The sequence below is a fragment of the Rattus rattus genome, chromosome 8 (assembly GCF_011064425.1).
Source record: "Rattus rattus isolate New Zealand chromosome 8, Rrattus_CSIRO_v1, whole genome shotgun sequence".
NCBI lineage: Eukaryota > Metazoa > Chordata > Mammalia > Rodentia > Muridae > Rattus > Rattus rattus.
Genome location: NC_046161.1, coordinates 38,626,504 through 38,694,498, shown reverse-complemented (window position 1 = coordinate 38,694,498; position 67,995 = coordinate 38,626,504). Strand labels below are relative to the sequence as shown.

Sequence of the window (67,995 nt, the reverse complement as noted above, 5' to 3'; positions counted from 1 at the left end):
GCATGATCTCTGCAGAACGGCTAAAGGCAGGGCAAGTGCTGCCCCGCCCCCGCCCCTGTTCTTCATTTAACACCATTAACTTATCATCCTTTTCTCCGGCAGGTCTGAAAACAACACCGGCGAACCACCAAGGACAGTCGGTTCTGAATTCTTCCTCTAAGACGGATGCCAGGTGGCGGTTGAAGGAGTCATTTCTGCAGTGAAAGGGAAATAAGATTACAGCCCAGGGTGACATCCCATCCTTCCTGATGCACATAACCAAAGCAAACAAACAGACCGTGCTTTAAGACGTGTGGCCCCTGTGGCCAGATTACGTAGTAGCTTGGGTTCTGAGAGTTCGGTGGCCCAGAGCAAGCTCTTTGTCCTTTGTTTCTGTGCCGCCTCCTTTCCTGTTAGGGTTCTGAAGACACCAACTGGTGTCTTACCATTTGAAAAAAGAGCTCTGAAGACCATACAGGGGGAGGCATCCCTTCCCCTGGATTCTGCACTAACCTGAGGACCGGAAGCCTATGGTGGAATCTCCCCTAAGTTCCTGGAATGGTGACGATGCCTAGCATGTTCCTGCCCTTTGGTCCCTGTTCCGTATCGTTTACACAAAACACTTTCTCAGCAGACTTTGCTGCTACGAAGAAGGTCCTCTATCCTAAGCTGAGAACTTTAGGCTTTCCCATGTTTCTGTGGCAGTGTCTATTAGCTTATTAGGAAAATCAACAGGAACAAAAACCTGAAACCAGCACACCCAGGTGCCAGGTAGACAGCGTTAGCTATAACTGGTCGATACCTGAACTGCTGTCTCGGCTACTCCCAGACGCGGAGCCTGAGTTCAAGAGTGATTTGGGCAATGTTGGGAGAACACACCTTCAATCCACAAGACATTTACTTAATACTGCCTTACAAGGACCTAGCTAATGGAGCCTAATATGATAACTAAACTTAAAAAAGAATTCTTTTGGGTTGGGGATTTAGCTCAGTGGTAGAGCACTTGCCTAGGAAGCACAAGGCCCTGGGTTCAATCCTCAGCTCCGGGGGGGAAAAAAAAAGACAAAATAAAAAAGAATTCTTTTAAAAATAGAACAGAAGGAGGAGGAGGTGGAGGAGGAGGAAGAGGAGAAGGAGGAAGCAGCAAGTAGCCTCTGGCTGGTAGGGAAAGATAGATCAGGGAACACTCAGCTTAGGGATGGTTTATGAAGGAGACATTTTGAAAATACAAACCAAAGGTGGGCTAGGACCCTGGAGAGCCTGGAAAGGCCATGAACCAGAACAGAGAGCAGAGAGCACAGTATGGGTGGAGTGGGTGGGTGGAGGGCCTTCAGCCCATCTAAGACACCAGAGAACAGAATGCCACCTTCATGAGGACTTCTGTTAAGCCAGGAGTGAAACCAGCCTGAGAGAAGAACTGGGAGGTGAGAGACGGTATACTGCAGCTAGGCACACCGAGGCTTGATGGGTAGTGGGCATCACTCCGTATCAGCTACAGCCTCCAGTGTGGCTGGGGCTTTCTATTCCTTATTAAAGTGGGGGAGGGTAGAGGTGGAGGTGAAAAGACAGATACCCTCCCCCTCCCTTTGCTGGGAAGGATGGGCTGGGCGGAGGAAGGAAATGGTTATAGATGTGCGAGCAGCTGTGATGAGGAGATGGGGGTGAGCAGCAGTCTTGGCATCTGTAGAAGCTGAGGGGCCAGGGTCTCCACCTCCTCACTGCCCTCCCACACATCCATGCCCAGAAAACAGGACCCAGGAGGGATAGCGGGAGACTTTGAAGAGTAGGGAGATCTGTTCTGGGAGGAGACTGCGCAGAGTGAAAACCAGGGTGCGTGAGGAGGGGGGGGGGTCAATTGCTCCGAGAACACCAAGCCAGGAAACCGGATACTAGGGGGTGGGTGGAAGATGTGTAGGAAGAAATTGAATGAAGGGAAGCAGGCCCTACTCCATCCGGACACGAAGTCTCACTCATGTCCTTCGCACCTGACCCAGGGCAGGAGGAAGGAGGTGCACACTGTATCGGGGTGCACACCAGCAGCAACATGGAAGAGGGGGGAGGGTGGTTTTCTGGGGGGGATGGGAGGAGCTATTTTTAAACTTGGAAAAACCGTGAGTTCATCTCCACCCTGGAGGCGGCAAAGGCCCTATTGTGCAGGGGTCAGAGACGGGGGAGCCAGAGAAGGGGGTGGGGGGTTAGTGACACAAAGGGGAGGATTATGTTGGAGTAGGGTGGGGGAGGGGCGTCGGCGTCACAGCTGGCCTACTGAACCTTAGGGTTGCATCAGACTTGGGCTAGGGTGGGGACTTCCACAGCATAAGCCATAAACCCCCCGCTGTTGGGGCGCTGGGGTCTGCAGCATCCGGTGGTTCATGCTGAGGAGGGGGCTGGATGGTGGCTTTCCCACGTACTGCTGGGACTGTTCCCAGGCTCCCAACATTCCAGGACTCCCCTGGGAACTTCAGGCCTCTTCCCTTGCCCCTTTCTTGCTGTAGAGTTGGGATGTGGGGAAGCGAATGTGAACGAATCAGGATTTCACTGGGGACTATGAACCCTTAAAGCCAATAAGGCAGCAGTAGTGAGGTATGTTGACCGAGGTCATGGCCCCTCTCTCCTGCTCCCAGCCCTTGTGTGAATATTTAGACAATAGACGGGCCCTCCTGTCCCTTCTGAGCCTGGGCGTCTCTCCTTGTGGAAAGTCCAGGGGCCCACTTCGCAGCGCCCAGGGTCTCTAGTCTCACAGAAGCAGCCGAGGTGGGAAGGCACTGCAGCAGCCAGAAGCTCCGAGGTCCTGCCCAGGGGATGCCGAGGGGAGGCGGGGCATCCGGCCGTCCTCACCAACCCAAACATTACCAAAAATGCTCAGGCGGCTCAGTCGAGTTGGGAGGGGGACCATGGGACTCTCCGGAAACTTCGAATCCGGTCTCTGAGTCTTTCCCAGCGCGGCCCTCGGCGGTGATTCAGTCGGTCCTGTCACTCCTCTGAAAGGGCGGGGGCGGATCCCGGGGGAGAACGGGGACGCGGTGCGACTGTGCCCTAGGGTCCAGGGTCGAGTGGCGGGATTCTGCCAAGGCACCCGGTCCCAGCGGCCGGCGCCCTGCGCAATGAGCTGCGCGGTGCGCAGCGCAAGTGCAGTCGTCGGTGGAGTCCTGGATCCGAGGCCTCTGGATTCACACCCTCGTCCCGCTTCCCGGTCCCCAGCATAAATCTGGGGGAAGAAGGATGTCGGGGCCCAGGCCGGATGCTGGAAGCTCATACCTACCCTTCCCCTGGGGAGTTTCACATCCGCTCTCCCAAATACCACCACCCAGGGGGAGGAATGTCCCCAGAGGTCTGCTTAAGTTTGACTTAGCGTTGTCCCGGAGGCAGACAAGCTGGTCCACAGTTGGGGTTGTGGGAAATCCGGGACAAGTCATATTCTAGATCTACTGGCCCCTGTGTTCTCGGAAGGACAAGCGTACACCCTCAGTCCTTAAGGCTGTCAACCAGTTTCCAGAAAGGGACATGACAGGGCTGGAATCTTAAGGTAGTTGACTTGAGAATGAAGGAGATGGTCAAGGCTAACCGGCTGCCTTCCCAGACTCCAGACCTTGACAGTGAGAATTTTGGTTTAAAAAAGAGCCCACAGAAATAGAAGAATACGTTTTCGTTTCTATATGGGTTATGGGGCTGCTTCAGATTATCCACAGCAGCTGACTATGATTTGTCTCCAGCTCTAGCAGGGGCGTGATTCTGCCAACAGCAGATAGTTTCTGGGGACTTTTCTCTGACTTTTCTTTTATTTTTGGAGCTGAGGACCGAACCCAGGACCTTGCGCTTGCTAGGCAAGTGCTCTACCACTGAGCTAAATTCCCAACCCCCTCTGGGGACTTTTCAAAGGGTATATAAATCCTAGAGTCCAGAGAGACGGGGTGCGCTGGTGTTTGGTGGTTGGTTGCTGTTGGTTATGGTTTAAGTAGTCTGGTGCAAAGAAAAAGAAGATACTAGATATCCTGACTCCAAAGATCAAAGTCTCCTCAAGGAACTCCGCCCCTGGTCAGCAGGAAAAAAGTGCCCCCCTTCCCCTCTATCCTTTTTTCTCTCCTGTCTAGTGTTACGGGGTTGAAAGGGTGGAACATGGGGTAGAGAAGGGTGGAAGGAAGAAGAACCGGCAAGGTAGCTAACATCCAGCTACTTTGGGCCATTCGGGAGCTTCAAAGGATCATGGGAGTTGGATCAGAAGGTGCCAAGCCGTTTTCCTTGCATGTGCCTGCCCCCAGTGTAAGCTCTGAGGCCAAACCCTGTGAAGGTCTTGAAACCAGCTTACTACCTAAGAAACAGGACAGGCTTCTATGGGAGGGAAGAAGTGTGGTTTCTACTTACAGGGAACTTTATAGCTTAGAACTTTTACTTAAGGGTCACTTTGGTGAGCCAAGTTTAGCTTGATCTTTATTTACAACAGGACATGAGAAAAGGTGGGTTTTGAGGCCAGCCTAGATTTATATAGTGAAACCTTTTTTTTTTTTTTTTTTTTTTTTTTAAGCTGGATGGGGCAGCTTATCATTTTAATTCCACTCCTGGGGAGGCAGAGGCAGGTGGATCTCCCACGTTTAAGGCCAGCCTGGTTTACAGAGAAAGTTCCAGGACAGCCCAGGGTTCTGTTACACAAAGAAACCTTGTCTCAAGAAACAAAACAACTCTCAGGGGATGTTGTGGGCGGTGTGGCACATGCTTACCTGGAGGAGGCTTGAAGGAAGGAGTTTGAGGCAGCCTGGGCAAGATTTCAAGACCCTTTATCTTAAACTCCAAAAGATACATGACCTAAAGTGACACATGCAGCTTGCGATGGATGGAACCAGTTTTTAAAACTGTTAAAACACATGCAATGTAGACTCATTTGTATGTGTAATCCCAGCACTTGGAAGGTAAACACACGAGAACCAGGCAGTTCAAGATGGTCCTCCGTGACTGTGATCTGAGGTCAGCCTGTTCCCCTCACCAAAAATGCACACTATATAAAGTCATCTAACCGTTTAAATGTATTTCGATGGTGCTAAGTATACTACTGGAACTTTCTGGCACACATCTAACTATTCCAATATAAGAACTAAAGTGATAGGTACAGACAGATGTGGTGACGTGTCTGCAATGCCCCACACTTGGGAGGCTGAGGCAGAGGGATTGCCTCACCTTAGGAATCAGTCTGGGCTACATGGTAGAGCCCTGGGTCAACCTGCTCCCACGCTCACTGAAAATGAAAGAAACGAGAAGTGGTGAGGGACACAGGGGCAAGAGGTTTTAACCAAGGCAGCCATATCTGAAAGTACTGACTGCATGTCTCAAAGGACTGACAGGGAGCTCGAGATTTCTGGGCAAAGAACAATGGAGAGGCTCTCTGAGCAGGTGGTCTTCCTTTAACAGGTCAGTGGCCTGGTTGGTCATGGTCTGAGTGCTGCTTCGTCGGGGCAGGGATGGAGTGACAGGGGAGCAGGGGTGAGGGTGGGGGCTTCTGGAGAAGTTGAGGGGAGCAGTCTGGGTCCGATAAGATGGCGCTGTGCGTGGGGTAAAACCTCACCAGCATAGGCTTTGGTTTTCATGGGATGGAGGTGGCCTTTTCTGGCCTTTTTTGTTCTCTCAGTTTTGTCATAAAGATCGTTAGCAGTCAGTCCTGTGACCCAGGAGGAAGACGCTGAAGATCTAAATCAGCATGAGAAAAAGCATGGAGGACAGTCCAGTGACGCCCCCTCAGCTGCAGGCTCGGTATTTCTGTTGTCTGTCAGAATGTCTAAATTAGCCCAAGGAACTGAAAAAAAAAGTTCTGTTTGTTTGTTTTTTGAGACAGGGTCTCACATATTCTGGATTGGCCTTAACCCCCCCTATGTAGCCAAGGATGAGTTTGAACTTCTGGTCTTCCAGCCCTGGTAGCCTGAGTTCTGGTATTAGAGTCATGTCGCGCCTTGCCTGTTTTATACAAGGCTGTGGATCAAACCAAGACGTGCTGGGCGGGCATTCTGCCCATGAGCTACATTCCCAGCAAGCAACGGGGGTTTGAAGAAAGGTCAGCCATGAGGAGAAGAACTGAATTAAAGGCTGAACCCTGTGGACTCAAAAAGAGGTAGAACAGGGACTCAGAACAAGGAGTGCCAGAGTCTTGTCCTGGGGCTTCTGCCAGCCAGGAAAGTCTTTCTGGAAGCCAGGAGGCGTCAATGAAATGCCAGCTATACAGAAAGGAGGAAGGTCAGTGGTGGTGCGAACCTACAGTCCGGCTGCCTGAGACTGAGACTAGAGACGGTCTTGAGAATACTCAGAAGGCCAGAGTGGCTGCCTTGCTGCAAGTTGGAAGTCGGCCTATGCTACATAACAAGATCCTGTCTAAAAAAAGCAAGGACTGGCCATTCCAGGCAGGGGAAATGGCACCAACAGAGAGAGAGGGAGGGAAGGAAGCCAGGCATGATTACACATACTTGTAATCCCCCAGTACTTAGGAGGCAGAGGCAGGAAGATCAGGATTTCAAGTGTTCCCTGAGTTACACAAGAACCTCTCTCAAAACCAAAAGGGCCTGGCATGGGGGTACTTGCCTGTCTTTAATCCCAGAATTTGGGAGGCAGAAGCAGAGAAGCAGGTGGGTCTCTGCTGAGTTCAGAGCCAACCAAAGCTCTGTAGTGAGACTCTTGACTTAAAAACAGAGAGAGAGAAGGAGAGAGAGAGAGAGAGAGAGAGAGAGAGAGAGAGAGAAGAGAGAGAGAGAGAGGAGAGAGAGAGAGAGAGAGAGAGAGAGGAGAGAGAGGGGAGAGAGAGGGAGAGAGGAGAGAGAGAGAGAGAGAGAGAGAGAGAGAGAGAGAGAGAGAAGGGGGCAGAGAGCAGGGCACGTTTAGTGCCAATTGTAGTTCTGTGTGGGATGGGGTTGTTGTTGTTGTTGTATTTTTGAGATAGGGTTTCTCTATGTAGCCCTGGCTGTCCTGGAACTCACTCTTCAGACAAGGCTGGCCTCGAACTCACAGAGATCCACCTGCTTCTGCCTCCCGAGAGCTGGGATTATAGGCATGCACCACCACTGCCTGGGAAGTTTGTTGTGGGGTATTCACCAGAGAGGACTGCTCAGACATGGGTTAAGTCAATAGGTAGTTTCTATTAGCTGGCTGATGATATGTTCTTTGTTTGGATACCAGCAGAGTCTGTCTCAGGGAGAGCTTTTTCTTTTCTTTTCTTTTTTTTTCGGAGCTGGGGACTGAACCCAGGGCCTTGTGCTTGCTAGGCAAGCGCTCTACCACTGAGCTAAATCCCCAACCCCTTCAGGGAGAGCTTTTAAGCACAAAACCCATGTCCTGGGTTGACACACTTTGGTTAACAAAAACAGCTGTTAGCCAGAAGCAGAACTACAGAAATCCGAAAGGCAAGGTTAGTACATTTAGAGACTTTCCCAGAACTATGGACGTTGATGGATTAGGTTTTTGTTTTGCCGTCTTGGCGGGTGGTACTGTTTATGTGCTGAGTTTTATGGCCTGAATGGTACTTCCATCATGGAGTCAGTTGTGCTAAAGTCTGGGACTCTGTTACAAAGTTTCCAGGCAACTATCTGGCTAGCTCGCATAGCAAGCCTTCATATATTCCTAATATATGTTTACTCCAGCAGAAAACGTGGGCCACACTTAACAAGGCTTGTGTGAACAGGTAATGTTATATGGTTGGCTAGAATTTCACCAGGGTATATTGAGATGAGTCAGAATTAAGTTATGAGGAAATACCTTGGATTTCAAGAAAAGTTAGGCAACAAGGAACCCCTGAAGGCTTTTGAGCAACGGCAGAATAACATGATGAAAGGGGATTTGACATTACGCTGGTTTCTTGATGTCTTCTTAGCCCAAGCCCGCCCCCTAGTGTCTTTCACTTGAATTGTTCTCTCCTTTTATGGAGTAGGTGGGAGAATTCAGGCCTGGAATTCGGGATTTCAGAGTTAAAGAAACCCAGATTTTCTGGGTCCGATTCCACTTTATCCTGCATGGTGACTCAACACTGTAGCAAAATGAGATGACAGAGGAGGTTCAAGGTACGAAGAGGCTTCTCTCTCCTCCTAACCCACCCTGTTCCTTTAGAATGGAGTCCATTAGAGAGCAGCTAAGCTGGTGGGGAGTCGGGAGATGGGGGCGAAGACAACGCTCCCTGTATTTGAGAAGCGTGGATTCGTAATGAAACAGGCAAGTACATTTATAATAACATGTGCCAAGCACTGGGAAGCAGACACATGCGTAAAACAGCTGCTGACGACAGCCGCCCGGGCCAAGGGCAGCCTCCTGGAAGTGTGCCACCTAGCCTCATTCTGAGGGACGGACGGGCAGTGGGGTGGGCTGCTTTGAGGGTGGCCAAGCATACTCTGTGGAAGGGACTGTTGGTCAGCATCCTGTGCGGGAGGAGGGATGTTAGCGAGGGGTGAGGCTGGATTACAGACGGTTAGTAAATTGTGATAAATTATTAACATCAACAGGGCATACACCATGGTTTTAAGGAAGGGAACAATCCCAAGATGCTTTAAATCCATTAAATAAGTTCAGAGGGCCAGAACCAAAGAAGGCCTTGCTTTCTAAGATTCCATTTCCCCTCAGAGTCCCTTCTTTCCTTCAGAAGGTAGAGATTGGAAATGTCTGGAAGGCAGTCTCCAACAACGTATAGGGTGTGGCTTTATTTTGCCTCCAACATGTGACAGAGGGTTGTTTTTTATTTTATGGGTTTTTTTTTTCACCCTCTTCTGCCTCCCACGTCCAAATAGAGGGAGCTACAACCTTGGCTGAGGCCTTAAAGAACAACTGCGTTCACGTCATGGAGGGGAGTGCTACATGACGCCAGAGTCATGGTCAGAATGTCGTTTACTCTCCCTCTACCTTTTTGTTTCTTTTTCTTCTCCTCTCCTCTCCCTCCTTCCTCAATTCCATTAATTAATTAATTGATTAATTAATTATGTGTGTATGTATGTATGCATCTATCTATCTATCTATCCATCGTCTATCTATCTGTCTGTCTATCTTTTGCTCTTTGTGTTTTGAGACAGGCTCTACCTCTGTAGCCTAGGCTCACCCGGAACTCCCTGTGTCGTCCATGGAAATGCTTCTGACTGGTACCTCTTAAATTCTAGGATTACAGGCTTGAGCCACTATACCTGGCCTAGAATGCAGTTCTCTAATATAAAGCTAGCTATAGGGCTGGGAAGATGGTCTGTGAGGCTGGGACATTTGCTGCTAAGCCTGAGGACCCGAATTCAGTCTCCGGAACTCACGTGGTAGGAAAGAGAGAACCAGCTCTTAAACCTTGTCTTCCGATCTCCTCATGTAGGGCGACATAGGCAACTTGCTGAGTAGGCAGAGTGTACAGAGCGTTTGGACCAATCACGGCCATTTGTTTGGGCCATACCAGTCTTGCCTCTTAGCATCGTGAAATTCCTCTAGTAAGCCACCAGGGGGAGTCTTTCACTCCTGACTAAGGTGCAGCTGCAGTGTTTGTGTAGTTACCTCACTGGGTCTTGTCAGTGTTCTAGACTGCTGATGCTGGCACAGGATGGTCTGACCGCTGTGAGGCTGGCACTCCTTTTGCTCAGGGGAGTCAGGGAGAGCCTGTGCTACTTATGGAAACTGTTCCAAGCCTAATGTCTTTTCTTAGTTACAGGAAAATCATCACTGGTGGGAGTGTTCACATATAAACACCTAGAACTTATTAACACTAAGAGTCATTTTTTTTTTTTAAAGAACAAATTGTAACAGAGTTCACCACCTGCCCAGTGTCCTGGAGAGAGGTGGTGGCTCCTTATATGTGTCAGTAGGAATTCATCAAGACCTATAGAATGTATGATACAATGGGGTTGGGTAAGTGGATAAACTCCAGTGTGTGTTATGGCTTTCAGTTACTAATAATGAATATTAACGTATCAGCATTGACTCATTAGATGGTGGGGGAAAAGCAAATGTAATTTTAGAGTTTGTTTTGCTTTTTTACACTTTAAAATTGTTCTTAAGATGTGCTTATTATTATTGCTTTTTTGCACTCTTTAACATATTTTTTTTTCTTTTCTTTTTTTCAGAGCTGGGGACTGAACCCAGGACCTTGCGCTTGCTAGGCAAGCACTCTACCACTGAGCTAAATCCCCAACCCCAACATATTTTTTATTAGATATATTTCTTTATTTACATTTCAAATGTTATTACTTTACCATATTTTAAAAAAATTTTGTTTATTGCTGTTATTTTGAGACAGGATCTCACTGTGTAGCTCTGGCTCTCCTGAAACTCACTCTGTTTTGCCTGAAAATATGCATGGGAATCATGTATGTGAAGAGGTCAGAAGAGGGTGTTGGATCCCCTGGAACCATCTATGGAATCACAGATTGTTGTGAGCGTCCATGCAGGTGCCTTTATTTTTTGAGACAAGGTCTCAAATTTCTTTTTTTTTTTTAAAGATTTATTTATTAATTTATTATATATAAGTACACTGTAGCTGTATTAAGATACACTGGAAGAGGGAATGGGATCTCTTTACAGATGGTTGTGAGCCACCATGTGGTTGCTGGGAATTGAACTCAGGACCTCTGGAAGAGCAGTCGGGTGCTCTTAACCGCTGAGCCATCTCTCCAGCCCCTCAAATTTCTTATATAGTCAAGAATAACCTAAAGCACTCGGATCTCCAGCTTCTGTCTCCTGAGTGTTAAGATTATAAGCAAACACCACCAAGCCAACATGAAGATTTATTTGGTGTTGTTTGGGGGTTTGTTTTAAGACAGGGTTTCTCTCTGTAGCCATGGCTGTCCTGGAACTCTCTCTGTAGGCCAGGCTGGCCTTGAACAAGTTTTTTGTTTGTTTGTTTTTGTTTTAGAACTGGCAAGATAGCTTAGTGGGTAGAGAGGCCCTGAAAGACTATCAAAGTGTACTTACCTGGGAGGCTCATGCAGGAAGATTGCCTCAAATTTGAAGCCATTCTGGGGTACATAGTGAAACGCTGTCACAAGACAAAACGAACCAAAATATAAGTACTCAAAAGTCAATAGTGCTTTCAATAACACCCGAGGAACACTCTCACTTCATAACACTTCTCTTCAAATGCGCATGCATTGCTAGTCAGAGTGAGGAATCCAGTAATCCCAACACTCAGGAGGCAAGTCAGGAAGATAAACAGTGCAGGGCCAGCCAGGGCTACCTAGCGAGACCTGCTCTCAAAAAGAAAATACAATTAAAAATTTGAACATACATTTTAAAAAAGAAAAAAACACATATATTTTTGTAAATTTAATTTTTTCAAATTTTATTTTTAATGATAGTTCTTAAATCCTTTAACCTCCCCTATAGCCCACGCCCCACCAGAGGTAGTGGAAAAGAAAGGATATGAGGTGGGGGTTGGGAGGAAAGTGGACCTGTTTAGAAAGGTTCTTTGGAGCAACTTCCGTCTGTCTGGAAATCGGCAGTTCAGTTCACAGGTTAGCAGCAGCAGCTCGATCCACTGGCAAATACTTCATGGATTCACCAGCAGTCCAGTTCAACAGAGTCAGCATAAAACAGCAATGGTGGCACTACCTAGCAGAGACAGCCAGGCCTCAGTCTCAGCACAAGTCATCAGGAGGGACCAGCAGGAACATCAGAAGTTCTCAGCTATGCCTCTCTCAGCGAAGTGAAGATCAGCGAAGATGGGAGACCAACAAGCATTGCACAGCTAGCTCTATGAGCAAGCCAAGCTCAGTCCCCGTCCCCGTCTATTGAGTCTTTTTGTACTCCCTCCAAACATCATGTCTGTGTCTTGCCTCAGCGCATACATCTGTCTCAGTTGACATCACTCTGTCAATCAACCCAAGTCTGAGCAGCACATCACTAGAAGTTGTTTTGTGTGTTTCTCTCTATAGGGTCCTTTCAAATGGAGCTCAGCTATGCAATGTAAGGCAGACCAATGCATGTGTGTTGTTAGCAAAAAATCCTTTGTCACACGTGGATACTTTCATGTGCTTGCTTTAGCAGAACATCTTTATACTCATCTGCTTCAGTCAAACATTCCTTCAGGCCTGCCTTAGCCTTTCTTCTGTGTCCACCTCAAGAAAACACTCCTTCATGTGTTTGCCCCAGCAAAACACCATCCAACAGACTTTCCGAAGAACCCTTAAGTTTCCACTTCATATTTTTGTGCATGTGTAGAACCCAGGCAGGCATCAAAATTCCTGACTCAGTCTCCAGTGTGAGTGCCTCCGATAGGAGACAAGAGGGACAGATAAAGGCTCTCATATTCTTTGAGGATACGTTTATACTTCCTACTACAGAATGGCATCTGCAGGTGCATTTTGCAAATAGTTCAACAGGGAGACCACCAATGATTTGCCTATAAACCCCTAGACCAGGTGAAGGAGCAGGAAGAGGGACATGCCCCTGCCCCCTTGGGTGTATGCAAACCCAGCTGCACAGAGATGGGGGAGAAGAGAGTGCCAATACTTCCCCACTCAGAGACGAGGCTGGGCACCTGACCTACAGGTGAATCTCCAGGATTTCTTTCCTTTTTTGAGATGGTTTCTCATTATTGAGCCTTGGTCACCTATAACTTGCTCTGTAGAACAGCCTGGCCTCAAACTCACAGACACCTGCCTGCTGCTGTTTCCAAAGTGCTGGGTTGAAAGGCATGGATTGGTACATCTGGCCTGACTCAAGGATGCTAATCTTTTCTTCCCAGATTGCTGGCTCTCTGAAAAAGCATAGCTTAGAGTCATTTCCAATCCGGGTGTATTAGCATCTGTGGTGGCAGGCAATGACTTGTACTTCTGCAACCACAAACTGGAGCGGCAAGAACATCCAAGTGTCGCTCTTCCCACGCAACCGCAGACTTTTGCGGCCTTGGTATACAATGATTTCATGTTTCAAGGACATGGGCTCTGAGTTGTGCTGTCAAGTAGAAAAACTTGAGCTCGTGGTGGTTCAATGAATACGCAGCCAGCCTGGGGCATGCAGAGCCAGCCACAAGCGCTTGCCCAGAGGGAAAGCTTCCTCAGGAGATGAGGCACTGCAAACAGAGCTGCCACCTTTCTGGCCTCCCTTCCTCTCATCTGTCACAATCCATGTTTTCACCCAGAGATGACCCCACTCCAGCAAAGTATCTTTTACATGTGCAGAATTAGGCCTATCTTTTAAAGAACGGACACAGACCCTTCCCCAGGTACAAGTCTGTTGAGCAGGGTTTTCCCCTAACGTACTGTAAAAACTCCTTGCCCTTTTGAAAATGAGGGTTTTGAGATGGAGAGTTTACATTTTCTGCTAGACCTAGATTGGAATACAGACTATCTTCTTAAACAAACATGCATAAACTGGGAGGCTGAGGCAAGAGGATTGCCTTAAATTCAAGGGTAATTCCTGCTTTAAAGTTTTTTGTTTTGCTTTTGCTTTGTTTTTGTTTTGTTTTGTTTTGTTGTTTTTGAGAGAGGGTTTCTCTGTGTAGTCCTAACTGCCCTAGAACTCACTCTGTAGAACAGGCTGGCCTCAAACTCAGAGAGCCATCTGCCTCTGCCTCCCAAGTGCTAAGATTATAGGCATGAACCATCACCACCCGGCTTGCTTTGGCTTTTTTGACACAGGGGTTTTTGTACCCCAGTCTGTCCTTGATTCTCCTTGATTGTCCTGGTTCTCCTGTTTCTACTTCCCATGTGCTTAGATTAGAGGCAAGCACCACTACTCCCAGCTTCCTCTGTCTTCCAGAAGATAACAGAGGTAGTAGAGGAGCTGACAAGACGGCTCAGCAGTTAAGAGCGCTGACTAGTCTTGAGGATCCAAGTTCAATTCCCTGCACCCACAGGGCAGCTCACAGCCATCTGTAACTTCAGTCCCGAGGGATCTGACGCCCTCTTCTGGCCATCGTGGGAACTGCATGCATGTGGTACACACCTTCAAGCTTGGAAAAACATTTAAAAAGAGGTAGTAGGACCTCAAGATTCCAGTAAGAAAGATATTTCTCTAAACCAGAACCTTTATTTCCAAAATGAGTTAATGATGGTTCTGCCCAACTGACAGAGCAATTAACAGGTATCCAGTTTTTTTGAGGCAGGGTTTCTCTGTGTAGTCCTGGCTGTTCTGGAACTTACTCTGTCGAGCAAGCTGACCTTGAACTCAAAGATCTGCCTGCCTTTGCCTCCTGAATGCTAGGTTTAAAGGTGTGTGCCACCACTGCCTGGCTAATTTTTCTTTTAGTATTAACAAAAGTTTATTTACCAAAAAACCTCAGAGGTCTGGAGAGACGGTTGAGTGGTTAAGAGCACTTGCTGCTCTTACAAAAGACCCGGGTTCCCAACACACACGTGGCAGCTGCGGTTTTACTAACAACTGTGTAACTCCAGTCCCCGGGCCTCTCACCTGCCTCTTCTGGCTTCCCTGGGTGCAGGCATGCACATGACGCCCATACAAAGGACCCACACACATAAATAAAAATAAATTAATCTTTAAAAAATGTTATATGAAAAAAAATGTTATATGAGGGGTTGGGGATTTAGCTCAGTGGTAGAGCACTTGCCTAGCAAGCGCAAGGCCTTGGGTTCAGTCCCCAGCTCCAAAAAAAAAAAAAAAAAGTTATATGAAAATGTACATAACCTGCTTTTAAAACGTTTAGCCGATTATTATTATTTTTCGTTACTCAATTTTTTTTTTTTTTTTTTTTTTTTCCGAGCTGGGGACCAACCCAGGGCCTTGCGCTTCCTAGGCAAGCGCCTACCACTGAGCTAAATCCCCAACCCCCGTTACTCAATTTTTATTAGATATATTTCTTTACTTACATTTCAAATGTTATTCCCTTTCTCGGTTTCCTGTCCATAACCCCCCATCTTCTCCCCTCCCCCATACGGGTGTTCCCCCCCATCCACCTCCTTTACCGCGCCCCGCCCCCAACATTCCCCTGCACTGGGGCTCTAACTTTGGCAGGACCAAGGGCTTCCCCTTCCACTGGTGCCCCAACAAGGCTATTCTCTGCTACATACGCAGTTGGAGCCCTGATTATTTTTACGAGTGTTTCGCCTGCTTGTATATCTGAGCACCACCCTGTTTGCAGCCTGTGTTCTTAACCGCTGAGCCATCTCGCCAGCCCTACATGACCGGATTTTATGACATAATGAAACAGGTCCTTTGTGAATAGGCACTGTTAACTTTGTTCCAAGCCTTCTCTTTCCTAGCGTTCTTCTGCTGCCCACCACTTAGCATCTCCACAAGGTCATCCACTGCAGAAGCCGCAAAGGGATGAAAGGGGCACTTCTCCGGGGACACAGGTCTCCCATAACTTCTTGTGCGTCCGATTCTTCAGCTCAGGAGAGTGGCCCTTGCTCACGGCAGCTCCTCAGTGGGCCGAGAGCAGCTGTGAAGAAGCAGGTGGCCTTGCTCGATCTCCTCCATGGATTCTTTTACAGAAATATCCTAGTGTGTGTGACCTCTAAAGCATGCGTGCCTGGGGAGAGGACAGGAATGAAGAGCAAGCCTTCAGTTAACCGCTTTCTCTAATGTGAGACACCAGGCTAGCCTCAAATCCATGCTCATCTTTCTGCCTCAGCTTTCTGAACTGGCATTGTACGTATGAGCCAACATGCTTGCTTAGAATCTACCTTTACATACAGTTTCCCCGACCCAGATTGAATTCAGGGCCTTTTACACATCAGGCAAGTGCTTGACCACTGAGCTACCCTAGCCCAATTCTAAAATAATTTTGGCTTTTACCCTGTAAGTAATTTCCTTGTATACACACTCATATACACTCTTACACGCAGACTTTCACATACACAATTCACAAACATACTCACGTATACATTCTCTCTCTTTCTTGCATGTGCACATGCACACACACACACACACACACACACACACACATGCGCGCGCACACACGCACACACGCACACATGCACACACACTGCTAGGGATGAAACCTAAAGCTTTGCCCATGCCAGGCAAATACTCTACAACCGGGTTAGACTCCATTTGCATGATTAAAAATAAAGTTAGGGGCTGGAGAGATGCCTCAGTGGTTAAGAGCACTGACTGCTCTTCCAGAGGTCCTGAGTTCAATTCCCAGCAACCACATGGTGGCTCATAGCCATCCGTAACGAGATCAGATGCCCTCTTCTGGTGTGTCTGAAGAGAGCAACAGTGTGCTTATATATAAAATAAATAAATCTTTTTAAAAAAGGATTTTAAAAATAAAGCCCTTTATCTTACTGAATGTTTGCCCAGGAGAGAAAAGAGCTCACAGAACGGCCTCCTGAATTAGACACTCTGTCCTGGTCTCAATCCCTTAGCCCCCACACACCCTGGAACCTCTTAAGAAAACCCAGTGCTTGTCCAGCTGGTGTTTCTCTTACCAAGCAGAAGAAACACCATGCCTTTTAAAAAGCCTCATTAAAAGTGGATTTGGTTTAGTATACCTCATATCAGGCAAGGGGTCCGTCCCAGATAGACACGGACTGCCTTTGGGTACCCAAGGTCTCTCCCTGCTTCTTTTTTAAAATTTCTATTTTATCTATCCAGATGTCCATCTACCTAGATAATGAGAGTGTTCTATTTGCATATACACTTGCATGCCAGAAGATCAGACCACATTGCACGTGGTTGTGAGCCACCATGTGGTTGCTGGGAATTGAACTCAGGACCATCTGGAAGAGCAGTCAGAGCTCTTAACCTCTGAGCCATCTCTCCAGCCCCTCTTCTGACTGGAAAACTGGCTGCTTTGTTTTGTCATTGTTTTCTTTTTTTTTTTAAAGATTTATTTATTTATTATATATGAGTACACTGTCGCTGTCTTCAGATACACCAGAAGAGAGCATCAGATCCCTTTACAGATGGCTGGGAGCCACCATGTGGTTGCTGGGAATTGAACTCAGGACCTCTGGAAGAGTAGTTGGGTGCTCTTAACCGCTGAGCCATCTCTCCAGCCCTTGTCATTGTTTTCTTTTTGGTTCTTTTTTTTTTTTTTTTTTTTTTTTTCGAGCTGGGGACCGAACCCAGGGCCTTGCGCCCTAGGTAATGTCATTGTTTTCTAAATTACATTTATTTATCTATTTGGGGTGGTGGTGCTGTGTGTGTGTGTTTGCACGCGCGCGTGCATGTGTATGCAGTCACAGAAGACAGACTGCAACTTTTGGGAGAGCCAGGACCCATACTCCCACAGAAAGCTTTGTGGCTCCCAGGGATTGAAGTCACTAGGTTAGGCAGCAAGCCCCTTTTACAGGTGAGCCAAGTTGTTGATCCTAACTGGCTCTTTAATTGCAACCAATGTAGGTGTGGCAGGTGTGATTGTGGGTATTAGGGAACGGAGTCCTGGCTGTGGGTAATTCGGCCAATCCTAGCTCAGCTGGCGGAGAAAGTTTAAATTGCTCCAGGATCCACACCTGACTAATTGCAGGCTGAAGACACAGGTTCAAAAACAAAACAAAACAAAATAAAACAAGCGAGTCCTTCAGAGATGGTTCAGGCACTTCCTGTGTGTGCAGTGAGAATACCGGAGTTTGAGTCTCCAGCAACAGGAACTGACTGGCCAGAGAACATAGTCAAAATAAGGTGGGAAGTGATGGAAAACACCTGACATCCTCCTCTGGTCTCTAACATGTGCGCACTCAGGTTGGCATGTATCTGGGGGAAGCCCGTCTCTCTTCTGCTGGGAATTGGGTGCAGGTCACCAGGCTCTCACACAGCAAGTGCTTTTACCTGTATAAGCAACAGCACAGAAAAACTACTGACCTAGATTGCTCCGTGGGCGGAAAGAAAGATTTATTTGAAACCAGACTGTGAAGCCCACCTCTCGATGTGTTTGGGGGATGGGGAGACAGGCAGGGACAGGAGTAAAATGACTGAAAAGCAAGCAGACTTTATGTGACAGTGAGGTGGATATGGGGGTATGGGCTGTCATGATTGAACTGGAACTAGCTGCCCTTGGCAGAGGTAGATGACCTTTGGGGGAAGGTTAAGAGAACTTCTGGGTGAGCAGAAACTGCTTTGAGAAATCTGGGTTTCTAATAAACAGTAACCTTTAGGGTTGTTTACCGGGTATCAACCCTTCTGCTCACCTATCCAGTATCTGTCTAAGACAGTGTCAACAGCTCTGCTACTCTGGACTGGACAACCTGCTCAGCCATCTCGCTGGTTCTTTTCTTTTCTTGAGACAGAGTCTCTATGGAGCGTTGGTCCTGGAACTTGATATATAGACCAGGAACTTGATACATGGTTCAGACTAATCTCCAATTCACAGATCTGCCTGCCTCTGCCTCCTAGGTGCTGTCCTTAAAGGTATAGCTGTTATTTACTTACTTATATTTTGAAAGACAGGGTTTCCAGTAAGCAAAACTGTCTTTTTTTTCTTTTTTTTTTTTTTTTTTTTTTTTTTTTTTTTTCTTTCGGAGCTGGGGACCGAACCCAGGGCCTTGCGCTTTAGGCAAGCTCTACTGAGCTAAATCCCCAACCCTTTTTTTCTTTTTTTTTTTTTCCCCCGGAGTTGGGGACCGAACCCAGGGCCTTGCGCTTGCTAGGCAAGCGCTCTACCACTGAGCTAAATCCCCAACCCCCAAAACTGTCTTTTCTTAAACGGACTAAATATCTAGGAAGCTGACCCTTCTGTCTGTACCTCCCAAGTGCCCCACAAAGCCTCATTTATGTACTGCTGAGGACTGTACTTCAGGTGATGCGGGGCAAGCGGCACGTCCTTTGTGGAGGAAACACAGGGCTTATGCACATTATGAGTTGGCAACAGAGATTTTGAATTCCAAACAAGCAGGAAATTGAAAAAACAAACAGCACTGACCAGGGGAAGGGTAAGTGTCCTGTTTACTTTCTGTTGCTGTGATAAAGCACTTTGACCAAAAGCAACTTGGGGAGGAAAAGGTTTGTTTACCTTACTGTCAGGCTCGCTAGCGGGTACAATTACTGGTTCACTCTCTGCAAGCTTTCTTCTTACACAGTCCAGGACCCCTCCCTTCACCTAGGGAATGTTGCTTCCCATGGTTGGCTGGGTCCGCCTATATCAATTAACAAAAAAATCCCTCACAGACAAGTTTACGGTCCAAACCCACCCGAGCAATTCTGTAAACTGAGGTTTCTCTCATGATTCTAGGCTGTGCCAATTTGACAATTAAGGCTAACAAAGACGATAGTCACGAGAGAGATCTTATGGGTAAGTAGAAAATACCAGGGCTCTTGATGTATGGGGCACAGATGGCCTACAAGCTGATGGGGTCAAGGTAGAAATCAGAGCGCCTTCATTCTGTGGCTCCTTTTCTCAGTGACAAGGGATCTCCCCTAACAATCTTTTTCTCTTTGTGAATAGCTTGAGACAGATGATAATCTTAAAAAGGGTTGTATTTCCAAAGCATGGTACATGCTTAATAAGTGTTAAAAATAAATGATGAGGGCTGGAGAGATGGCTCAGCGGTTAAGAGCACCCGACTGCTCTTCCAGAGGTCCTGAGTTCAATTCCCAGCAACCACATGGTGGCTCACAACCATCTGCAAAGAGATCCGATGCCCTCTTCTGGTGTGTCTGAAGACAGCTACAGTGTACTTATATATAATAAATGAATAAATAAATCTTTAAAAAAAATAAATGATGAATGAGATGAGGCAGCAGGTCCCAGGGGGACGTGGAGAAGGTACTAAACCAGAGTCCAGCCCAGACCTCGAAGAACGCATACTCCAAGACCGGGAGCAGGGTGGAGTTGGGGTTTCGGGGCGACACCACTTAAAGGCAGTCTCATTAAATTGTGGCTCTGGCTCTTTAAGGGGCGGGGCGGGGCGGGGTGGAGAAATTATACCGACACGCTAACGGACCTATCACCTCCTCAAAGAGGAGGAGCTTTATAAATATATTTCTATTCCTCTCATTGGAAATTATGTCTTTGGGCGCTGTTCAAAAACACCAATGGTTTGTCGACTTTTCTGCCATTGCCCCTCACTGATTGGCCATGGGCTATAGTCCCGCCCCCTGCTTGCCCCGTCCCTTAGCACACAAGATGGCGGCGCCCAGTGGAGTCGAGACCGCGCTTGGGGTTTGCTGAGGCTGACTTTCTGTCCTGCTTTCCCTTTGGGTGCCAGTCGCCACGAGCAGGAGGACAGGGGCCGGGCGGGGACAGGGGCACTTGCGTGGCTGGACCGCGAGCCCGCGCCCAGCCTGCGTCGCCCCCACCCGGCCCCGGCCCGGCCCTTCCCGATCCTGTCCTATCCTTCCCGGTCTTCTCCCGGTCAGACCCGTTGCCCGGCCTTGAATACCGCTCCAGGCTTCTAAAGCTGAGGTACTTCCTCCAGTCCGGGCTCCCTATCATTTTAGAGATGTTTTGCTTCTTCGCTCCCGAACAGCGCGCCTTTCAAACCGGGATTCCTTTCCCTCTTGTAAAAGTCTTCCCTCCAACCCACTTCTGTAGACCTTGGTTCTCCCTTGGTTAGACGTTCACATCCCTTCCAAATTAACTCTGAACTCTCCACAGTATTGGCAACCTTGACACCATCTTCCCTGAGGAGCCAGCCTTTCTTTTTTTGTCCTGAACTCCACAGCCCTATCATGGAGGCTGTCTACCTGGTGGTGAATGGGGTGGGCCTGATGCTGGACTTGTTGACCTTGGTGTTGGACCTCAACTTCTTGCTCGTGTCCTCCCTCCTGGCTACCTTGGCCTGGCTTTTGGCCTTCATCTACAATCTGCCACATACAGTACTGACGAGTCTTCTGCACTTGGGTCGAGGATTCCTGCTCTATTTGGTGGCCTTAGTTGAAGCAGTGGTCCGATTTACCTTCGGGGGATTCCAGGCCTTGTGTACTCTTCTCTACAGCTGCTACTCGGGCTTGGAGAGCTTAAAGCTGCTGGGGCACCTGGCTTCTCATGGAGCTCTGAAGAGCCGGGAATTACTGAACAGGGGCATCCTGAACATGATCTCTAACGGTCATGGTTTGCTACGCCAGGCCTGTGACATCTGTGCCATTGCCATGAGCTTGGTGGCCTATGTGGTCAATAGTCTGGTCAATATTTGCCTCATTGGCACTCAGAACTTCTTCTCCCTGGTGCTGGCCCTGTGGGATGCCGTGACAGGGCCTCTTTGGAGGATGACAGACGTGGTGGCTGGTTTCCTTGCTCACATTTCCAGCAGCGCTGTGGCCATGGCCATTCTCCTGTGGACCCCTTGCCAACTAGTCCTGGAGCTGTTGGCCTCGGCCGTCCGCGTCCTGGCCAGCTGTGTGCTTTTCCACCTCACTGGTTTGGTGTTGCTGGCTTGTGTGCTGGTGGTGATTCTGATTGCGTTGCACCCAGAACAAACCCTGAGGTTGGCCACCCGAGCTCTCAATCAGCTTCACGCCCGCCCATCCTACCACCGGCTTCGAGAGGATGTTGTACGGCTGTCTCGCCTTCCACTAGGTCTAGAGGCTTGGCGCAGAGTCTGGAGCCGAAGCCTACAGCTGGCCAGCTGGCCAAATCGGGGAGGAGCACCGGGAGCCCCCCAAGGTGGCCCCAGGAGGGTGTTCTCAGCCAGGATCCAGCCACAGGATCCTCTACCTGAAGCAGATGAGGAGGTCATCAGAACACCAGCTGCTAGAGGCCGGGAGAGACTCAATGAGGAGGAACCTACAGCTGGTCAAGACCCATGGAAGTTGCTGAAGGAGCAAGAAGAGCGGAAGAAGTGTGTCATTTGCCAGGACCAAAGCAAGACGGTGCTGCTTCTGCCCTGCCGGCACCTGTGCCTGTGCCAGGCTTGCACCGAGATCCTCATGCGCCACCCCGTTTACCACCGCAACTGCCCGCTCTGCCGCCGCAGCATCCTGCAGACCCTCAATGTCTACCTCTGAAGACTCCCTCCCTGCCTGCCCGTCCTTTGTGCTCCACACACCGGGACAGCATCAACATTTTGCCTCCGGGTTCTGGCCTGAGTCCTCTTTGCCCCGAAGGTGTCTCTGCCAAGCCTCAAGCCATATATCCAGGACCTGTAGCTGGAATACTCCGGAAGACTCCAGTCTGGGTGGGACAGAGTAACACTTTCTCTAAACGCTGTGTGGGGCCCTGAGATGCTGAGGGTGGTGAGTATGTCACTATGCAAGGGCCCTGAGACTCTGTGGTGGGCTCTTCTGCACCTGCCCACCCAGATGCCTGCCTCTAGGGCTGTCTTTCTCTGCTTCTGGCTTTTTTTGTTGGGAGTTTTTGGTCCTATTCCCCCAAGGCCACGCCACATCAGTGTCATTTGAGGATTTTGGCAACTCATGGACCTTGGAGTGATCTTGATTTTTTTTTTTTCTCTCTCTCTCTTTCTTTCTTTTGTTTATTCTTGGTTTGGAATGATCTTGGGCCTTTATGTTCAGCCGGAACCTCTGCCCTGGTGGGTGTGGTACTAGAAACCCGCAGGTGTCCTTAGAGCCACTTCTGCCTGTCATTGTCTTTTAAAGACTCCCAACTTGACTATAACCTGGGGTCAGGAGTTTATCCCTGGGTACAGGGGTGCAGCTACACCTGGCTTTGGGACCATTTACCCTCAGGCACCCCAGGTCTATGGGGAGCCTCAGAAAGAACAACCAGATGTCTACTCATTCCCTACTTGGCATAGAACATAGCATTCCTCCAGGGCTCTCTCTGACAGTGGAGAGGGCATTCTGCACTTTTCAGTAGGGTCCGAACAAGGGGCTAGGCCTCAGGGGTCATAGCTCCAGTAAGTCGGAACGCCCAGTTTCTATGAATAAAGTTCTGTTGACAGCTCTAAGTGTGGTCCTTGCAAGTGCCGGCAGGTGGTCAGCTGGTCTTTGAGACTGGCTGGAGTAAGAAGTGAGCATCTGGATTTTGAGCTCTAGGGGTGGGGATGAGGAGAGAGTGTGACAGGCGAGAGCAAAGCAAGCGTGGCTGCTTAATGCTTACCCTTCGGATATGCCCTGCACTCCGTGGTTCTGAATCACCTTCTCTGTACCGTACCGCATTAAGTCCCTTTGAGCAGAATGTGAACTTGTCCTGTTCTTCCTTTGTTCCTACTGTGCTGATCTTTCCAGGGGACATAGTGGAGTCTGCTGCCTGGAGGCCAGTTTGTGTCCTCCAGTTCCTGGAGGGGCTGGTACTTGTCTGGTTTTTGTTTGTTTTTTTGAGACAGGGTTTGTCTGTGTAGCCCTGGCTGTCCTATAACTCACCAAGCTGGCCTTGAACTCAGAGATCACCAGCTTCTGCCACCCAAGTGCTGGGAGTAAAGGCATGTGCCACCATGCATCTTGGTACAGGGCCTGGTACTGTGATGGGCTGGAGTATAGGTGTGAGTTAGAGCCTAGAGCCTATGGGCCTATCTGGAAGACACAGGAAGCCTAGAACCCTCTGATACAGTTGCCCTCCCACTGCCAGCAGGAAATTAGGGGATCACCCCCATAATTTAATGTTACATCTAGAAGCACTGTGTCTGAGACCGTTTTCTGGATGAGGGAGAAGATGCTGGTCCTGAAGGAAGTCCCTCCACTTTGCATTGAGAAGTTGAGCAATTAGGATTGGCAAACCTGGGTGTGTTATCATCAGTCCCAGCCTGTTAAACTGAGTGTCACAAGAGGTGAGCCCTCATGGGGCCTGTGGTCAGCCTCAGACTTAATGGCTTGGCCCACCCAGGCTGTGCCCAGCACAGCAGAGACCAGTTCTCCACCTCAGAACTGGAGTTCCTTGGCAGGGCTTGCCTTCCCCAGGGAGTTGAGTAGGGCAAAGCCTGGCTCCTTCTAGTCTCTGTTTAATGTGGAGGATAAACATTTTATTAGGGAAGATAAACTTCCTGAGCCGGGGCCAAGGACCTCCTTTTCTTTTACTCCCATCTGGAATTCTTTCTGCAGACCTTTAATATCCTTTCCCCTGACCACCTTGGAAGCCCAGACCTTGAACCATTGTTGCAGTCCAGAGCTTGGGCACCCCCTTGTGGCCATCTCAGGAACTACAGCCCTCTAGGTGGGGTGACAGCGATGGCTTTCTAGGTATCCAAGAAAGCAGGTGTCTCTCACTATCTGGCATGCAGCCATGATTGACAGTCCCTGGCTCTTTGTCACACAACAGTGGCTGTGAGTGGCCATAGCCCTAAATCAGAAGTTAGCCCCTGGTCAGGCTGGGTTCACCATCTACACATGTAGGTGGAGCCAATTACTCTACATCTGCTTGCTTGTCTCTCTGTATCATGGCCCCATCCCACCCAGGAACCCTCAGAAGAAAGGAGAAACCAGTGGGAGGATTGTAGGTTTATTAAGTGACCTCTGAGAAAAAGGCCTGCCTTGGGAGCAGGAGAGATGGAGTCAAAGACCTAGAGGGGCACAGGACTAGGAAGGGAGCATCCCATCTTGGAGTCCTGAGCCAGGATTCCACAGCTGCCAGCCTGCTGCATTCTAAAGTCCTGGGCAGAAACCCAGCAACTGCTCCACGCTGTCTGTCCTGACCTCAGACAGCCTCTGACTATTCATTGCCAGGAGTGGGACCAGAGGTGGCTCCCTCTCTCCCTAGTCATTCACAATAGTCCAGGGGGCCAGCCCTCCTGGTATGCGCGCTGGTCAGTGTCACACCCTCCACTAGGAGCAAGTGCCAGCTCCGGGTTCACTGTATTTTAAGCGAAGACTGGGGAGCTGTGCCAGTCAGAATAGACGAGAAATCCAGAGAAGGTACTATCTGTTTTGATGCTGGCATAGATGCCAATGTAATCACCCACACCCACCTGAACCCATACCTGGTCCTCAGGTTCTAGCCTCACCATCGCACCCCCTGAGAGCGAGGCTGGCTTTGGCCACCCCCCAAAAAACTGGAAGAAAGAAGCTATGGATTGGCCATTTTTGACAAGATCAAACTGCAGGCTGGCCCGGTAGACAGTGGCATGGACAGCAAAGTAGTAGACACCAGGCACTTGGCAGGTGAACTTGCCGGTAGTGGCATCGTAATGTCCCTGCTCATTGAGCAGCACACGGTCGAAGGGTAGGGGTGTGTCGGCTGGCGGAGGTACCCGGCTCTCTGATCGCTTGGCACTGAAGGCTGATCGTGGGGGCACCGAGCACTCCCCCGCAGGCCCGATAGCCCCGACAGGTCCTGCCTCTCCACGCGGCCCGGGCTCCCCACGTGGCCCAGGTAGTCCTGCAGGGGATGGAGAGGGTTAGGGGAGAAGTCAGGAGCTGCAGCGCAGCGGAGTGCAGAAGGGTGACTAAGCCTCCCAGCCTCCCTGGCTGTTACCTCCTGCGGGGAGCAGATCTGAAGTGCTGAGTAGTCGGATCAGGGTTTCTGATTCCCTGGGGCTGACTCACCCCCTCCACCCGCAGCCCACCTCGCCCCGCTCCTGCTGACTGGAATGGAGGGAGAGTAGCGCCCCCTGGCGGGACCCTTGACCCCCAAAGGATCCATCAGAGCAGGGGCTGTGTTCACCAGGATGCACCCATGCACTGCAACGAAAATGACTTCTTACCCGGTCTCCCGCCCTCGCCTTTCTCTCCCGGAGCTCCGGGTGCACCATCGCGGCCATCACGGCCGTCACGGCCAGGCAGGCCTTGGCTGCCGTGGTGGCCTGGTGTGCCTGGGAGGCCGGGCTGCCCGGGACACAGGCTGGGGATCTTGTTGTCGTCCAGAGGAGGAGAGCCTGATACCAGACCCAGAAGCAGCAGGGCAAGAAGTGGCCTCATGGTGATGACCCAGGAGGCCCAGACGCCAGGATCCTCTCTTGTAGTCTGTAGGCTGGGCAGGACCAGAGTTGGAACCCAGAATCTTAGGACCAACCTCGCGCCCCACCCAGGTGGAACCCAGTAGGTCCCCGCCCTACAAGCATGCCTTTGGGGTTGAGCACTGCGATGGGATGAAGATGAAGGTGCCCCAAACCAAGAACTGGGAAAGGAGAGACAAGCCCTCCTCCGTCCCCTAGCTGAAGCCCAGGCTTTCTACAGTCCCCTCCCCCACTTACCCTCTTCCTCTGCCAAACTCACCCCTTCCCGGCTCCCCAGCTCTCCCAGCTGCTCGCTTTGAATGGCTTCCTCAGACCCTCCTGCTGGCCCTGCTCCCACTCCTACCCCAACCAGGCAGCCCCTGCCCTCGCTGACAGACTCCTAGCTTCGGGTTGCTTCTTGCCGGCTCCACAGCGCTCCTCCCAGACTCCTAGAGGAAACCAGTTGTTCAGAGGCCAAGAACTCCGGAGCTGGGAAATAGCAGGGAAATAACTCGTGGTGTCGCCCGGCGGCCGGCCAAAGTTGTGGGGATGTAGGGGGTGTGGAGAAAGGAGGAGGAGAGAGTTGAGCCAGCATTACAGAGAGGCTGAACTGTAAGTCAGACACTTGGGGCTCCAGTTCCCAGGAGCCTGAGGGGGAGGGAGGAATGGGATAATGATGGAGTCCAAGGTCAAAACTCTTGTGTGGGGGTAGGGCAGGGGTGGAGAACTGGATTAGTAGTGGGCCCAGGGTAAAGGATTCCAAAAACAGCCAGTTGGACCCCCAGGCCTAAGGTCTCAGCACACCAGCCATCACTCAAAACAGTTTTGTTGACTACATGAAACTTAAATGAAAAGGGGGAAGGCAGAAGACAGGGAATCAGGGTCAGAGACTTGGATAGGAAGTCTGCTAGGCCGTCCAATGGTACCAGGGCTGTCTTGGCAAATTAGAGCTCGAGGACAGTAGGGGAAAGATGATGGGACAGTCCCATTAGTCCTGGGCAGGATCAGAGTAATAACTGTTCTTTTTCCTCTTTGAGAAGCTCCAGAGAGGATGGGCAGAGTCCCATGTCCAGGCCACCCTTGTTTTCTGCCTGCCTTGCCCACCCATCTCGGGAGAGGAGGATGGGCAGACAGAGGGTGGGGGCTGGCTTGGGGTCAGGGCCGGGAGCAAGCTTCCAGGCTAGCTGCCAGAGGTAGCCTGTTGCAGTTGAAAGGCCAGGGGATGCCCAGTAATGCCAGGCTAGACTGGCACTGCTGTTCTGCCTCCTGGCAGACAGAACGACAAGGGGGTAGGATAGTGCCCAGTGAGGTGCATCGAGGTTCAAGCAGCCCACAGAGGAACCTCCGGAAAGTCTGGTAGCAGGGTAGACTTGTCAGGCTCTGTTGGAGGAAAGATGGCCATCAGGTGTCCTGTCTCCATGTGCCCACCCTTCCTATGGTCTCCCTCCTCCCTGTCCCAGCACCTTGTAGCCTCTGAGGATGTCTGTCACCTCCGTCTGTGTGGCCAGGCCCACCCAGATGTTAGGGAAGGCTGTGGTATTGTAGCTTAGTCCAAGGCACATCTCCACCTGGACAGGTTCACAGGTCAGGTCTGTAGGGGAGAGGGCTGAGTCACTGTGCTGGATATGACACTGCCTGGCCATTGTTTCCACACGCGTAATAAGCACTTCTGAGTCTCTCAAGAGGCAACCACAGAATGGTTTCACACACTCCAAGGAGCTGCTTTCCCAGAGGCTGTTTGCCAGCCTGTGCATCATGTAGGCCCCTCTGATCTTAGGGAATGTGGAGCACCCAACTGGGGACCACTTGGGACCACTCCTGTCGTGTAGTCTGTGAAGTAGGCTGTGGAGAGGGACTCTGAGTGCCACAGGATACATCTCAAAGCTCCTACCATTGACTCCTACATTCCTGCGTCCCTCTCAGATGACACCAGTGTACAATGCTACCACCAGCTGAGAGTCCCATCAAAACTCCTTGAAGTGGTCACAGGATGAGGAGAGAGGGGCCCAGCTATGAACTATCGAGGAGGAAGGAAGGGGAGTTGAAGAAAGTGTGGTAGGGAACCCTGCCTGTTCTGACTGGCGGGACTTGCTCAGAAGTAAGGCTCCTCACCCGGTTGCGGGGGCAAGTGGCTGTTGCAGTTGTCACTGCTGTCATTTGCACAGTCTTTCCATAAGTCACAAATCCGTTGCAGTTCTCTACGTCCTCTGCTCTGGCAGAACTCTCTGGGTCCACAAAGGTCTGTGGGCACAGGGGCATGACTATACCTACCACCCTCCAGGGTACCCTTTAATGTTCCTCGGAGGACCCTCTGTTGCTCATACCCACCTGCCCAGGGGCACCCACTCTCTGTCGTATTGATGGCCTGGTAGGTGGCTAAAAAGCCCCCACTGCTGATACCAACATCTGTCTTGAAGATTACAGTCAGCTGGTGTTGCGAGGAGATGAGGTGGAGTGGTGGCTCTGCTCCACAGAACCTGCCCAGAGCAGAAAAAAAAAAAAAAAAAATCCTGGGCACAGGCCACTGGCCAGCCCTTGGGGCTCTGGGCTGGGCTCTTGGCTATGCCAGGGGCCATAGGGCCCAAGATGGCTGAGTCATGGAGCTTAGGGCCTGGGGACTCATGCTATATGTTACAAGAAGTATGAGACGACATCTTAAACTTAAGCCACTTTGAGACGGGGAGAGTCGGGGAAGATACGGAAGGCAAAGGCCCTTCAAGTGGGAAGAGTGGAGCTAGGCGACTGCAGAAGTGAATGGGCTTGCGTTGAGGAAGTGTATGCTGTCTCAGGATGCCAGGAAAGAGATCTCTTGACTATAGAGCGACTGAAGGCAGTGAAGCTGGGGACTCCCTTGAGCCTAGCACACTGATCCTGGCCTGCCAGGTTGGCGATGGGTTGCCCACCACTCTTGCCCTGGTTAGTACCTGCCCAGGGAGCTGAATGTTCCTGAGTTGCTGGCCTCATACACCTCCACGTAGTCAAACTTGCACTCAGTTTGTGCTTCCAGGCTGAAGTTGTGGAACTCTAGTCTTATCCCGTATCCCACGGGCACTTCGATGTGCCAGGTACAAAGCTGGAGGACATACGTGACATAAGTCATGGGGACAGTCCCCTGCCACAGCCTGGACATGTAGGGGGCTGCTTTGCCCAGAGCAGACTAGGCAAGATGTGAGTGGCTGTTGCCTACCTCACTTCCATCACTGGTGCCTCTTAAAATAGGAAATGCCCATGAGGCATGGTGCCGTACACCTGTATCCCAGAGCTGGAAGGCGAGTTCAAGGCCAGCCCAACTTGCTATGTGTCAAGTCCCGTAGCAGCCTCCTGAGCTACATATATAGAGACTGTCTTAGAAGCCAAGGACCAGGGGTTGGGGATTTAGCTCAGTGGTAGAGCGCTTGCCCTAGCAAGCGCAAGGCCCTGGGTTTGGTCCCCAGCCCGAAAAAAAAAAAAAAAAAAAAAAAAAAAAAAAAAGCCAAGGACCAGCCAGGGTATAGCTCAGTGGTAAAGAATTTCTGTGACCCTGGCGTTGATCCTCACTGTGGAAACAAAACAAACAAAAAAACAAACAAAAAAACCCAACCCAGCAGATGTGGGGTAGGGGTGCCGGCTCAGGGTCCCGCCGCACACTTTTTAGTTCCAGGCAGAAGTGGGTGGATCTCTGTGAGTTCCAGGCCAGCCATGGCTACACAGTGAGATCCCATCTCAAGACAAACAAAAACCCAGGCCTGGCATAGTGGCTCATACTTAAGAATCCAAGCACCCAGGAGGCTGGGGTAGAAGGATTCTCACCAGTGACAAGAACAGCAAGGGTTGTAGGGTATGACATTGTCTATCCGTAAATAAATGCCTTTTCAAATCGTCTGGTCTCGGAAATAGATGTGCTTACCCCACCTGGAAATACCTGGTATACAGTCGGTACTTAACAATGTCTCCTTCTGGCCTGCATCAACTTGTTTTATCAAGTGCATTTCCAGGCCCACTGTTCCCAGGCACACTGACCTAGCCACTCTGGTGTCTCATGAGTACTACACCATCCTGAGGGCACCGTACTTACCTGTTGGTGAGGGTAGTGCTGTGGGTAGTTTGGGGTAGAGAACACCCCAGAGAGCTCAGTCAGGTTCCCTCCACACCCTGTAGAGAAGTCAAGTGGCTCATGAGTGGCGGGGAAGAAAGCTCTGGGCCAGTGCAGGGGATCCCAACCTGAACCTGGGACAGAAGCCTGAAGATGTGCCTGCCCTGTCCCTCGCTGGGCCCGTACCCAACGTCTTGGCACTGCAGTTGGCCTCATCACTGCCATCGATGCAGTCCTTAACACCGTCACACACAGAGTCTTGCTTCAGGCAGTGGAGCAGGTCACAGTGGAACTCGTAGTGGGCACAGCTCCCTGGAGAAAGGCAAGAACCATCTGCAGTCAGAATCCCCAGAGTTCCCATCCCTTTTGCTGGGAGGAGCTGCAGGAGAGGTGGCTAGGGACATGGAGGGAAGCCACTTACAATGTCCAGGGGCCACTGCTTGGTACCAGGCCTGGAAACCAGACCCTTCCACATCGTTATCAGAGACGAAGGACACACGGAGGTGACTGGTGTTGGCGTTAACTGTGGCAGGAGTTGTTTTACCACACACTCTGTAAGAAAGCCAGGTAGGAATGATGCAGGCTCCGAACTCAGGTAAGAAACAGATCAGAGAAAGGGAAGTGAGTTTCCAGAGGCCACACAGCAAGCCACAGGGGAAGAGTCCGTTCTGTTAATTTTTCTTCTAGTCCAGATTTTTGTTTCATTTCCCAACTTCTGTACCCTTCAGACATGTGGGGTTCCCTGGAAGCAGAGGGACCCACCTGAGCAGAGGGCCTGTAGGCGCTGGGCTAATTTCCAAGCGATCAAAAAGACAGGCGGGCATGCTTTCTGTGCTGAGCGCTTGAATCTTGAGCTGTATTGTCTGGCCTGTGGCTACCTGGATATGCCAGACGCAGTGGCTGTGGGGTGGGTAAAGGTCTGGGTAGTTGGGACTGCTGAAGAAACCACTGGGACCAGGAAGGAGGCCTCCACAGGCTGCAGGGGATGGAATGAGAGTTCAGAGGTCAATAGGGGAGAGGCCTCCCCCTACCTGCAAGGTTCCCCTTCTAGGCTTTCCTCCCCAACACCATCTCGGGGCTTCTCTAGAGTTCTCTTGGGACTTACCGGTCTGGTGTGTAGGGCTCATGGCTGCCTCTTGCCGCCCTGTGATTGCTGGGGTGGTGGTGGTGGTGGTGGTGGTGTTAGGGGTGGTGCTGGGAATGACACCCGTGGGGGTGAGGCCTCCTCGGGTGGGCAGTGGGTTCTTGGTAGTCCTGGGGAGAGATGTAGCCTGCAACTCTGGAGGCAGGCATAGAGGAGTGTCATTTAGAGGAGCGGGTTCCTGGGGGGCTGGCAGAATAGCTCATGGGCTCTCCATGGAAAGCCCGTCCATTTACTTACGAGCCAGGATGACAGCCACCAGCAGCCCCAGCAGTAGTAGCAGCAGGCCGCTGAGCAGCAGGATACAGAGCCCGGAGAAGTGGCAGTCTGGTTGTAGCCCCCGGAGACGCTGGACTGCAAAGAGGACACAATGGGCTTTTGAGAGGCACCACTGTGTGGGGTATCCCTCACTCCACCTTAGTTCCTGGGTTCCCTCTTATGTTCAAGCAACCCCTGATGGTTACCATGCCAGGGACCTTGGAGGCTGCTGCTGACATTTTTCTGTAATGCTGGGGGAGGGCAAGAAGGCCCGGCTTCCAGGTCAAAAGCAGGATTGCAGAACTCTGTCTGGAATGGAGGGCAGAACCTTAGGGGCTGGGACGTGTGGGTTCACTTAGGGACATCTGGGAGGTGGGTTCCATGTAGACCTTACCTTGCTCAGCTCAGCTGCCTCTGGACAGAGGGTGACATCGGCATAGTCCTTCATGGCTCAAGGCTCTGCATGGCTTTCTGGAGTTCCAGTGATAGCCTAAGACCCCCGAGGGTCCACTCCCCGGTCACAAGCCACCAATCAAAGAAGCGACCTTTGCTCTTGAGGGACCAGGCTGTCAGGAGACACCGGTTCTCTGGCTGCCTTTGGCAGAATGGCCAGGGCCCCAGGCTACTCTGGTCCCATGTCGGGGAGGGAGCTGATGCGAGAAGGAATTCACAAAAGGCACGGAATGGTCCTTAATCCAACTCAGCTGAGGATGCTGAGGTCAAGACCCTGGCACTGACTACCAATCCTTAAAGGCACAGGCGGTGGCTGCAAACACCAGCAGAGAAAGCCCGGTGTTCTGTGGAATGTGGCTAAGGGGGTGATCACCATGGCCTCCTTCTCACTCAAAGTATGGAGGGAGTTCCTGGGGGAGCTGAGCTTGGTGAATATGACTGAGGTGCAGGCATTGGAGCCTCAGGTAAACAGACAGAGGGAGCAAGTACTGGGGTAGAGGCAGGCTGCTTTCTAAGGGTCACAAAGTGAGGAGCCCACTACTCCCCATCCGAGTGGCAAAGTTATTAGCTTTTTCTTTTCCCTCTTTCTTCTCCTCCTCCTCTTCTTTTTTTGGTGAGACGGTTTCATATTGTCCAGGTTAGCTTCAAACTCTTTATGTAGGCAAGATGACCTTGAACACTTTTTTGTTTGTCACTATATATACATACATATGTATGTATACCATATATATATATATATAGACACAACACACATATACACACACACACACACATATATATATATATATATACATATATGATTATATATCAAGACAAAGTCTCTCACTTGAACTCAGAGCTTGCTTGATTTTGCTTGTCTAGTCAACTGGCCTACTCCAGGTATCACAGATGGAGCTGCTGTCTGACTGGCAATCACAGTGTTTCTGTGATTGCTGGACATCTGAATAGCAAGTGCTTTTTACCCACTAAGCCATTTTCTCGATAGGTTCTGGAGCTTCTGAGCCTCCTGTCTGTATTCCCCAGTGCTGTGTGAGCACCATGGAGGGGGGAGGGGTAGGAGGGGGGATTGGACCCTTCCGTGTGGTGTGTGTGTGTGTGTGTTTGCGTGTGTGCGTGCTAGGTTAGCACAGCTACTGATGGATCTACAGCCCCGAGTCTATCTTTTGCTGTTTTTGTTGGCTAGCCTCAACCTTGGAGCCATCCTCTCACCTCGGCCTCCCTGGGAGTCGGGAGTGAGTCTTCACATGTGGTTGAGAAAGGCCTCTGCTACAGTCATCATCTTTGTTGGAACTGGCATGGGATCGAGGGCTTGGTTCCCACGTCTGGATCCCCAAGCCTGCAGGAGGGAGGACAGGTGGGAGAGGGTTCCCTGTCATTGTGGCCAGGTCAGGTATGGCTCCTTCCATGCTGCATGTCCCAGGCTGGCACGGCTGTTCCAGGAATAAAGGCAAGGAACCACCAACCTGTCTTGTTTATCACAGTGCTGGGCAGGGCTGAGAGTCTGCAAACAACTTCCTATTCCCAGCTACCACCTGTAGAATGTCTATAATGCTTTAGGCCCTGGGCAAGAGGTCTTACACATTGTTTCCTCTCCTTTCACACAAAAATCAATGAAGTAGCCATTTTACAAAAGGAGGTATTAAAGCTCTGAGATGTTAAGTAACTTCCCCAAAGTCACACAGCTGAAAAACAAAGAGAAGAATTAAACAGCACGTTTCTGCCCTCAGGAAAGAGCCTTTCCCCAAGTTCTCCATCTGCCCTCTATGAGGCCTGGCTGCTTCTTCCTGGACTCTAAACACCAACCCAGCAGCCCTGGTCTTTAGAGAAGGCCAGCTTTGGTAGCTGCAGGGGCAAGTGTCTTAAAGAGGCTGTGAGAGGCATCCTTTGGCCATAAGGCTTTGCCCATTCTGGTTGATCACACTGAGCAGTATGGTCCCTTGGACCATTTAAACCCACAGGAAGAGTTTGCAATAGCTAAGCACTGTGGTGCACAACTTTAATCCCAGCACTTGAGAGGCAGAGGAGGGAGATCTCTGTGAGTTGAGGCAAGCCTGGTCTACAGAGTGAGTTCTAGGATAGCCAGGGCTACATAGAGAAGTCCTGTCTCGAAAATGAGGAAAGAAAAAAGAGGAGAGAGAGAGAGAGAGAGAGAGAGAGAGAGAGAGAGAGAGAGAGAGAGAGAGGAGGAGGAGAAGAAGAAAGAAGAAGAGAGGAGAAGAGGGAGGAGAGAGGAGAGAAGAGGGAAGAGAGAGAGGGGAGAGGAGGGCGGGAGAGAGAGACTGAATTAGAACCTGTGGACTGCCCTGCACTGGTCTGTGGTGATTTGGGGAGTGGCTGAGCCCCTTGGTGTGATTATTTGCTGGAGTCTGCAGGTATCGGGCCTGGCTGGGTGATGAAGTAGGCTGATGGAGCTAGTCACCCTCATCTTGGCATAGGACTTAGCAGGAGTAGTTTCAGACGAGATCGGGCGCGTTCAGGGGGTATGGCCGTAGACGCAGGAGTAGTTTCAAAGTGGGGCTCAGAGGCTCCTTAGCCTCCCCCCACCCCCAACTCGGATTGGATAGAGTTTACTACAGTTATGACTTGGTGGGGAATGGGACAGAACAGTGGAAGCCCTCTGTGCACAGGGCCCGTCATTTGTCTAGAGGACTGTGACTGACCCCAGAGCCACCAGGGATGAGCTACGTCTCAAGTTACCATGTCTTCGAATTCACCAGTGTTAGGCTCTATCAAGTCCCATTTCAGTAAGATAGAGTCTCCTGGCAGCCAGGGGACTTGAACTTGGCTGCACGGATGGGCTCAGTGACTTGTTTCTTATCCTACTGGAGTAGGTTTCTTGTTCTATTGGTGTAGATGGGCTAGATGACCTGGCCACAGTCTGGGGCTTCCATAAAACTTCCATGGACCTGTCTGGAGCTGGGGTGGGAGGTCATGAAGACCACTAGAAAACCATCTCTGAGGTCCTGCGGGCAAGCCGTGCAGTCTTCCAAGAGCGGTGCCATCTCTGTAGCCTTTGCCTCCTCTTTCTTTGCAACTTTTTTTTTTTGAGACATGATCTTTTCTTTTTTCTTCTTTTTTTTAAAGATTTATTTCATGTATGTGAGTACACTGTCGCTGTCTTCAGACACACCAGAAGAGGGCATCAGATCCCATTACAGACGGTTGTGAGCCGCCATGTGGTTGCTGGGAATTGAACTCAGGACCTCTGGAAGAGCAGCCAGTGCTCTTAACTGCTGAGCCATCTCTCCAGCCCCAAGACACGATCTTTTATCTATATGTGTGCATGACCTGTACCATGTGCGTGTCCATGCCTATGGAGGCCAGAGGGAGCCTCTCCTTCAGTCGTGTGGGTTCCAGGGATTGAATTTAAGTTCTAGGCTTGGTGGTAAGGGCCTTGACTTGCTAAGCTATCTTGCCAACCCAGTTCCAATAAAAGATTGCATTATTCTCTAAGAATGCATAATTAGGCAGTAACATTATCTACTAAAAGATGTTATGTGTCTCTGTGTATGAGTGGACATGCAGGTGTTAGTGTGGAAGTCACAGGTCAACTTCCGGGAACCAGATCTTTCCGCTGTGAGGACTGACCTCAAGTCCACTTGTACAGTGCGTGCTTTTAGGTGTCCATTGTGGACCTAGCCATAAGTTCTTTCTTGTCAGGTATTTGGTCACTGTGGGCCACACTTTTTTCTAAACAGCCTCATGATGAGTTGGAATCACTGTTAGCTCAGAGATGATGCTGGGCTCAGAGAGGTATGGGGCTACGGTTGCTGGCCACTTCCCCCTGCCCTCTGCAGCCGACAGAGTTGTATCCACGAGTGTTGAAGGGTGGGGACTCTTGGAAACATGCAGCTCAAACAGACCTATCAGGGCTCAGCCAGTGCTTGCTGGCTTTGCTGCTGGTTATGTGTGCATGTTACATGTGTGTGCATGTAACATGGCTGCTCAGTTTGCTTCCTAATGGAGTAGGAGAATTCTGCCAGAGTCCTGCCAAATGCTGTCACCAATTCAACCAACATCACTTCCGATGGAGCCAGAACTAGGTGAGATCCCCTGCTTTGGCCACAGCCAGGTGGTGCAGCCTTTGACAGGTCTTGAACTCTTACTGTCAAAACAACAGTAGTAGGGATGAGGTAGCCTCTAAAAACCCAAGAATAAACATTCAAGACATATGGGTTGGGCTGAGCACTGATCAATTAAACGTTCATTCTGGGGATGGAGAGATGGCTAGGACTGTACCAAATCCCCAGCACAAGGTCTGTCCCTGCATTAAAAAAAAATTATATGCATTGGTGTTCTGCCTGCCTGTCTCGTGTGAGGGTGTCAGATCTTGGAGTTAAGAGCTGTGAACTGCCATGTGGGTGCTGGGAATTGAACTCAGGACCTGCGGAAGAGCAGTCAGTGCTCTTAACCGCTAAGCCATCTCTCCAGCCACTACATCTCTTTGTTATGGCTTTGGAAGGGAATTTGCTACAAAACACGTGACTTGAATTTCATCCTTGAAAATGGTGGGAGAAGAATTGACTTTCAAAAGTTCCCTACACGTCATGGTGTCCACATGCTGTCCTCCTAGAAAAATGTAAAAAAAAAACAAAAACAAAAAAAAAAACAAAAAAACAAAAAACCAACAAAACAAACTATAAACCAGGCGAAGGAACCATGTCAAACCAAATGTGTGTTTGGAGGACATGAACAGGGACAGCACTTCGGTTCTACCAGGCCTTGGTGGAAGGTTCTTGTTCAAGGTCAACTGCAAAGGCAGCACCTTCTCTCAGTGAGGGCCCGCAGGAACACCAGCTAAGAACAGGAGAAATAATCCAAGTTGCTAGGAGGCGAGTCAGATCTCAAAGAAGTGCCTGCCACAGACCTGCTTGTGTTTGGGGTTTGGTGCAGTGCTAGGGACTGTTACCATGGGGATGAGATGGCGCCACAGGCTCAGTAGGGAAAGGAAAGCTGCTAGCCAGGGCAAGGGCTTGACTTGCGTCTGTTCTCTGGAGAACAGAGGGCGGCACCTACCACCCCTGAAAAGACAAGGCACCTCCAGCTTGGAAGTGAGCCAGTTCTACTTAGGAGAGGACATTGTTTATGTTGTCGCTGGCTGCCGGAGCCACAAGCTTTGAGATATCTCATCCTTGGTCCTGCCATTCCTAGGGTGGGGAGGGAGAGTCCAAGTCCCTCGGAGAGAAATCACAAGGTTTGTTTAAATCTTTCTTCTTATGTACAAGTGTGATTTGCTCCAGCCTAGCATACCAGAGGCCTGGGTTCAACCCCAAGGACCAACTAAAACGGAATGGAGGCACATGGGCCTAAACTGGAATCCCAGCCCCTGCATAAGCTGGAGACTCGCTTAGCCAGCTGGAGGGCCACCTGAACTATGTGAGATCTCGTCTAGAATAAAGGTTATCTTACTCCCCCACTCTCATGGAATTTCCAGGTTAGAAAGCTGTCTTCATGAGGTGGGCCACCCAGGAGCGCACACAGGCCCCAAGCGACAGCAGGTATCTGTGCCACAACAAGGATGGCTAGACAAGACTTTGCTGTTTCAGTGTCCACAGCACTGGCGCCAGCTACGCAGAAAAACCCTGCCGGTCTGAGCTACCACCAGACCTGTTTCCCCAGGTGTTGACTGTGCCCATGGCAGGTTAATGTCTGTGGAAGACGCTGCTGAGGTCTTCGAAAGTGTGATGTGTGAACAAGTGGGTAATAAGCTTCGAGGACTCAGAATTTAGGGCAGAACTGTGAACTGTGTGGCCCTCACTTTGCTGGGAGCACTTCCTGGATTCAAGGCCCGCCCAAATCAAGACCATCACACCAGCTTCCTTCTCAAAGCTACTATTTATTCTGTACAAGGTACCACTGTACACTAGACATTCTACTCTTGCTTACATAGTAAACAAGTGTACACCAGCCCTTGGGCTCACGTCACAGGTCTTCCCTAGAGAAGGGGATCAGGCCAGGCAAACTCGGGGTGTCTTTTCTAGGGTGCCTTGACCTGGGACACTCAAGCACTCCAGGTTCTGAGGGCATAAGCCAGGCCCACCAGTGGGTGTGCAAAATGCACTGTGCAAAATGCCTTAGTGCTGAGTAGCCTGACTCTTGGGACAGCATGGAGTTTTTTTTTTTTTTTTTTTTTTTTTTTTTTTGTCTAATGTCAGGGCGACATCAAGCCCACGGCAAAGAATTATGAGACATCCCCAGGCAGCAGGCTCACACCCCCAGGGCAGGACCAAAGACTGATGCCTAGAGCGGGTAAGGGGTGTCGTGGGTGTCCCTGAGAAGCTCAGTCCAGAGGGCCTTTGTCTAAGAGACTCTGAGAAAGGGATGGGTGGCAGGAAGCTTGGGGAGTAAGGGTATCAAGAAGAGAATAAATTAAAGGGGGGGCTTGTGGGACAAGGGGCCTGTGTGCTGTCCTTCAAACAGCTGGGAGCAGACCAGGGGTGGGAAAGAGGGTGGCGGGAAGAGCTTGATACACTATCTTAAGAAACACCGTTTACCCACTTCCCTCTTAACCACTGCAGTGCACGAGCCAGGGCACAGGGCAGGAGCCCACATGCCCCAGTGGCTTTCAACATGGCACGGGTATAAAGGGAAGCAGCTGAGGGATATCTCAGGAAGGGGAAGTTATCCCCTGGTCCCCAAATGCTATAAGGCACAATTCTTGGAGGCAACTAGATTCCATCCAAAATATTAAAGGAAAAAAAAAAAAAAACAACTTCAAAACAGAAAACTTTAGATCCCAGGTCTACTGTGACTTCGCTTGGGCCTGGTCAACACTCACCTAGCACCACAGGGGGCTAGTATTAGGAAAGTTGTATTTGGAGAAGAAACAAAAAAACAAAAACAGAAAACCTAACAAAAACAGAAACAGGGAGCCAGCCCCACGTCCCAGCTGTGACGAGAGGTGCGAAGGACCACATCTCCAGTCGGAACACGTTCCGTTACAGTTAATTAAAAAAAAAAAAAAGACTTGGGTTTTTGAAAACCCAAACCAGCTTTCTTCAAAGATGTCACCCTCATCTGTACCCCTGGGCTTAGCAGCGTTAGGAGGGCTCTTGGCTCATGGGTGTTCCTCTCTGGACTGACTGGTGAGCAGGTCCAGGCAGGGCGGCCTCCGGGCAGGCTCCTCCCTAGCTCCATCCAGCAGCGATGCTTCCAGCAGGCTCCAGATGGCGCTGTCCTCCCAGAAGGAGTGGCACTGGGGGCAGCAGGTGAACTGAGGATCCTCGCCCCACAGACCGCGGCCGTTTTTTATTACACACAGGAAAAACCACAAGCTTAAAAATGCAAGCAAGAGGAGTCGACCAGGGAGCTGAGGGACGCGGCTGACTCCATCCATCTCTGCACCAGTCGTCGTCCCCGACAGGCTCCTCACTCCAGACCCTGCCCAGGCCGCATCCACGTCTGCTCCGCAGCTTTATTTTACTTTATTTCTCTCACGTGTCAGGATTTTGTTGTGTTTTTGTTTTTTTTTTTTTTTGGTGTTTTTTTTTTTGAATTTTTAAAAAAAAACTTAGGACGTGGGGCCACCACAGGGAAGAGGGAAGGGGTGTAGCTCCTCAATGCTACATACGGGAGGGTGGACTGGCCAGTTCATAGAAGAGCAAATAGGCGTCGCTGGTGCGCACTTGGCTGGAGGACATGGGTGTGACACTGTGGAAAGATCAGGGAAAAGTCAGAGCCTGTCAGGGAAGGCAGGGGACACAGCAGAGTACTCAGTTTGAGATGTCCCTAACGTCTCTAGGCCAAGTTAACCTCTGCCTCTGTCCTCTGAGGTTAAGGGTTTTATTATTTTTAACATGTGTATGTGCTGTGTGTGTCTGGTGGCCAATGGCAGTGAACCCCTGTTCTCTGCAACAGCAGTGGGAGCTCGTAACTGCTGAGCCATTTGCTCAGTGCCAAACCCTTTTTGGAAACGGGGTCTCCCATAATCAACGCTGATGTCCAACTTTCTAAGTAGCTGAGGATGACCTTGAAATCCTGACCTCCTCAGTATCTGGTTACAGTCATGTGCCATCATACCTATTTCTGACAGTCCGGGAAAGGGCAGCACGCACACGTGTATGGTGGAGCTCTTGGCCCCGACTTTTCTGTCCATTCAAGATGGAAGCCCTGTGAGGTGGTGTGCTGTCCAGGAGCCCTGCCAGAATCCCATCTCTCACCTGGAGTCATTGAAAGTGTGCCATTCGCCCGTAACCGGACTTCGGCAGTAGGCTGTATAGTGACCTCCCATGGTGGTTCCGGAGTGATTGGACACAGCATACAGGTTGTAAACAGCATGGTCTGAGGAGGTAACACAGGTGTTAGGCATTCCTGCCCCAACATCCCTTCCCTTCCGCCCTTTTATTTCCCAATCTTTCCCCTGCCTTAAAACCATAGCTTCTACTAAAAGAGAAAAAAATTGGTTTATTTCCTCAGAGCGTATGTGTGTGTGTGTAGTGTGTAGGTCACAGGGACACCTTGACAGAGTCAATTCTCTCTCTGTGTGGGTTTTGGATCCATCTCAGGCCATCAGTACTTTACCTGCTCACATCCTCAATCTCTTGATCTTTTCCTAACTCTCTTGCTTCCTGCCCCTTTTCCTCCCGCCTTCCTTCTTCCGTCCTGCCCAAGTATACTCACTGGTGTTTTCTGAAGCAAATTCTCTCAAGTCCAGGTCTCTTAGTGGGAAATTCACAAATGTTGTGAGCTTGCTGGTTCGTATCCTGGATTCTGAGAACCGCTTCAGGTCTGTGATTGCTCTGAGTCAAGGACAGGAAGCATGAAGAGAGTCCTTGGAGAAGCAGCTCTTCTCAGGAAGCAGGACCGAAAACAAGTCTAACCAGTTTTTTTTTCGTTATGCTGCTTCCCTCCCCTTTTGGTCCCTTGTTATCAGTCACCCCAAAAAGTCAGCTCCCCATCCTGGGGGTTAAGGATACGGAGCACCAAGATCTTTGGGAACCTCTGGACAGAGAACTTCTTTATACATCGTTTTCTGGCCCGGCAGCGGCAGCATGTCTGAAAGACAAGACAAACAAGGATAGAAAGAGCTTAAAGCCTGAGGCGGTGAGACTTGTGGCCCTTCCCCACAAGGGGTACTTCTGTCACTGTGGAGTGACTTACTGGTTTCTCATCCCCATCCAACACATCCTCTTTGGTGAAGAGCCTCATACAATCCATTAACGTCACCTCAGGATAGCCTCTCTGTAAGGAAAAGGTCCAGGTTAGTGGTCACAGCCTCACTCAGCCTGGAGAGAGGCTGGCGCAGGGCTACAGCTGAGCGTACCTTTGCAATGGGCAACGAGAGGTCCCAGAAGGGATCGAACACCGTAGAGCAGTAGCCGCAGTCGGTGCACGTCAGGGAGCTCTTTAGCTGCCCAACGAAGAGATCTGGGGAGAGGAAGCCAGGGCGTGCTGAACATGTGAATGCCTGGCTTTCCCCACCCACTCTGGCCTTAGGTTTGAGAGCCACTGGCAGAAGCAGGGTCCCCTGGGATAAATGATCCCCACAGCTTCTCAAGCAAAAGCGGGTGAAGCAGCAGATGTTTTCTGTTCGGTATACTTACCCCCAATCCGACTGTCTTCCCTTTCTAGATACTTCCTCCACATCTGTCGCCCTTTCTCTTCATCACTGGGAACCACAGACAGGAAGACAGCTAGGTCAGAACGCAAGCCCTGGGAGGCGTACCGGGCTACCATCTAGCGTCTTCATATATTTACACGTATGACTTCTGTGGTGCTGGGCATGGAATCCCTGGCCTTGCTCCTGTTCACACAACCCTCCCGAGCTGCAAATCCCAAGCTGAGGTTCACCTGAGCCAGGATTAACCCAGGCTGCTCTCAAGTTCATCATCCTTCCTACCTCAGCCTTTTGAATTCTAGGATTACAGATAGGTATCTATCTATCTATCTATCTATCTATCTATCTATCTATCTATCTATCTATCTATCTATCTATCTATCCAACACATGTACAATGCCAAATAAAAAGTCTGGGCTTAAAAACAACAAAGCAGGGGGTTGGGGATTTAGCTCAGTGGTAGAGCGCTTGCCTAGCAAGCGCAAGGCCCTGGGTTCGGTCTTCAGCTCCGGAAAAAAAAAAAAAAAGAAAAGAAAGAAAAAACAACAAAGTAAATCTGATTCTCCCCAAATCAGTACTTGAAGAGTAGGTACAAATGCCAAGTTCACAGAGACGTCACAGCGGCAGTGCCTCTCTTACTTACGGGAGATGATCAAGGCTCTCAGAGCTGGGCTTAGGCCTTGCTGCCACCCGGTTCACCTCGTTGTGGAGGCCATCCAGAAGGAAACGGAGGAATTCCTGAGCATCCTGCTGACTGAAACCAAACAGGGTGAGTGAGTGGGTGAGCAGCACCCACCGGACCCCGCTTGTGCTACCACACACCTTGGGAGGACATGCTTGTCAGGCCCTTACTTATAGCCAACGAAGCGTGGTGCGTATCTCTGGATCTGGGTCTTGAACTCAGACGGGCTCACCACATCATTGGGGGATGACGTCCATATGGTCTGGATTAGTTTTGCAAACTCTGTTGGAAGGAGCCATTAAAGAGGGTGGAGAACAGGTGAGAGAGGTCCTCTGCGTGGCACTGGCTGTCCTGTACTAGCTCTGTAGACCATGTTGGCCTGGAATTCAGAGATCTGCCCGCCTCTGCTTTCCGAGTCCTGGGGTTAAAGTTGTGCATCACAACTACTCAGCTGAGATGTTTTCTTTTTTAAAAAGTTATTTTAAATTGTGTTTGTGTGCATGTGCATGTGTAGGTGTATGTGTATGCTTATGAGTGCCCAAAGAGGCCACAGGCAGGAGCTGGCTCTGGAAACCAAACTCTGGTCCTCTGTGAGCACACAGGCACTTTGGCGGTGCACGCCTGTGATCTAGTTAAGGTAGGAACATCAGGCCAGCTTTGGCTACATGAGACTCTGTCTCAAAACCAACAAAACAGAAAAACAAAACCAAGACAACCAACCGAGCCAAGCATCCCAAAGATCACCAACCAATGAACAAGAAAGAGGGAACACGGAAACGAGTCAGGAATGATGTTGTACACCTTGATCCCAACGCCTGGGAGGCCAAAGCAGGAGGACCGCAGGTGTGGCTCAACCATGCTTACACAGGAAGGCTGTGCTTCAACCACAGATTCTGACACTTGAGCCCCAACCAATAGGCAAAGAAAGAGAAATGGAGGGGTGGGGGTGGGGTGTCTACCACACAACATCAGTCCAGCCTGGTGGACCAGGAAGAGCTGAGAAGGGCAGCAGGATCCACGCCCACACGGGGCTCCTCACCTTCCATGAGAGCTGTGTGTGCACTGCTGGTATGGCCGAGGTCCCGCATGTACAGCCTCTGGAGACAGTAATCTCTCAACTCGCGGGTGTTGCTCAGACACTGAAGAATCGAGTTCATGAAGCACTAAGAGAGATCATCCGGCAATTAGTGGGCGTGCACGGGTCTGGGTTTTTCCTAAGCTGTGTATTCCCAACTAATGGCACTATTGGGAGGTGGGGGCAACTTGAAGAGACGGGGCCCAGTGGGAGGCTTTCAGGTATCGGGGGCTTGCCCTGAAGAAGCCTGAAGGACCCCACTCTCTTCCTTTCCCTTGTATCCTGGCCACAAAATGGTTTTGCTTTGCTATCCATGTGCTGTCTGCCTTGTCACAAGCCCAAAGCAGCAGAGTCAGTAAGCACGCCATACAAACTCAGTCTTCTTTAGGTGTGCGTCTCTCGTGCATCTATCGTAGGGAAGCTGACTAGCAACACTGTGATGGGGTACAGACCCTCACACAGCACCTCTATTACCTGCATCTAAAGGTTCTCTGTTTCTTCTACCCAAAAATGAACTCACTCACAGCTCCGGGTTCCTCCTTCCTGAGTGAAGGCAGGGCGGAGTGAGGCAAGGCCCCAGTATGTGGCAAGGCCATGTAATTGGCTATTTCCTATTAAGGTGTACAAAGGGGTGTGGGCACACACACTGGTCAGCAGTGGGGAGGGAGTGATGGGAGCCAGGAGGAAGGTCCAGGAGAGCAGCAAGCTCGCAGAGACAAGGGCAACTTCCTGTTAGCTGTGCTTCCTGCTGGGGGCGGGTGAGACAGAGTCCTGCTATTCACTGAAACACCAGCCAGGAAGGGCAGGTGCTGACTGCCCTCTAGGATAGGAAGCTAGCTTGTGGAGTCAGGGGAGGCCTCTACTAGATTATCCCAGTCAGGAGAGGAGGGGAGGGCTTCAGGAAAGAGCTGAGTTGGGAGGAACTTACCGTGTTCCCAAGGTTTCGAAGACCAGCCAGACCCTGGGCACTCTTTGAATTCTGTAAGCAAAAAACAAGTCCCATGAAGGTGAGGGTACAGCCCTGGGTCTGTACAGTTCTCACCCAGACTTCTCTTTCAGCCTCGGTCTGGGCCTTGGAGAAAAAAAGCATAGAGGAGTGCCTATTTTCAACACACAAACTTTTCTTCGGGGCTTTGCGGTTTTTATGTATTTCCCCATCTTTTTGTTGTTTTGAGAGAGGGTCTCATTAGGTAGCCTAGTGAACGTGTGGCAATCCTCCTGCCTCTGCCTCCTGAGTGCTGGGGTTACAGGTATGAGCTACTACACATGGTTTCTCTATATTTTCTGCTACACTGGAGACTAAAGATTAGAACTAGAGGCTAGGGACTCATAATTTCAGGAATACAGTCAAGTCCTTGTTGAAAGAAAGTCCAGGTCAGACATGGTGACGAAGGCCTGCAATCCCAGCACCTGGGAAGCAGAGTCAGGACAATTAGGAATTCAAAGCCAGCCTCAGCTACATCATACATAGTGAACCCAAAGGCTAGCCTCAGCTATATGAAAAAAACAAAGAGGTTTCATAGCTCAAATCCAGGTACTATTTCAAATGACCTACATTTATACCAGATGTTCAATATATAAAGGAACCACCATGATTTGCACTTTAAGAAGTTTAAATGACCAATCACGGAGTTTCCATCTTCAGCTGGGGAAAACTCAAGCTGCCTGCCACTCTCACTTGCCAGAGACAGGTGGAATTCTTTGCAGCTGAACTCAGCCTCTAAGGGCTGAGACCAGGCGGGAGGGAGGATCCTCCCTGCCCGTCTCAGGTTTCAACATCCCGGACTAGCCACTGGCACCAGGCTGAGGAAGCACCTGGCTGAAGGTGCCACTCTTGTCTCTACTGTGGAGGCTGGTGAGGGGGTTGGAGAGAGAACAGGTGTGAGACTGCAGGCACTCAGTGTTATTTGTCAAGGTCTCTTAGGTAATCCTGGGCACACCTCCTGAGATTCAGAAAACCTTCAGGCTCAAAGGGTTAAAGAAGCAGTAGCTGAGTTTGTGGTGAGTCTGCCACCCCCTCTTGGAAAGGGGGCCTCGGAACAGGCAACTCTGGAGCAACACTGGCTGGGGCATGCGTGGGGCCGGCTCAACCCTGATCAGAACAGGAGCCTGAAATAACTCAGCTAAAATTACTCATGCCATGTGCTGACAGCCTATGAGGCTGTCAGCGGCTCAAAGCTCAGGAGACTGTCAGCTTGAAGGGAGGTGGGGAGAAGCAGGCCGAGGGAGGGCTTTTCTCAAGCAGAGCCAGGCCCCTCCCACAAGTAAGAGGATCCCTCTCTTGGTCAGTTGTCAGGTCAGACTCTAGCAGGTTGAGAAAAGGTACCCAGAAGAGACATACTTTAAACCTTTCGCTGGAGGGAAAGCCCGGGGCAGCATACAGGGTGTAACATCCTCCACTGCCCTGGCCTGCAGTGCTAACCTGACTTGGCCCCCAAATAAACTGTGAGTCCCACCACTGGGTGTCCTATTCGGCAGTAGACGGCTTGGCTAGCATTTGTAAGGTCTTGGGTCTGACGCCTACACCTGTGATGGGCCCTATAAGTGGGCTACCACAGAGATAGTCCCTGGGGTCAAAGACCTTATCAGAGATTTGGATGAAATGGTAAAAGTCTCCCTTTCCCCCAGAGCCCAGCCAGAAAGCACCACAGCAATTTTCTTCATGTTGCCCGCTCGGAGGCACCCATCGAGGTGCGCCCACACACGATGCCCACTCACACCTGGTTTCGGTAGCTCTTTACTAATCCTTACCCCCTGTGCCCGAGACGACATCGGTCTAAACAGGCTGTAGAGACAGAAAGCATCCTACCACCGGTGAGCATGTCCACATCCACCAAGGCGGGCTCTCAACTCAGGTACTTATCCCAGCACTAGTGAGGGTGGGGAAAGGGAGGGGTCACCAGTCCACAGAGGCACTCCTGCTTCCAGGTGGGAAGTGTATTCACCCTCCATGGTTAGTACTCTAGTCCCAACGCTTCTATTGGCTTGAGGGCAGAAAGGAGAGCCCCCCCCCCCAACACCATTAGGACCCTCTGCTTTTGTGTGTGTGTGTGTGTGTGTGTGTGTGTGTGTGTGTGTGGAGTCATGTTCTTATCTTAAATTTCCTCAGCTCCAAAACACTTGGCAATTTCTTCCTTCCTTTCTTAGACATGGGGTCTCACCATATATCCCTGGCTAGCCTCAAAGTCACTATGTAGACCAGATGCCCTACCTCCCAAGGGATGAGATTATAGGCATTCAGCACCATGCCTGACCCTACTTCTCACCACCTTAGTTAGTGCTCTATGTAGGAGGTGGGGGTTTGCAGGGCTTGGGGGTGGGAGTGAGTGGGGGGAGCCGGGCTGCTTTAAAGGCCAGGCCAAATATTCTTCACCATGAATAGGAAATCAGGAGCTCCAGGGAAAGTCAGCACTTTCCATTCCAGAGAACAAAATGTCCCAGGAGTGACCTTTCTCACAGGGCAAACAATCCTACCTCTGGGCTGGCAGGGAAAGAGAGGCTAGGATCGAAAAGGTGGGCCAGGAACCCTGCACAGCCAGCCGCTCGCTTACAATGCCAGCTGTTTGGCTGGGACGGGCAGAGGTGAGAAAGTTTGGACCTGGCGCTGCCTTACACCCAGCCATCAGCAAACCTAGCTTTGACTCAGTAGCAAGCACTGTTCTAGAGAGCAGATGCCACCTCCATAGCACTCCTCTGCCAGGGCAGGAGCGGGGGCTCTAGCAGCCTGCCACTGGATAATGTGGGTGGGCATCTGTGCATGGGCCTGTAAGAAAGGTGGGCTGAGATTGTGACTTCACACTGGAGACCCCAGCTGGGAGGCATTCTTGCTTTATCTGCATGGTAAGGGTCAGCCATGTGTCCTGGCGGCAAGCAAGGAGCCCGGTGTAGCCCTGGCACGGGGCAGGGCACGCACTGCCAACATGGGAGCTGGTGCCTGTTACATAAGACCTGTCAAGCTCAGGCCCCTTCTCTTTCCCAAAGGGACAGTGCCCAGCCTTAGCTCCAGAGCTACTCAGGGAGCCGCTTCAATCAAGGAATCCACTGCCCACTCTACACAGCTGAAGAGGACCAGGAAGAGAAGGACTCATTCTCTCACCTGTCTACAACCTCTGCCCTTCACAGGGTCAAAGTGCTCTGGCAACTGACCCCTGGGAAACAACCCATTTGGGAACAGAGAAAGGGAGGCACCCTTTGATCCACCTTCCTTGTAGTTTGGTCTTGAGTCACCGCCCCACCCCCGCGCGCGCAACCCCCTCCCAAGTCCAGTGTGTTGCCCGTTCCCTCTAGTCACACACCAGTCCTAGTCAAGGTTACTCTAGCCTGCACCTGTCTTGATATAGGTGACTGGGATTAAGAGGCCAAGAGCCACCAGGTGCCCGGGTCATCCAGGGAAGCGGGTGAGGAGGCCTTAGGGGCTTGGATATCAACAGGGGAGGGGTCTGCAACAAGCCTGCGATCTCTAGGAAAGGGGGCATCCCTTGCCCGGAGACTCTTGGAAAAGAGGGGAAAAAGCTGGCAAGGAACATCCCGGGGCTCAGAGACTCATGGTAGACTGGGGTTGATCCCGGGAGCAAGCAGGACCCCAGACCTTCAGCATGGGAGGTCCTAGAAAAGGGCCCGCGTACCTTGGCTTTGTTGAGCAGAAGCCCCACGAAGGTGGAGAGCAGCAGGGACGGGGACAGAGGGGAGCGCGGCCGCAGCTCCTTGGCGAGAGCGGGAAAGGGGGCGGCGGGGGGCTCTTCGGGCAGGGTCACGGTGTAGGAGGTACGCATGCTGCGGAGCGGGCGGTGGGCTATGCCCCAAACCCAACGCGGCTGGTCAAGGGGTTACGGGGAGTCCCCGCGCCTTGCTACAACCGGGACACCGAAGCCGGCGGAGATCCCACAGGACCCCGTCGGCGACGTGGGGCAGTAACCGCTACTGAGGGGCCCAGCGCGCGCTCCTCCGCCTCAACCTCCCCACCGCGCGCAGCCAACCGACCGGGCCCGGCGCTCGCGCTCCGGCGGACTGGCTGACCCGCCGAGCTTCCAGCTTTGCGACGTCAGCGCGGGGGAGGGGCGGGGCCGGACCGGGACCACGCCCCGCCCCGCCTTCGCCCCGCCTTCGCCCCGCCCCGGGAGCCGGCACGCGGACGCCGGCGAGGTCTTTGGGCCCGCCCAAAGCCGATGACCCTGGGGCCACAGAGACGCGGGAACCCTACTGGGGCAAAGTGAGGACGTGGTTTTACTGGCCGGCCCGGGGATTGGACTCCACAATCTTTGGGGTCATTGGGAGACTCCCCCCTTAAGAACAAGCGTCAGTCAGCCTGGGGTGCCTCTGCCAGGGCAGCAGGCAATTGTGAACTTGGAGTTGTAGACCCTTTTGAGACCCTAGGGACAGCTAATTATTTTTCAGGGCAAAATGCACAAGCTCACACACTTTCATCTAGCATGCGGGGAACCCCTGACTTCGTGACGGTCTGCAGGGGTCGAGCAGCCCTGGCTAGAAAAGATTTCTAACCGCTGCCGGGGCTAAGTTCCACTCTACCTCTAGACCTGGCCTAACCCATTATCAAGAGAGGCGGTGCTCATTTTATCAGGTACAATAGGTCACTGACCCTTTTGGCTCCAGGAAAGAACCATTTCTGGGTCCTCCTAACCAATTACCCAAATCCATCTCGTCTAGAATCTTAAATTTAACTTTTTATAAAGAGGATGGGAGGAAGACACTCGTCTTGTACATTGGGGGTGGTCTTGTGTGTGTTTGGTCTCTGGCCCCCACGTGGGCAATGATTAAAGGCAGGGGGTCTAGGGAGAGGGGTTTGTTTTTGATGCTCCGCCCCCTCACCTAACAGGGAAGCGCAGGAATCTGCGGAGAGAAAGTATCTTGTTTGGAGCTTGCAGGCTATTTTTAGCCAGTATTTTTAGCGTTTAAAAATACTCGGAGAGGCAGCAGTGTGCGCTGTTACTCATCTGTGGGCTGCTTCTGTTCCTCCTGGCATGCTCATCCCCTCATGCACACGCGTACCGCACACACGACCACAGCCACATGGGCATTGCGTCCGAGATACATGTGTGGGTTGTACCCTAGGCCGCCCACAAAATAGGCATTTGGTGCAAATAGGTGAGAGTACGGATAGTCTCTCACCATTACGTCCTCAGCAGTGGTGGCGGGAGGAGGAGGGAGCAGGAGCCACTGGGCAATGAGTGCTGTCGCGGTTGGAGGCATGATCTTCAGACTTTGACCCAACCTGGACCCTGGACACACTGCAACGGCTCTTTTCTCCAAGCTTCCGTATTTGCAGCAACACCCTTTTCCAGGGGGCAGGTCCCACACTCGGTGCATCAATGCTTGCTCGCATTTGATCACAGCACTGCTGTGAGATAACCGGAACATCTTGCACGTGGTCCGGGAGGCTGTGAAGCTGTCTATCCATATAGCCTCTTTCCATTATCACTCCCTTTGTGTTTCTCTGATCCCTGCCACCAGCTACCTTGCTCCTGTTCTGCTCCTAAGAAATAGGACTAGAGCTGGACAGACAGCACAGTAGGCAAACATGCTTGCCTCCAAGACTGACTACCTGAGTTTGATCCCCACAACTCACATGGTTAAAGAAGAGACCCTATTCGCACAAGTTGTCCTCTGACCTCTACACTTGCAAAGTAAAATAAATGCAATAATTTTATTTTAAGACAGGGTCTAACTATGTATCCCTGACTGGTCAGGAGCTTGCTATGTAGCCTCATGAAGATTCCCCTGCTTTTGCCCCCTAAATGCTGGGATTTAACAACAGAAGTAGGCTGCTGCTGGTGGTGGCAGCACATAGGCATGAAAGCCTTTAATCCAGCACTCAGGAGGCAGAGGCAGATGGATCTCTGAATACAAGGGCAGCCTGGTCTAAAGATAAGAGTTTCAGGACAGCCAGAGCTACACAGAGAAATTCTGTCTTGACAAACCAACCAACCAACTGGAAACAAAAACAAAAGAGAAAGAAAGAAAACAGACCTAGCTGTGCATATTATCCTAGCATTCAGAAGGCTGAGGCAGTAGGATTGCTAGTTTGAGGCGAGCCTAAACTGCACAGTAAGACCCTGTCTTAACTCCTTTTCTCTAGCAGCTGGTGCTCATACCCCTGTAAATGACCTCTTATCCATGTTCCTGTAAGTGGCTCTAAGGAAACGCAGCGTCCCCAAAAGGGGGTGGGGGTAGAAGAAGGATTGCTTGGAAAAGGAAGGGGAGCAGCAGAAGGGAAAGCCAGATGAAAGAGGGTGGGGGGGGACCTGGGGGGGGAGTATGATCAAAAAACATTAGATGCATGTGTGAGGATGTCATAATGAATCCATTATTGTGTATACTTTCACATGCTAACAGAAAACATGTGAGGGCTGTTGAGGTGGCTCATCTGGCATAGGTGACTGCCACCAAGCCTAACGATCTGAGTTTGAACCCTGGGTTGCAACAGGTTGAAGGAGAGGAATGAATCTGGCAAGTTATTTGCCATGTGCTGAGGCAAGGGTGTGCCCGCACGCAATGAGTAAATGAATATAATAAGACATGCATGCTAGATGCAGTCCAGTTGGTAGAGTGTTCACCTAGCATGCACAAAGCCCTAGATTCATTCCCTAGCATTGCGTAGACTTACATATATGTAATCCTGTGAGATGAGAAGCTCAAGGTCATCCTTCTCACACACACACACACACACACACACACACACACACACACATACACACACACACACACAGTCCCTTGAAAGACCAAGCACTGGGATATGGGCTTTATATAGGCTGGTTAGTTTCCATAAGTACCCCCATGAAACTTTAACTGTTACTTCCCATTTATAGGTGAAGGACTTTATGTGCCAGAGGGGTCAGTGTTCTGTCAGGACCTCAAAACTAATAAATGACTATCTAGGGCAGACCCAGACTTGTCTTATAGCCAAACTCACACTTTTAAAACAGGTACTAAGAAATTCTAGGATGTTCCTCCTTTTTTTTTCTGTCTACTTTTAAATTCTATTCAAAACTCGGGTTTTGACAGATGTGGCGCACACCTATAACCCCAGCGTTTGAGTGGCAGGGGCAGGAGGACTGTAAATTTGAAGCCAGGCTGGATTATGAAATAAGACCCGGTCTTAAAAGACACATAGACCTGAGCAGATGGAAGCCCCCGGGGGGCTCGATCCCTTGGACCATGATGGGGGAGGGGGCACAGTTCAGTGGAAGAGTTAAGCCTTGAACTTGATCCCCGGAGCTACAACAAACAAAACAACTCTACCCTTCTATAAAGCCTTCCCTAATTAACTCCACCCAGTTCCAAACACCCATTACTTCATCCCCTCAATTTGCACGCTGTTAATTTATCCCAATATGTGTATCTTTGTTTTATAGCTGTAAAACTTGCAAACGGTCTGGGATGCTGTGTGGCTTGCCTTGGTTCCTCCAGCACCCTGGACTCTCCTCCAGGGCAGGGCTGGAGGTTGCTTAAGGAGGGCTTAGTGAAGAGGGCCAGACCAAGCTCTGCTGGGAATCCTGCAAGCTGCAGTTGTCCTCAAGGGGAAGGGGTGTGTCTGGTCTTACATGCCAAGCAAGTGGAGTGTACTGTGGGTGGGGGTTGCTGGCCAAGAGATGCTCACCTATTGGAGCATGACCTCTGCTCCCATGACTTAGACTTAATTACATGTGCACTCCCACCTTGGTGCTGTGCCAGCATGCTCTCCCTCTTTCCTCGGATGCAGGAGGTTGCCGGGGAGGTGTGGGTGTTTCTGGTAGCGGGGAGGGACAGATGGGGAAAGCTGCTGCATGGGTGTATTTTGAGAAATCTAGGGTGAGTGCAACAGATTCGCACAGCGTCCAGTCTTGTCCAGCAGGTCCTACTGCTGCTAAACGAAGCCAGGGAAGACCCATGGCTTATTCCTCAACTAGGCAAACTCCTGTGAGACCCGCTCTCTTCACAGCCATTTCCTAAAGTGGGCTCCATAAAAAGGAGTCTGACCCCCTTGGCTAAGGTTCCATGACTTAAGTCTGAAATATACAGAGCCATATGGGTTAGGTTGAATCCTGCAGCCCAAAGCCACAATTTCTCTGAGCTATTTCCTGCTTCTGGTGTAGGGCAGGTCATTTTCTTTACCTCAGTGGGGGTTCGAACTACAAGGTCAGGGACTGAAACTATTCTCCTGTTCTCAGATCCCAGTAGGCAGCTTTGTCTAGGGTTTGGTGATACTGCTTGGGTTCAGGAAGATGTCTCAGGGCCAGATCCTAGCAAGTGTCTATCTCCTGGCTTAATTGAGACCTGAAAAGGCAGGGGCTCTGAGTTTGGGGAAAGCTTTCGTGGGCTTCTAGCCCACGGTATCCTTTGCAGAGGAGAGTCGGTTTACCCTTCCCCCATCAGCGGTAGGAAACTATTTCCTTGTAGGAATTAGACCCCCACAGGTCAAATGTTCTGTGCTCTTTCAAGCCCCAGGAAATCTGGCCTGAACCAGCCTTATTCTAGAAGCCCACACACTTCCTTCTATTGCTTATAGCTCTGTTTCGGGTGCTAGTTTTATGTATCCATTGAGGTAAGAGGGGACGGACGAGGGACCACGTGTGCAGCGCCGAGCTCTGAACATGATGTTTGTTTCTGAGGCTGATGGTCAGTGGAGCGGGTCCCCCAGGGGCAGGGAACATTTTGCTAGGCTTGGATTAACTTGTGTTGCTTTGCCCCACCCCAGCACTATATTAACTTAAAGTGACATCCTGGAGAGTGTGTGTGTGTGTGTGTGTGTGTGTTGGGGGGGTGGCTGAAGGGAAGAGAGGATGGATGGAGGGTTCTGGACATCAGTTGAGAAGTGGAGCTGGAAAGTCATGACAAGGACGGCTGCCAGGTCCCTCCCTGCCCAGGCGAGTCTTCGAGTGATGGAGAAATTAGCACTACGGTGATTCTGATAATCATGCCCAAATCCTCTGCTCTTCCTCCTTGGTAACTAGGTCTTGTTCTGGTCATGGGGACTCTCACTTTGTTTCTTCTGAGTGCCTTTTGCACAGGCTGAAACCCTCAGGAAGTTTGGTTTCCTTGGAGTGGTTGAGCCTGGCTGGGGTAGGCCAGGTAAGGATAGGCCCTAGGGTGTCAGGTTGTCAATATGGACAAGTAAGACAGGAGAGGTGCCGTCCAGTGAGGCTGAGTCAACAGAATGAGAAGGCAGGGAACAGGAGAGGAACGTCCGCTTTTTTTTTTTTTTTTTTTTTTTTTTTGGTTTTTTTTTTCGGAGCTGGGGGCCCAACCCAGGGCCTTGCGCTTCCTAGGCAAGCGCTGTACCACTGAGCAAAATCCCCAACCCCGAACGTCCGCTTTTTGTCCTGGAGTTCTTGGGCCCTCTCTGCCATCCTCCACTTGTTCAAGTCCAGAGTCCCACCCGAGAGGAGGATCACATGACCCTGGCTTATATAATCTCCCTGTCACTGAACAGCTGGGACCCAAGGCTTCAGAACATGAGTCAGCAACCCCAGCGGCAGCCGGGACCCAGAGATTCACATTCTATCACTTCTAGAAACAGTTCCCCACCCCGAGCAGAGAGGAAGGGCGCATAAGATCCTGTGTGTCAGACAGAACAGCCTCAGCCAGACCTGGTGCCTCAGTCCCTGCCTCCGTGTGGAAGAGGCAGGTTCCTAGCCTGCTGACTATGCTCGGAAGGGCCCTGGGCCAACCCGTGGCTCTTCTTGGGGAGAGGAGGTGAGGCCTGGGAGGGGCAAGTGCAAGGCCTGAGGCCAGCAGGCAGTGTGCCAGGGCTGGCCGGGGAGCAGCTGGGGGGGTGGATCACAGGAGGATTAGGAAGGATTGTAGGGTTAAAACACGGGCCTGGCAGTGCTCAGTGGGAACAGCTTGTCCTTCCATAGGCCCCAGGAACAGAAGAGGTGGGGCGGATGGGGGGGGCTGACTGGGTTGGTGCTCTCTGGCTCTAGGCTCTCTGTGGGCTGAGCCACCTGCAATGCTCAGTGGGACAGTGACAATCCTTGGTGGTTGCTGGCTCACCACCCTGCATTTTCAGTGACAGTGGAGTCTCAGGGGGAGACCCTCAGAGACCCGGGGCTGGGTTGTATCCTCACTCACTGGCATGTTGGTGGTGCCTCCATTACTCATGCTCAGTGGAGCCTGTGAAGCGAGCTCTAAGCTCAGGTTGGCCGTTACTGTTTTATTGGCTGGAGATGACTCCACCTCCGTGGCTTGGTTTGGGCCTCGTGGCAACGCTGTGAGGTGGGCAGGGCAGGTGCCATCGTTCACGTTTATAGAGTAGGAAATCCGTCTGAGCTGATAGGTATCCAAAGTTAAAGGGTCAGACCGTGCCTCTCAGAGAGAGGTCACGGGCAGCCTCTCTCAGCCCCAGATGACCTCTCCCTTCCCTACCGCTGGAGGAGGCACAAGCACCCAGGCCTGCCTCCTATTGTAATCATATAAACATGGATTTCCTGAAGTGAACTGAAGGCAGGACTGGCTTGCACTTCTCTTGTGTCCTAAAGCCAGGAGCAAAGATGGCGGACCTTTACTGAGCACCTACTATGCGTCAGGCTCTTTCACAGTAATTTATGACGCAGAAACTATGAGCTCCTTTCATTTTACAGAAGAGCAAACAGACTTAGGAGTGAAGGAAACCTCCAGAGAAAGCCACACTTCTCAGTGCATGAGCGGTACAGAGAGTGCAGAGCTAGAAAACAGAGTACCGAGAGAAGAAGCCACGCTGTTTTTTTTTTTGAAAGAAGCTATCCTGGGAGAACAGAGCTTACTGAGAAGCTTGTGACGGGGCAGGTTTCAAGGTACCAAAAAAGTTGCTCTCACTTCCTTAGGATACAATCAGCCCCAGGAAGTGAGCATCAAGAGGGCTGAGGTTAGGTGACGGTCTTAGGGTGGTGAGACCACAGAGCTCGCTCCTGATTGGTGGTATTGTACTGAGCAGAGCTCAGGATGAAATCCTAGCTTGGCTTTAGGGCACTCTTGACCACCTAACAGTGCTGTGCCTTGCTAGGTGGGAGGGATGCGAGTTCCGGTGACTGAGTTTGCTTGAGGTTCTTTCTGAAAACAACTCTTTTTGGCCCTGGGCTGGGGTAGGGCCAGGTGTCCAAGGAGAAAGGATGGGAAAGGGGACAGCAGGAAGAGTCATAAATAGTAGGCTGTGAGGAAGATGACAGATAAGAGCAGATCCAGTGGGAGTCTGGAGTGTATGTTGCCTTTGGCCCAGAAGGCTTCAGCCTTGGCTTAGACAACCTGAAAGGCTTCTAACAGGGCCAATTTTAAGGCACTGTCCTGGGAGCATTGGCTTCAGAGGGCCGAACTCTTAAGCCCATAGGTGATTCTACTGCAGACCGCCTGCGGACCCCACAGACGAGCATGCCTATATGAGGAGAGTTCCTTTCTTCTGAGCAAAGGAAGAAGTCAGCAGAGGCTCCCTCCACCAAGAGGAGCCTTTCCCTTGCCCATCACCTCCGTGAACAACACTGGACATGTTCCAAATGGACCCTACAGCGTCCCAGGCTTGTAGCCAACCCTGACGGCTAGAGTCTGAATGTCCTGTGAGACATAGTTTTTGTATCTTCCATGGTACTTCCCAGGTGGCCCAGCAAAGCCAAAACACTTTAAGTAATACAATCAAAGCTGTCCCAAGGCCCTTCGTCATGACAGGCTTTAGCCTATGATCCAGCTATAGTCCCTAGTCCCGAACAAGCTCTCTAAAGCACTATCTCTTGCTGTGGCATACATAGCTGTCCATTACAAAGGACATATGCTCTATAAGGAGGGGTACATAAAGAAACAGACAACACAGCACTCTTACCACATGCTTGCCTACCCGTGCGTTCTGCTGCCCATCAATCCACCACCCCCACCCCCACCCCTACCCCCATCCCAATCTATTCACCCATCCATCCATCCATCCATCCATCCATGCAATCAGCAGGTCAGCTGAGCTCTGAGTTGCCAGAGGCACACGGGAGGGAGGTAGAGATACGATCATTTTAAATCTCGGAGCGCTCGCCACCTATTGGACACACCAATAACTACAGGAGAGGAGGAAAGAAGTCACTGCCCGAAGGGAGGCGTGTTCAGGGATTAGATGTGAGGGAGACCATGCCAGCCCTTGGTTAATCTCCAGCAGAGCCTCTCCCCTTATTCCAGTCCAGGCAGGCTGGAGCACCGAGGTATTAGATCATCCCTATCTCTAGACAAAAGACTCTACGCTATTTTCTCCAAAGATACAACCCTACTATCCGGATACCCTGACTCAAAGCCTGCTGGCATCAGGGGAAGAGCCTTGCTACTACTAATATCTCACGCCTGGACAGGAAGAGAATCATCCAGAGCAGGGATGGGGGTGGGAGGATGTCTCTCTTCACACAGGAAACATGCTAATCACTTCTGTGACATCCAGCCCTGGCTGGACCAGAGCCCACAGAGCACAGAATGAGAAGAACAAAGTAGAGGGGTGTCTGGACATTCTAGAGCATCTTTGGACCATTCCCAAGCGTGTAGGTCTTTGAAGCATGGGACAGCCCTTCCCCATGGCTCTGTGTCCCTATGGGGCCACCAAGTCATGCTTGATCATCATGGAGGACCTCCACTGCTTGTCCACCACCAATCACCAGTCAGATTGGGAGTTCTGTTCCTAACTTGGCTCTTTTTAACACTGTCTTCCCAGCCCCTCACCGGATCCCCAAGAGTAAACTCACCATGGTGTCTCGCCCCGGAGAACTGGAGCGGCTGGGCCCAGAAGCCTGGCCCTTGTTCTTCTCCCACAGTGTGTAGCGGCCACTTGGTCGGTAGGTGGGACTGAGGACTTCGGGGACTCGGGAGGGAGGGGCTTGTGTGAGCACCTGTGGTGCACTGCCCTTGCGGCCATAGTTCTCCAGATAGTCTGTTAGGTACTCAGAACGGCTGGCTGCTTGGTAGAGGCCCTGCAGGGCACAGAGCTCCTTACGTGTGCGGGCCAGCATGGGGCTGCGACCCAGGTTTCCGGGGTCTATCCTAAAGCCATCTGAGGCCCGGTAGCCATCTGAAGTCCTGTAGCTATCTGAGGTCCGGAGGCTGGAGAAATCCCGGGCCAGGTCTGATTGGCTGTTCGATTTCTTCTGGCTCAGGGTCACGCCCTGGTCTCTGGCATTCATGGGCAGGTAGCTGAGGGAGTTGCTGGTCACTCCATAAGAAAATCCACTGCCTCCGTTGAGTCCACTGCCTGAGGGCCTTTCATTGCCACGGGTCTGGCTCTCAGACCGTTTACTACCCCCAGTGATGTCAGATCTCAGCAGGGGGCGGCCCCTGTCACAGTCCAGGATGGAGGAGGGGCCGTAGGTGCGGGGCCGTGGGAGGAAGCTGGTGGGGGAGACCGGCTTGAAACCAAGTTTTTCCTTCTCCAGGAAGGAGGCGGCCAGGTTGGCCCCATAGGAAGAAGGGGTGTAGGTGCCATAGCCCGATTTGGCATAAGGGGCATCTGTGTAGCGGGACGATTCTGTATAGCGCTTCAGGGTGGAGGAGAGCTGGGACATCCTTCAGGGTGGTACTCAGTGGGTACTGGGAGCCTCATGGGCTGAAAGACAAGGAAAGCAGCTGTCAAAGGGCCCTGCAAGGTAGCAGGCCCACTCTGTGATTGTTTTTTATGCCAGGTGGGCCAGGACCTTAGGCTCAACAGGGGCCACTTGGGGCCTGTCTATAACAGGCTGGCCAGCTTCAGAGAAACAAGCATGCAAACAGGTCTGTACATGGGCTTGGTGTACCTATCCGTGTACCCACAAGAAAAAAAATTAGCCAAAGGCCCAGCCTCTCCTGTTTCCCAGCCCTCTGTGTCAGAGTCTCCAACTGAATCCCATGTGGGTCTTTTCGTAAGTCTTGGCAGGAACTTTAGAGTTGGCAAGGGCTGGGGGGTAGGGGAGAGGAATCCCACCACCCTCAGTGCATAGACTGGGGGATAGTGAGCATTTCTGAGTTATAAACGCTCCCCTACCTTTGGCAAGCAATACTACCTTCAGGTATAAAAGACTCCCCCTTCCCCGCGGAGATGTCTGGAAGACTGAAGAAAAAGACGTCTCAGGAAAGAAAGGAAGTGGAGGTGGGAGGTGGGAGGGATCGTCTGGCAGAGGGGGCTGGACCTTGGACTCCAGTCCTCCCTTGTATTATTCTTGGACACAGGTACCTGCTGCTCTTTCACAAAGGGGACCACACCAGGGACAGGTAGAACCTATCTATTCTCTTCTGGGGTTTGGCCTTGTCTTCTAAGTGGAGCTTAGGAACCTACAGCCTCCTAGGTTTCGGTACTAATGTAGGTGACAAACTGATCCTGGAGTTACTTGACTTGTGTGAGTGGCGCCCCCTAGAGTCAAGATCCTGTACTGCAGACATTCCCAGACTTCAGATTTTTGTAGATTAATCACGGAAAGTGTGGAGGTTGAACAGCTCTAGAGGCCATGTATTTTTAAACCCATTGTACAGATACGAGCAGTGATGCTTGCTTGCCCAAGTTCACATGCTATAGAGAGTCAGGATTAGAACCCAGGACATGGCCCAGCAGCCTTTCTCACCAGCCCTGCTTTTACCTTATCTGGAGACTCCTAGAACCCCTCCACCATGTGGCAAGAGGGGAGAAGGTGCTTTGGAGAAAGAGGCTTGGAGGACCAGGCTCCTTTCTTCAGGGACCCTTAAATAGAGGGCAGGCCTCAGGGTGGTGGTGGGGGAAGCGAACACACACGCACACACCCGACACACATATGAAAGTCAGAGGATAACCGGTAGGAGTCAGCTTCTCTTTCCACCATGCATGTTGTTTGGGGGTTTGTCTGTTGGTCGTCAGGTTTGGTGGCAAGGGCCTTTACTTGCTGAGCTATCTCACTGGCCCCAGGGCTGGTTTTGACTCCCCCTGTGTCAGACTCGTGGAGCAAAGTTACACTAGTCGTCAAACCTCTTCAAGCCCCGACTTCCTCCCGTGTAAAAGAGCATAATAACGATCAGGATTCCTATCTTGCAGGGTTGCTTCAAGGACCGAGAGATAATAACACGGGAAAGCACTTACCAATGACTGGCTATTATCTTCTCCCCTAGCTAGCCCAGCCAGGCAGCCCAGCTCCTCCCTTTGTAAGCTATAATAATGGCAGGGCTGGCCATCCCCTGGCCTGGCCGGCTCAACCTCAGCCCAGGCGCCAGGCTCCCCCTGCCACCCCCAGTGAGTTAAGTGGGTAGTGGGTAGACATCTAGCCATTCAGCAGACACTGGCTCAAGCAGCCCACGGCTTGTCCAGGCCAGCAGCCACACTCACTAGGGCAGGGAGGAGTTGGTGCCAAGCCCCAAATGCCGAGAGCTTGGCAGAAGGTTGTAGAAACTCAAGCCACTGAAGGCTGGGGATAGAGGCAGAGGTGGAAGGTGAGGAGGTGGCCACGGAACAGAGTTCCTTAACTGTGCCAGAGACCTCTGGTAATTTTCAGTCTTGGTTGTCACCAGAAAGACTGTCCATCTGATTGTCTTCCTTGCCTGGCTCAGGAGACCCCAACACCCTGTGCGTGGACACTTTCTTGTCCACTACACTCCCTCCTCCCATGGAACTTCCAGTCTGCTCTGGGAGATGGTAACTGGGTGAGAGTCTGAAGTACTGATAAGGGGAAATCACTGGGGTGTATGTGGTGGGGGGGACAGAGGCCTAGGGGTGGGGGCAGGGGACCTGTCCAGTTCTGTTCCATGTTGGAGAACTCCATCAATAATGCAAAGTCAAAGAGACTCCAGGCTTTGGGAGCTGGGCTCTGGGACACCCCACAGCCAATCAGATTGGCCCCCACCCTCCCTGTATGAGCTCATGGCTCCGCCCCACAGCTCTCTCTCTCCCTTCTCCCAGACTGAGGCTCCAAGCGAATTGGTATGCTGTGGGCACTGCCTCAAGCCTGTGACCTCTCTTAGCCCGGAGTATGACGCACAAGTGCTCAGGCCAAACAAGATACAGCCATAGGGACAGACAGCGCTGGCATTTTTAAGACCTGAACCTGAAGCCCCATCTTCTAGCTCATAGAACCCTGGGGAGAGCTCCCCAATCCCAGCTCTCTTGTCTGCTCCAATCTGGCAGGCAACCACCAGTTGCTCTAAAACAGTCCCCTGGAAACTGTCAGTTCTAATGCCTACCTCACAGCTCCCAGGGTAGGAGAGGGTTTCTTTCTGGAGCCAGAACCTTGCACACATCTCTCCCCTCTACTAAGCAATACTTTTGTTGGACAAAAGTTCCAGCACCTCACAGGTGAGAAGACAGTTTACTACATTAGTATTTCTTGGCTTTACCTGGTCCTGCTGTCCCTGGAGGCTACTGAATGCACCATGGGCGGGAGCTTCAGTTGGGGAATCTGCCTATGGCCTTGCTGCGCAAGACGGGGACAGGAAGGGCAGCACTCTCATGGCTTTGAGTCTCCCTGTTGCCACAGGAACGCCTGGGACTGAATGGCTCTTTCATGGGGCAGTGGGAGGCCAGCCTATTGGCTGGGATTCCCCACACTCCTCCCTGTCCAGTGTGGGGCCCCTGCTGCCTGGCTTCTCTCATTGTTTTTCCAGAACTGGCAAGTTCAGGCATGTGGCTGCTGGCTGCACCTCCCCGGGTGCCTGCCACCTTGGACAACGGTGGCGGTGGCGGTGGCGGTGGTGGTGGTAGTTCCTACTCTTGCCTTTTTTTTTTTTAAACAGAGATGTTGATGTCTCCCTTCTCTCTGAGAGTCTCCATTGCTTTGCAAAGTTTCCCCACAGAAACCGGCATGGTGGCATCATTTTGCACAGATGCACTTGGCTTCCTCTGGGGACAGCGGAGCCATGCAGCTATGGCTCCCAGCCAACTGGTCCCACACACCTACAGACCAGGCATAGAACTCGCTGAGGACCTTGAACGCAGCTTTTGACTTTGTCTGCCAGACAGCCTCATCCTGTATGTACTTGGTCCTCCCTAGCCTTCCTGGCAGTGTCCTTAAGTGTAGAGGTCCTGAAAATCTCAAGGCAGACGAAAGCTTGAACTTTTTCAGATGCATACATTCTCAGGCTTAAGAAACATAATTGCAAAGGCTATATTGTTTGCATTAAATGAAAACGAAAAAAAAATCCGTATTTTTAAATGTATAAGAAATTTAAATAGTGCCTTGTTTTGCTTTTGTTTTTGTTTTTTTGGACGAGTCTAGGCTGACCTCAAAGTCTCTGTCTTGTCTCATATCCCAAGAGCTGGGATTGTTAAGTATGAGCCCCTAAGAGTGAAACTTAAGTAAAGTTTTATTGTCCATATTTCAGATCTTAACATTTCAAGGTGCACCGACTAGGGCTCTAGCACACTAACTCAGTTCCCCCAGCAGCTTTAAGCGGTCATGCTATCAATGCGTCTACTTGTGGGTAAGGAAACAGTTCCTTTTTTTTTTTTTTGAGCTGGGGACTGAACCCAGGGCCTTGCAGCTTGCTAGGCAAGCGCTCTACCACTGGAGCCAAATCCCCCAACCCGAATCAGTTCTTTCTGCAAGTCATGTGGACCCTCTCCCGCTGTCAGGCTGCTGCAGTTGTCTGTGCTGGGTGGGAACTGAGCTCTGTCCACTGCAGCTACCCTGAAGCCATCCATCCCCTGTCCTGAAAGCAGGGCCATGGGCCTGTGAAGTCAAAGGAGGACCCCTCCAGGATGCCCACGCCTATTTATCCCGCTAGGAGAGAAGGCTCCTTGCGGGAACAGCCCCTGGATTTTCCACTGTAAGTGAATGAAAGCGAAGCCTGGTGTAACCTGAGCTGCAGCACAATACTGATCGAGGGAGAGATGGTGAGCGAGAGAGGCCTCTATTTCATCCTCTCTGCCAAGCCCTGTGTGTCCCCTGGTACTGGCATCTACCCCAGCACAGGCTTCTGGGCCCCAGCCTGGTGGCAGACATATCCCTGAGCCTCCTTCCCACGGCTGCGGTTTAGCCCACTCCCCAAAGTACCCACACTAGGTGAGTCAGGGGTTGAAATGAACCCTGTTCCCTTGAGGCAGCCAACCACCTGGCATCAAGTCACTGTCATCAGTCACTGTCATTTCCTGTAGCTCACGTGAAGGGCTCCCTAACCTGCCCAGCTGGAGGAGGGACTTAAGCCTCAAGAATCCCAGACACTCCTGGCCCTGGAGGCAGAGGACTGGTGATACACCACCTCTTAGCAGATTCGTGCCCCTTTCTGTCCCGATGGGCTCATCTTTCTGAGGCACAGGCCTAGCCACATCTGTGGCTTTGTCACTGCCCTCACTTACGTCCTCTACCCCACAAGACACTTCATGGACACACCCAAAACACCACTAAGTCCCTTTCTTCCTACCCAGATGTTCAGGGCAGGTCAGCAGGGAGTCCCAGTCAGTCTCACTAGGTGCTCGGGAACCTCCGCAGTAGTGACCTCAGAGCTTCCCAAAGCTGCCTGCTAATTGTATCAGAATGTGCTGACTGAGGACTAAGAGGGGTGAGGGGGGATAGACACCCTGTCACACCTATGACCCTTCCTTCTTGCTGCTTGGATCCCTTGCTAGACTCTCTGGCCACAAGTGTCCACCCTGACAGAGTGGAGAAAATGGCAAGAGCTGTACATTTACATTATACCATCGGCTCCTCTCAGGCCTCTTGATCCCTGAGCCTGACCCTCTGACCTGTTGCTAGCACCGCTCTCTATCAGATGCTTGCAGCAACCCACCTACTTTTATCACGGAATCCTCTCGCTTTTGGGAGGGGAGGTCCTGTAAAGGAATTTGTGCAGGTCTCCATTTCTCTTGCACTTTGGAGGTGCCCAGAACTTGGGGAGGGGATGGGAGTTGAAGAGGTAAGGTGAAGAGATCAGAGATGAGAGAGATCAGGACAAGTATCCTGGCTTGTGGAGAAGCGGGTGGGCCTAGGGGGGGATCACACAGGGTGTTTTTCGATTTGGGGTTGGGATGGATAGATATCTCTAAAATTCCAAGAAAAGGCAAAGAAATAGGCTTCCTAGAAGCAGAAGGTATCTTGTGATTTCCTTCCTCACCCCCTTTGCTCAAGTACCCCTCCTAGTGCTCCCTGCTCTGGAGAGAGTCTCACCCCCCACCTTTAGGGCTTCAGTTGTCCTCTGTCCCCATATCTTGAGGAGCATTTGGGTTTGGTTACAACGCTCACCAAGTCCAGCGGGCAGCCTCTCAAACGCTCTCCCGAACTCAATGAGGCTTTACTTAGCCATACTTGAAGCTCAGACACCAAAGAGAGGGCTACTGACCTGTGTCCGGGGGCACTGGATGGGATCTGGGGGCTTCTTTCCTCGCCGGGAAAAGACGGCTGTTGTAGAGTCTAGAAGCTGGAGTCTGACTGGGGCCGGGTAATCCGGAGCTCAGGTTACGCTAGCTAGATATATATAGTATCTTATCTGACCTCGCCGAGATGGCAACTCACTTGCATTCCAGGCCCCAGGAGAATTAAAGGGGCAGTGACAAGCCCACCTTCCACCCGATGCCTAGTGGCTGGGTGGAAGCAGAGGATGAGCCAGAATCCTGGGAGGGAATACTTGGAAATAACAGGAAGGACCAGGGGGTCAGAGCAGAGGGCTGGGGATGAGTCTGAGTCCCAGACATGGAGAAGGTGGGTTCTCTAGTGCTGTCTGTCACAAGTTGAGCGAACAGGAAGAGGGCACACTGCTAACCCAGCTGCTGGAGTTTTAAGATAGGGAGGACCTAGCTCCTCTCTGGACATGGGCAGAGAAGAGTGGCTGGGACCAGCCCTTGGTTTTCAGTCCACTACTTCTAGGTCTAGGCCTGAATTCTTATTCTTTCCCTTCTTGGATCTAAGATAACTTCTGAGGATACTTTTAAGTCTCTGAATCTTAGCTATGTAGTTTGTAAAACTGAATCATAGAGCTAGTATGGTGGCACATGCCTTTTATCCCCAGCACTTGGGAGACAGAAGCAGGCAGATCTCTGAGTTCAAGGACAGCCTGGTCTACAAAGCAGACAGCCAGGGCAACACAATGAAACTCTGTCTCAAAACCAAACCAAACCAAACCAAACCAAAGGAAACCAAAGGAAACCAAAAAAACCCAACCAAACAAATACACACAAAGGAGAAACTCAAAGGAACAAATAAACAAAAACCATGAATAAGGTGTGATTACATCTCACAAGGATAAGGATAAAACAATAGTTTTAAGCTTCCTCAAACAGAGCCAGGGTTCATTAACGCCAGGGTTATTGGCCATGTCCACTCATCTATTCATTACTAATGGCAGTTGTAGCAGACAACCCTTACTAGAAGATAAAGGCTTTGGGCTACCCCTCGGGATTGCGACACCAGACACCAGCCCTGTGGTTTTCTGAACTAGTCCACATCCCCCCAATGGAAAAGTCAGACAGATTTTGCCACTTTCCCAAGGCGACAGGCCACACTCCTTTCCCCTTTGCTTAGAAAAAAAAAAAAAAAAAAAAATCAAGTGTGGCTTCTCTGGGCTGTCAGGAGAATGCTTGGCTTTAGAGGGGCAGTTCCAGTCTACCTGTTGGAGGGCTCAGGCTTCCGGGGTATCAAGGGCAGGCTGGCCAGGGTCATGAGAGGAGGGCCTCTCTGGCCTCGGTGCACCTGCCTGCTCCCAAGATGATTTCTTCTGTTTCTTGATGGCTCTCCCTGGAGACTGGAAGGCCCCGGGGCTGGTGCCTCCACCCTGTCTCAGCACACGGTACTGACTCAGACTGGGTCCTGGTGATGCACTTTAGAGGACGCCCTCATTCCAATCCTCATTCCAGAGCAGCATGCATCTACAGCATCAAAGAGTAGGGGACACCCCCACCCCAGCTCTTCCACCAGTTCTCCATGCCTTTTGTTTTGTGGTAGGGAAGCCCTACTAGGATCTTCAACTCTATTCTCAAAAGTTCTGGGGTTAAGAGCTAGGAGCTCTCTCTCTCTCCTCAGAAGAGCTAGAAGCAGTTGACCAGGACTCCCCTTGGCAAGTTGCATTTCAGAGAATATTGCATGGCTGTTTTTGCTTTGGGATTGGTGAGAATTTCAAAGTTGCCTCTTTCTGATTTGGGATTGGTGGAAAAATTTTCCCTTCCGCTTAACTGCTGGCTTCCCCCTAACCCCCTTCCCCCGCTTTGGAAAACTGACCAAGAGACAGCCCCAGGAGGTTTAACAACAGGGAGGGTGGTAGCTGCCCACACACGTGGGGAGAGGGGATGTCAGGGTCCAGACGTCATTCTCAGGCCACACAACACATAGGGCGGGGAGACCTGTACCCGCGGTTACAGTGTTTCCTCAGAACACACTGATCAGCACACAGATGGCTCTTCCTGGCACTCCGAGCTGTCAGCTGGCAGCCCCTCTCACACACTGGCACCCTCGGCTGGAGTTACCCCCTCCGCACAGCTGGCCCTCGTCCTACATTCCTCATGTCCAGACTGCCCAAGCTGTCTTTGATACCCTACTTTCCGAGTCTCAAAGCTGGTACTGACCCTGGCTTTTCCCTTCCCCGACCTGCGACAGGTGGCACGTACCTGCCTCTTCTCGGAGGATGGACGAGTCGAACCGGGCACAAGCATGGAGCTGCGGATGAGTCCTGGCTGGTACTGGCGCGGCGCAGCGAGCAGTGGCTGACGCAGAGGGCTCCCTGGCCTCGCTCGGTGCCTGCCCGCCTCTCCCCCACCTCCGCCGGGGGGCCAGAAAGGACCTCCCCGGGAAATCGGCGCCACCCAGCGGGCAGCAGCCTCATCGCGCCCGGGCTGGCCAAGCCACACCCCGCGTTTGCGTCACTGATATACGTCACGGCTATTGGCTTGTTCCTATTGTTGCGTCAGTAGAGCCCCGCCCGGCGTGGATCTCCCAGGCAACCGGGTATATACAGAGAACCACGTGGAGCAAAAGCACGCCTGTTTGGAGCCGGTGGCGCAAGGAAAGAAGTGGACTGGAATCTGATAGGTCCTGGCGCTGGAAATACTGAGACAGAGGGTCGCATCACGGGAAAAGGCAGCATATCAGTTTTCAGATTTTAGGGAAGGCTTAATGTTCCTCCACACTTTCCTACCAGGCTGGGAATATTCTATTCCATAGACTCTTATTCTGCCTACCTTTTAATTTTATTTATTTATATTTAAGAATGCATTTATTTAAACGAACAGCCAAGTATATCTCATAGCAATATTTAGAGAGCCCCATCAATCAGGTAAAGAAGATTATGTCCGTTCAACATGATAATATTACTATTCGAATGATCCATTCACGGGCTACTTATTAAGTATGTTACTAGACGTGTGATAAATACTTTGCATATATTAGTTTTCTCATTTAAACTTCTTAATTGTCCTGTAAAAGAACCACTATTATAGTCATCTATTGCACAATGTAGCTGAGGCCTAGAGAGACCATGCCCAGGTAGTAAAAGTCAAGCGCCTTTACATTTCTACCAATGCAGTTCATTTAGGTGACTTCTGGGAGGCTCTTATCCCAAGAAAGGATAGAATTTTATCTAAGCCGTCAGGTTTAGAATAAAAAAGAAGGGGCAATTTGTGTTTTCATTTTAAGCAAATGACCTTATTTTTAATGAACTAATTATTGTGTGCAATGGTACTTTGCTTGCATATATGCCTGTGTGAGGATGTTAGATGCCCTGGAATTGAAGTTACAGACAGTAGCGAGCTGCCATTTAGGTGCTGGGAGTTGAACCTCAGTCCTTTAGGAAGAGCTGACAGTGCTCTTAACTGCAGAGGTGTCTCTCCAGCCTGCAAACCTGACTTCTAAGAGTTATTATTCAGTTAGTTAACACCCCTAACGGAAATCAGTCACTCTTTTAACAAAAGAATTTATTTTTATTTTATGTGCATTGATATTTTGCCTGCATGTATGTCTGTGTGAAGGTGTCAGATGTTGGAGCTGCAGACAGTTGTGAGCTGCCGTATGGTTGCTGGGAACCGAACCCAGGTCCTCTGGAAGAGCAGCCAGTGAGTGCCATCTCTTTAGCCTCTCTTCTTTATTTCCCCAAGACAAGGTTTTTCTATGTAGTCCAGGCTATCCTTGAATTCACAGAGATCCACCTGCCTCTGCACCCACTCACATGGTCTGAGCTCCAAAAGTGCATGTGCACTCAAACACATAAACAAAAACCATAAAAACAAAATAAAACAAAGATGCAATGCTAACCCTGCTAGCTTTCCTTTAAAAAAAAAAAAAAGGCCGAGGCATATCTCGATATATTTCCTCCCCTCTTGATTATTTTTTAAAATTTTATTTAAAAAATTTTAAAAAGGTTTAGTTTTATGTATATGAGTACTCTATCTACATATAGATGCCAGAAGAGGGTATCAGGTCCCACTACAGATGAGGTTGTTGGGAATTGAACTCAGAACTTCTGGAAAAGTAGCCAGTGCCCTTAACCACTGAGCCATCTCTCCAGCCTGCTCCTACTTGATTCTTTTATTTTCTTTCCCAATTGATTCTTTTTTCTTTTTTTTTCTTTTTCTTTTTCTTTTTTTTTCCAGAGCTGGGGACCAAACCCAGGGCCTTGCACTTGCTAGGCAAGCGCTCTACAGCTGAGCTAAATCCCCAACCCCTTCCCAATTGATTCTTATACCCCACCCTTCCTCCTCACTGATGAGGAAAACTGCCCAACCAAGTAGGCGGGTGTCAAGATAAGTCCCAAGACTTCAGTTTTGCCTGGATCATTAATTCTAAGCCCTTAGCTCCTCCCCTGCATTTCTCCACCAATATCACGATGTGTCTCCACTTTCTTCCTTCACAGGTTACTTTTGGTCCCGGTGTTTCATCACAACAATATTAATCCTAACTAGGACACCCAGAAAAAAGATAAAACCATTAGAGTCATATATGGGGCTTTATAGTCAGACCCTGCCTCCAGCCAGGCATGCACCTCCCTATGTCATGAACCTTAGGTAAATCAGGGATATTCCAGCTTGTATCCTAGTCCACTAATATGCTTCTCTTTTGATCAGTTCTCCATTCACTGAGATGGGAGACCTGGATCTGAATTCTTAATGGAGAATGGATCCAAAGACAGCCAGAGCAGAACAAGGTTAGCTTGGAGACATGTGTACTCGCTGGGTTTGTGGAAGCAGGAGAATTGATGAGAGGTGGCTGTAACCTGCACATGCTTTGACGTCAGCGTGAGCAGGGTTTTGTGATGGGTTAGGTAGTAAAAGGGAAAGGCAGGAGTTAAGGAAGAGGGAAGCTGGAGGAGGGGAGGGGGTGGGGAGGAGCAGATAGATTAAGCCTGTCAAAGGACAGTTGATT

The 67,995-nt window shown here is 50.8% G+C and overlaps 4 protein-coding genes across 8 annotated transcripts; 1 reads left to right on the top strand and 3 right to left on the bottom strand.

Moving 5' to 3' along the window:
• The first annotated feature begins 19,901 nt into the window (after positions 1 to 19,901).
• Positions 19,902 to 22,649, top strand: Rnf26 (ring finger protein 26). Its single transcript, XM_032910318.1, has one exon. It carries the CDS (start codon positions 20,473 to 20,475, stop codon positions 21,745 to 21,747), a length of 1,275 nt encoding a protein of 424 aa, XP_032766209.1. The 5' UTR covers positions 19,902 to 20,472; the 3' UTR covers positions 21,748 to 22,649.
• Positions 22,650 to 24,122: 1,473 nt separating this feature from the next.
• On the bottom strand, positions 24,123 to 26,063 carry C1qtnf5 (C1q and TNF related 5). 2 transcript variants are annotated; one of them, XM_032910684.1, is made up of 3 exons: positions 25,849 to 26,063; positions 25,338 to 25,603; positions 24,123 to 25,012 (listed from the first exon to the last, which is right to left on the bottom strand). In XM_032910684.1, exons 2-3 carry the CDS (start codon positions 25,549 to 25,551, stop codon positions 24,495 to 24,497), a joined length of 732 nt encoding a protein of 243 aa, XP_032766575.1. In that variant the 5' UTR covers positions 25,552 to 25,603; positions 25,849 to 26,063; the 3' UTR covers positions 24,123 to 24,494. The 2 variants fall into 2 exon arrangements, with proteins under 2 accessions (XP_032766575.1, XP_032766576.1); XM_032910685.1 differs by lacking the exon at positions 25,849 to 26,063 and having other exon boundaries at positions 24,124 to 25,012; positions 25,338 to 25,809.
• Positions 26,064 to 26,382: 319 nt separating this feature from the next.
• Positions 26,383 to 31,640, bottom strand: Mfrp (membrane frizzled-related protein). Of its 2 annotated transcripts, none has more exons than XM_032910682.1 (13): positions 31,434 to 31,640; positions 31,246 to 31,348; positions 31,022 to 31,135; positions 30,746 to 30,919; positions 30,403 to 30,616; positions 30,062 to 30,192; positions 29,827 to 29,952; positions 29,623 to 29,699; positions 28,493 to 28,641; positions 27,897 to 28,045; positions 27,681 to 27,809; positions 27,032 to 27,159; positions 26,383 to 26,948 (listed from the first exon to the last, which is right to left on the bottom strand). In XM_032910682.1, exons 1-13 carry the CDS (start codon positions 31,485 to 31,487, stop codon positions 26,724 to 26,726), a joined length of 1,773 nt encoding a protein of 590 aa, XP_032766573.1. In that variant the 5' UTR covers positions 31,488 to 31,640; the 3' UTR covers positions 26,383 to 26,723. The 2 variants fall into 2 exon arrangements, with proteins under 2 accessions (XP_032766573.1, XP_032766574.1); XM_032910683.1 differs by having other exon boundaries at positions 27,915 to 28,045.
• Positions 31,641 to 37,308: 5,668 nt separating this feature from the next.
• On the bottom strand, positions 37,309 to 65,423 carry Usp2 (ubiquitin specific peptidase 2). Of its 3 annotated transcripts, none has more exons than XM_032909984.1 (13): positions 65,250 to 65,423; positions 56,479 to 57,332; positions 43,734 to 43,784; positions 42,770 to 42,893; positions 41,901 to 42,012; positions 41,692 to 41,802; positions 41,035 to 41,099; positions 40,755 to 40,858; positions 40,592 to 40,672; positions 40,408 to 40,486; positions 40,112 to 40,219; positions 39,652 to 39,772; positions 37,309 to 39,142 (listed from the first exon to the last, which is right to left on the bottom strand). In XM_032909984.1, the coding sequence occupies exons 2-13, from the start codon at positions 57,289 to 57,291 to the stop codon at positions 39,055 to 39,057; spliced, it is 1,857 nt and encodes a 618-aa protein (XP_032765875.1). In that variant the 5' UTR covers positions 57,292 to 57,332; positions 65,250 to 65,423; the 3' UTR covers positions 37,309 to 39,054. The 3 variants fall into 3 exon arrangements, with proteins under 3 accessions (XP_032765875.1, XP_032765876.1, XP_032765877.1); XM_032909985.1 differs by lacking the exon at positions 65,250 to 65,423 and adding an exon at positions 60,056 to 60,075; XM_032909986.1 differs by lacking the exons at positions 56,479 to 57,332; positions 65,250 to 65,423 and adding an exon at positions 47,431 to 47,824.
• Positions 65,424 to 67,995: the final 2,572 nt, after the last annotated feature.

Coding starts and splice junctions, on each gene's coding strand:
- Rnf26 (XM_032910318.1), top strand. CDS start 20,473: ATGGAGGCTGTCTACCTGGTGGTGAATGGGGTGGGCCTGATGCTGGAC.
- C1qtnf5 (XM_032910684.1), bottom strand. CDS start 25,551: ATGAGGCCACTTCTTGCCCTGCTGCTTCTGGGTCTGGTATCAGGCTCT. Junction 25,013..25,337: donor AGGCGAGGGCGGGAGACCGG/GTAAGAAGTCAT, acceptor CATCCCCTGCAG/GACTACCTGGGCCACGTGGG.
- Mfrp (XM_032910682.1), bottom strand. CDS start 31,487: ATGAAGGACTATGCCGATGTCACCCTCTGTCCAGAGGCAGCTGAGCTG. Junction 28,046..28,492: donor ACATTCAGCTCCCTGGGCAG/GTACTAACCAGG, acceptor TGCTCTGGGCAG/GTTCTGTGGAGCAGAGCCAC. Junction 27,160..27,680: donor CCACTTGCCCCCGCAACCGG/GTGAGGAGCCTT, acceptor TCTCCCCTACAG/ACCTGACCTGTGAACCTGTC.
- Usp2 (XM_032909984.1), bottom strand. CDS start 57,291: ATGTCCCAGCTCTCCTCCACCCTGAAGCGCTATACAGAATCGTCCCGC. Junction 43,785..56,478: donor CTCCGGGGCGAGACACCATG/GTGAGTTTACTC, acceptor TTTTGCTTACAG/AATTCAAAGAGTGCCCAGGG. Junction 40,220..40,407: donor CCCAAAGATCTTGGTGCTCC/GTATCCTTAACC, acceptor GAGCAATCACAG/ACCTGAAGCGGTTCTCAGAA.